Genomic DNA, 60948 nt, shown 5'->3' on the forward strand with positions numbered 1-60948 from the left:
CCATACGTGTGACACAAGACACAAAAACCCAAAAGAAAATTCGATCTCGTCGCATGGGTAAACATAATGTGAAAAACTGAAAAACCAAAGAAAGTCAGAGAATGAAACAAGTTCTAGTACATCACTAAGTGAGGATGAAACAAGTTCTTACTCTTCACTCAATGTACCACAGAGACCAATCAAGAAACTAGAACCCACCCAACCACCCCAAATGGATAATGATGATCACATGACATGCAGAACGCAAAAAGCAAGCTCAGAAGAGCATGCTTAGCTTGGTCTGCAAGCACAAGGGTACTACCAAAGAAATACCAAAGCTTGGGTCCCCAAGCGCATCACAAAGTCCCCTAAGCTTGCACAAAGAAGAAAGTCTTAACACCAAGCACATCGGCAACCAAATTACAGTGTTTATCAAAGATGGGTGCTTGTGCATGTACTTCAACAACAAGGATACTATGATGGTAATTCCATCATATGGTTGCCAAAATCAAACAATGTGAAGAAAACCTCACCACTGACGTCAACCCCAATAACTTCACCTATAGTTCGACAAGAATGAATCCCAAGCAACATCAAGCAAATCCCTCCACCACTCTCGTGCATTCAGCACCAACATAAGAGCTTGTCTATTCAAGCAAACAATCAGCAGTCTTCCCTACTGCCTCGACATCATTTCAGCAACAAATTCAAGAATTAATACGGAGACTTAGGAGCACATGAAGAATAAAATAACAATGCTCCTCACCCCTCTGAAAGTGAGAAATGAGCGCACACAAGAAGCTGTTGTTTGCAAATCATGACCTAGATGACCCTTTTTAAAAAAACACTGGAGGTCAAAATCTGCAAATTCATGGAATTCCATCTCACAGAATTACAATTCAAGGAAATCCATCTCACGGCTTAAGAACCTGCACTTTCACGATTTAAGCCCCATCACGGATTAAGCCATATCACATAATAGCCACTATATATTTGTTAAGCTTATTGCTTACTATTCTTTTGGCTAAATTAATGTAGCAACTGCTCCATGAGTACATATCCATACTCATGCACTGGAGAACATTTGCACCAAAGCCTCACCATCGACAACTTTCATGTACATCTCTGGATGGGGGGGCCATGGTGGGGGCGAAAGCCTAGTCAGGTACAACCCATCACTTGGAATTTCCCTTTAAATTACAAACCTCTCCAAACGACGCCACCATCTTCACAAATCAATGATCTTCAATCCTTAGTGAAGATATCTATATTAGCCTCGCAAGTCGACGTAATTCTTTCAATCCTCACCAACAAGTGGCTACTTCAACACAGAGCAGTTCAATAAGAGTATATATGACTCAATTCTTCTACTTCATGAAAATCTGCTTCTAAGAGGACTTAATTATGCATAAAAACATAAAAAGCACTTGGGCGAAGACAAGATCAGGTCCTAATCAACAACATTTGACAAGAATCCTGCCATACAAAGGGACATCATCACACAAGCCAATTACTTCAAATGATGAATGTCACTTCAATGAATCAAATGAGGAACTGAGAATCATTATCTCGTTTTGATGATTAAGTCTACGTTCTTTCAGATCCTTCTTCTCTCTTCTCTCCCATTATTAACATCTCTTAGTGTCTCCACTAACAAAAATCACATGTAACTTTGCCGATGATTACCAAAACAAAGTGGGCCCAAAAAAAAGGGACTCACACAAAAATAAAAATGCAATCATTCGTAAAACCCCCCCACCCTGTTAGGAATTCCCAATCCACAACTAACCTCTTCATTCATTAACTAGCTTTTCTTATTCCTTCCGGAGGAACAAAGACTATTGAACATCATTCAACATCAAAGCCATCGACAAAGCTTGTTCATTCTCCCCACACAAAGGTCTTCAACGTGGTCGCGGATGCGATCGCCATCACAGGAAGGGGGAAACGTTAATCCAATTCTAGGATTAACAAGAGCTACCGCCATTATCTTACATCAAGGAGTCATGGTAGATACACCAAAGGGTCATACATTCAAGATATAAAGTAATAGTGTCCAAAGCTACAACTTAGATGGGCGCCCGTAATAGTGTGACAAAGTATTTATAGCGATTCCCACTTCAAGAGTGTGTGGTAGCAAGTTAGGATGAAGTCCTAAGTCATGCACTTCATGGATATATTATGAGAGTAGTCATTGTAATAGCATTAGGCCTCTTATGAGTCGAAAGTGCCTGGTCGGCCATGTATATAAGTGAATTTCTCTCATAATACAACATACTCTCCCATTGTGCAATTGAGTCTTACTCTTGCTAATCCTCTTGCTAATCTCCCTCCCTAATGCATGCTAGTGAGTGTGTGTGAGTGAAGTGAGGTGAGAGGAGGGACGAGGACCCGTAGTGCAACGCGACGGTGTGACAACGCTCACAGGAGACGTGGTGGAATTGCTTCACGGAGTTGTAGAGAGGAGGAACGAGGACCTGTAGTGCAACGCGGCGCGGTGTGACAACGCTCGTCGCAGGAGACGCGGTGGAATTGCTTCACGGAGTTGTAGAGCTTGGAGACCTCAATGGTTACGAGCTCAGCCATTAGAAAGATCCTCACGATAGTTACGGTTCACTAGGTAATCTCTTTTTGGATGTGTTTCAAGGAGGGTTAGGGTGAGCCATAACAGAAACCCTTGCCCAGACCTCACAAACACACCCTTGAACGTCAGATCTAAGTGGATGAAGAGACCCAACCCAAAGCCATGCCTTCTAAAGCTTAAATGGATATGGAGAGCAGTGGCTTCCACCTTAATTCATGGGCTGATACCACTTACAAAAAAGTTGAAAGAGCCCATGGAATTCAAGCAATGAGAGGTGGCACCTTACCCATATGTAGTGGCCCCATCCATCCTTGTTCCCATCAAATAAGAGCCACACATGATGCTAAATCCCAAGGAGAACCATGCACACACTTCTGTGGCACCATACAAGGCGTTCAAGACGTCTATTCAGACTCGGGAAAACATTCCCAATTTCACAGATTTGGTATCTATGTTGATTATAGAAGAGAAGAGCTTGGGTGAAGACCAACAGTCTTCATCACAAAAGAAAAACAGTTCAGAGCAAGAGGCCTTCTACACAAGTTCAGGAAGAGGATGAGGTAGAGGAGGCCATGGACGCGGCCAAGGAGGTGGCCGAACAGGTAATCAGAATTATGGTGGCCAGCAGCAACAATAACAACAGTCTCAGAATTCACAACAACAACACGCAGGTGGAAGAGGCCAATTCAGAGGCAGGGGGAGTCAAAGAGGTCGTGGAAATTGGCAAAGGCAGTATAATGATACACGTGGATGCTTTTACTGTGGTAAGCCTGAAAATGTGCAGGCAGATTGTTATAAGAAGCAGGTTGACATGCAAAATGGAAAATTGCAGCAAAACAACTATGCATCCTTGAGCGAAAACAATGAGGATAATGAAAGGTTGTTTGTTATGCAGCATGTCGTTAATGCCATGTCTGAAAATGTTGAAGCAGCACATAACGATAATGCATGGTATGTTGATTCAGGTGCTTCAAACCACATGACAAGTCATGGGGAGTGGTTCAAGGAGATAAAAAAACCTTGAAAGACCAAGTTTTGTGGAAATAGAGGATGACACTGCTCATCCAATTGCCCATGTTAAAGATGTGCCATTGTCTATGATGCAGGATGGCAAAGTGAAGTACCTTGTAGATGTACTTCATGTTCCGAATATAACAAAGAATCTGGTTTTAGTTGGCCAGATGATTGAGCAGGGTTTTGCAGGTTCAATTTAACCCTGATGGTTGTTATGTTGAAGACTTTAAAGACAAGTGCAGGTTGGTTGCAAAAGGCAACAGAGTGGGTAGAATATTTACATTGAATGTAAACATGCCTGAAGTGAGTGCTGCGATGTTTGCAAATGGTTCAGGAATTGTTGCAGACACAGACATTTGGCATAAAAGAATTGGACATGTGAATGTGCAGAGAATGAAGTCTATGCAGACTAAAGGAATTGTGACAGGGCTGCCAAAGTTTAAAGTTGAAGATATGTAGAAAATATGTGAAGCATGCCAATTTGGAAAGCAAACAAAGCATGTATTTCCACGTGACAGAAATGTGAGCAGAAATGCACTAGATGTTGTGCATTCAGATGTATGGGGTCCTACGAAGACCATGTCTATGGGAAGCTGTAGGTATTATGTAACATTTATTGATGACCACACAAGGAAAGTGTGGGTATACTTCATGAAGGAGAAGGGTGAGGTGTTCACTCATTTTCATAATTTCAAAGTTATGGTTGAAAAGCAAACATGGAAATATGTAAAGTGCCTAAGGTCAGATGGAGGGGGAGAGTACTTCTCCAATGAGTTCTCTGAATTTTTGAAGAAGAATGGTATTCGAAGATAGTTTACATGCAGATACACTCCGCAGCAAAATGGAGTTGCTGAGTGGAAAAACAGGCACATTGCTGAGATTGCGCGAGCATTGATGGGAGAGAAGAATATGCCACATAGCTATTGGGCTGGGACTGTTTCTACAAACAGCAGTTAACATCATGAATAGGACTTCAACTGCAGCCATACATGATGTAACTCCAGAGGAGAGGTTTACTGGCAGAAAACTTGATTTATCTCATCTGAAAGTCTTTGGATGCATTGCATATGTGCATGTGCCAGATGAGCTGAGAACTAAGCTAGATCCAAAAGCTGAAAAATGTGTGTTTATTGGGTATTCCCTTGAGCAAAAGGGATACAGGTGTTATAACCCTACTACACGTGAGTTGAGGGTAAGCAAGGATGTTGTTTTTTATGAGATGAGCAGCTGGTATGCTGCTGAAAAATAAGCTGTTGGGGCTGATGTGAGTGGAAATGTGGTTGCACAGAATGCAAGGCAACAGTCACAATCTTTAAGTGGACCAGGAGAGTCCTCATCTAGTGGTTCAGTTGACCACGGAGTGGCAGGCTGCGTCATAATACCAGTCCTGTAAATGTGATTAGTACATCACATAAAGGCAAAGAGAAAGTGATTGAGCCCCTCAGTATGCATTTCTGTAGGGCATTCTCATGTTGATGGAGAGTTTAGTGGCTCAGAGATGAGCCTTGATGAGGATCTTGGGATACCAGCTATGAGAACACCTGGTGTAAAGAAGTCTATGGAAGCCATGAATGCAAAGCTGCGAAGATCTGGGAGAGTGAAGAATCCTGTGGGGCAGAGGTTTACCTATGATGGTTATGTGGCACATCACTATGCATACATGGCAAAAGTTGTACAGGTTGTAGAGCCCACATACATTGATGAGGCTGATGGAAATGTGTGTTGGGAGAAAGCTATGGATGAGGAGATGGATGCACTATATGGAAATGAGACTTGGGATTTAGTGCAATTGCCTGAAGGCAAGAAAGCCATTGGATGCAAGTGGGTGTACAAAGTAAAACATAATAGTGATGGAAGCATAAGTAGGTACAAGGCTAGATTGGTAGCCAAAAGATATGCGTAGACATATGGCATTGATTATGAGGAAACTTTCAGCCCAGTTGCCAAGATGGCAACAGTGAGAGTTGTGATAGCAGTGGCTGCGTCAAAGCAATGGTCTTTACATCAAATGGATGTAAAGAATGCATTCTTGCATGGGGATTTGCAGGAAGAGGTGTATATGTTGCAGCCACCTGGTTATGAGGATGTGTTACCCCAAGCATGTTTGCAGGTTGAAGAAAGCCTTATATGGCTTAAAACAAGCACCAAGAGCTTGGTCTCACAAGATTTCTGAATATCTTGTCACTATTGGCTTTCATGTAGCCAATGCAGATTTCTCGCTATATGTGAGACACAGTGATAGAGAGGTTGTGCTTGTCATCTATGTAGATGACCAGATCATTACGGGGGACCATGATGCAGAGATCTTTGATATAAAGATCTTGCTTAGACAGAAGTTTGAGATGAAGGATCTGGGGGAGCTCAGATATTTCTTGGGCATTGAGGTGATTAGGTCACCACATGGTATTGGATTACTGCAGAGACGATATGGCTTGGACATGTTGTCCCAAGTACGGTATGACAAGCTGTAAGCCTATCTCAGTACCATTGGACCAGAATGGCAAGTTGAGTGCAGATTCAGGAGAGATTTTGGAGGATCCTACTATGTATAGGTGGATAGTAGGAAGCTTGATCTACATGACGATCACCAGGCCAGATCCGCATTTGGATGCATTGAGACGCATACTGAGATATGTGAAGTCTACTTTGCATTGTGGACTATTTTATGAAACTGGGACAGAGATATGTGTACATGGGTACACATATGCTGATTGGACTAGTAGTATCTCAGATAGAAGATCTATTAGTGGCTTCATGTTTTCTTTGGGGAGTGCTGCTGTGACTTGGAGCTGCAAGAAGCAGCCTACGGTTGCTCTATCCAGTACAGAGGCCGAGTGTACAGAGGTGCTGCTATAGCAGCATGTGAGGTAGCTTGGTTGAGAAAGCTACTTGCAGATTTGGGTCTATCAGTGGATAGACAAGTTGTCATTTTCTGTGACAACATTAGCAGTATACAGTTGGCTAAGAACCCAGTTTTTCATGCTCGCATGAAGCATATAGAGGTCCACTACCATTTTGTTAGAGAGAAGGTTTTGGCAGGAGACATTGACCTTGTTTATGCAGCACCACACAGGATCAGGTCACTGACATCTTCACCAAAGCATTGGGTACAGAGAAGCTCCGCAGATTCAGGGCTTCGCTTGGTGTACATGAGATGGAGTTAAGCTCGAGGGGGAGTGTTGAGATATCGAGCTCATCTAATGAGGCAGTGGACACTGATGACCCGCCTGGGAGATAGACCCACACTTACACCACTGGCATGGTTGGTGAGATCATGGGTGATATGCGGCCAGTGGGATGACAGGCTGTGTGACAACCATTCTAGAGATTGGCATAGTTATAGCGCCAGCTCATTTAGTTGGGTTCACATTATAGAGAACCCTAGTATGTATTTGGTTGAGTACCTTTTCATAGTGTGTACTCTTATCTTTGTATATGGTGTGTTGAGTGTTGTGTGAAGATACCACGAACACTTGAGAGCATATCGCTACATTAAACCACCCATACCATGAGATCTAGCATGAAACTATGTTACATAATGTCCACCCTTTAGCTGAACAGGGACACCTGGATGATAGTGTGCCATGCTAGTGAATTGGTAAGGTGGGTGACCCTGTATTAAATTCTAGTTACCTAGTGGTATTGGCATATCTTAAGACCATGCTTGACAGATGTATGTTATTGAAGTGTAACAAGTAGTGCCATGCTTGACGACTGTGTGTGGCCGAAGTGAAACAAGTGGACTACACTAGACAACTACACACGGTCGAAGTGTAACAAGTAGTGCCATGCTTGACGACTGTGTGTGGCAAAAGTGAAACAAGTGGACTACACTAGACAACTACACACGGTCGAAGTGAAACAAGTGGACTACACTAGACAACTACACACGATCAAAGTGTAAAAGTGGTTTATGCAAATGATGTGCCATGCTAATTGAAGTGTAACAAGTGGTAAGACACGCCATGCTAGATGATGCGTGAGATGATACTCTCATCAAAGTGTAACAAGTGGTAAGACACGCCATGCTAGATGATGCGTGAAATGATACTCTCATCAAAGTGTAACAAGTGGTGAGTGTATCTTGTGTTTGTGCCTATCAATGTTTCATATTGGGATTTAATGTGGAGATAGCAATTAATTGGAACATCTTATATGTTTACGTTTGTGAGAAAGGTGATGAGGAGTGCGTGTGTTGCCCATGGAGGATCTTGTCTATATCATGTCAGATTATTATTACTCATATGAGTTTATTTTGGTGGCCCCGTGCCAAATGATTACACATTATTTGCACGCTTATGCATGGCATTGGTATATTATTAACACATATGTTAGAAGAGTTTTGGTTATTTTACACTTAGTGTGCGAACAAGCTCCAGTGCTTGGTTATTTTACACTTAGTTTTGGTTATTTTACACTTAGTGTGCGAACAAGCTCTAGTGCTTGAGTTATTTTTGTAAAAGTGGAAAAACAAGACCTATTTTGTACACACAACTATTACTAGCTCCTTGGGCTGTATTTTGAATATAATTCTCAAAATACTCATGTCATGGAAGGAGGAGCTGCACACATGAGGGCAAAGATTGCACCCAATAGTGTGTCGATGGTGATGTTTACTCTATTTTCTTATTCTATGCTATGCCTTAATCTTGTCAATTTTATTAAAGTCTATGGTCTATTCCTTGATATATATGTGAGTTTGATTAATTTCTTTAAGGAGTACATAAGGTCCGGTGATAATGGTATTAGAGCTATGGGTACTTGTCAATTTGATTAAAGTCTATGGTCTATTCCTTGATATATATGTGAGTTTGATTAATTTCTTTAAGGAGTACATAAGGTCCGGTGATAGTGGTATTAGAGCTATGGGTACTTGCACTTTAATAATAGGGAGAAGCTCACAAAAATCTAGAGGATAAAGAAGACAAAAGCTTAGGGACTCTTGAACAAAGCTTGGAAGGTTTATGGGAATTTTCTAAGCCCTAAGACGAAGAACTAGATCAAAGGTTACCAATTTATGTCACCTTTTCTCCTAAAACCACTTCTGAGAAACCAAAACCACCCTCGTCTTGAAAAAATAGTTTTCTTCAATCTTTCATCAATTGGCAATCCAACTGTATGGATTGAATCAGCAAGGGATGAGGATTATTGCTTTGCTCTCTATTTTGAAGGAGCTTCATCATTAAATTTTTCTATAGTGGACGATTGTGAGGCGCAAGGCATTTTTTCTCATCCATGGATTGTAATCACGTTGTGCATTTCCTTTTATTATTCTTTCTCTACAAATTTGTTGGCACTTCTTTTATTTATTTCTCTCCAATTTGTGCTAGTTGCGCCCTTGCTTTCTTTCCTTTTCACTGAGCATTGCTGCCATCCATGTTATTTCTTTTTTTTTCTCGCTGCCCACAACGATCGCTTTATTTCCTCTATGCCAAGTTTTGATTATTAAAGCTTTAGCTTCATAAAGCTAAGCTTTAGCATCATAAAGCTAAGCTTATATTTAAAGCTTTATTGTCTTTGTTTTTTTTAAAAAAAAAGCTTATAAGCTTTTACTACTAACACTATAAAGCCTTTACAATATATATTCAAAGTCTCCAACATTTACTTTTTTGGTCTCTGTGTACCATTAAATGAGTTTTCGAAGTTCTATCTTTCCAAGAAACACTATTCTTTTACTGAAGGATTTTCCAATCATCATCCAAACTCTCAACCAAAGTGGAAAAATTTTAGTCAATTGCGCAACCTGCATTACAAGCCATCGAAAAATTCAAGGGCCAACTCTCTCGAGCTCCTTATGGTAAGTTCATGCCCGCTTTGATATTACTCGATGGTCTCTTGGCACTTGTGGAATTTTTCTTCTCATTGCACGACATATAGAACTTTCAACTTTTTGCAAATTGCGGGAGAAAGCTAAGTATTATCATTATTTCAATAATTTCCATTTTTGCATATAAAATCTGTATCCTTAATCTTTCCACATCTCTTTTTCATCATGAGTCCTCTACCCCCAACCATTCAAGAGTAAATTTAGTCACTCCAAAACTAGATTCTAATTGAGAGGATAGGTTATTTCTCAAGGCACAGTGGTGCTAGTGATGCATATTTAGACTCTGGCGGTGACCAAATTCAAAGAACCATGCAAAATACTCTTAGAGCTCAGGAGTCTAGGAAAGAAAATAAAATTAGCCACCGTAAAGCTTTTACTTTTCAAAATTTTGATGGCAAGAAAGATGCTTGCACAATATTTACTTGGCTTAGTCAACTCGATGATTTTTCGAGGGAGAATTGTCTGAGAAGGACAAAATCATGTGCTACCAATCATTTGGTGGATAATGCAGCATTATGGTGGAACATGACTAGAACCAGCAAGCACAAACCAAAATCTTAGAAGAGATTTCAGAAACTCATTAAGAAAGATTTCTTACAATACAAAGCCATGGCAAGATAATGATGGTCTATCTTCAGACAGGTTGAGAAAGAGAATATATCTGCTTATGTGGATAGATTTTGGCAAACTTTGTTACAAGTATAGGTGATTGAGAAAGTTCACACCAAGGATCAAAGAAAGAAGTTTATATAGCAGGTTTGAAACCCACAATTCAATCAGAAGTGAATATGTTTCGACTGCACTCTCTTAGCTTGGCTATTTCCTTAGCCTTGAATCGTGAAAAGAAAAATGGCTTTCCCAAGGAAGTAATGACACCCTAAACCCTTAACATCAAAGTTCTTGAAGCCTAAAACCTTTCCAAAATCATTTGATAAACCTCTCAATGGCAATAACACGGGTATGGACACCAAGGTTGATGATTCACAACAAGCTAATAAAGATGATTCAAAGAAGTGTTACAGGTGCAACAAGATTGGACATATTGCATCGAATTGTCCATGGAAGTCAAAGTATATTTCACTTGAAATAAATATGATTGATGATGATGAAGACAAATACCCCTACTTTGACAAGTATTCAACTCTTAAGGTAACAGACTCATTTCATTTGATTGTTTTTACAATAATTTTTATTTTAAGACTTTTTGTAAATTTCAAGGAGAGTTTTTATGCATCAAAAGTATAACTTCTTGGAGGAACTGGCCCTTCCATCTTGAACTATGCTTTATGAATTTTTCACTACGTATTAGTCTTGTGGTATGGGACACAAAGATTAATCTGGTGTGAAGGATTTCAATGCATACTTATCTCTAGATTTATGTGGGATAATTTCTGGTGGTATGTGACATTAGAATTTATTACACATAGAATTCCTTGATTCTTTGTCTATCTGTCATAATTAGAGAATATACTAAAATTTATATATTGTAAGACATTGATCTCCTTTGCTCGCAATAAGCAAACATGCAATTGAGGTTAGTTACTTATCCAAGCAGGAGTGATGCTACATAATATCCACCCTTTAGCTAAATGGGGACGCCTATATGCTAGTGTGCCATGCTAGTCAATTAGTATTGTGGGTGATCCCACATTAAATACTAGCTACCTAGTATTATTGGTATAGCTTGAGACTATGCTAGACGGGCGTATGTTGTTGAAGTGTAACAAGTAGTGCCATGCTTGACGACTGTGTGTGGTTGTAGTGAAACAAGTGGACTACGCTAGACAACTACACACGGTCGAAGCGTAATAAGTGGTTTTTGTAAATGATGTTCCATGCTACGCTAGACAACTACACATGGTCGAAGCGTAATAAGTGGTTTTTGTAAATGATGTTCCATGCTAATTGAAGTGTAACAAGTGGCAATACATAGCATGCTAGATGATGTGTAAAATGATACTCTCATCAAAGTGTAACAAGTGGTGAGTGTATGTTGTGTTTGTGCCTATCAACGTTTCATATTGGGATTAATTGTGGAGATAGCAATTAATTGGAATAACTAATGTGTTTACGTTTGTGAGATAGGTTATGAGGAGTGTGTGTATCGCACATGGAGGATCTTGTCTATATCATGTCAGATTATTATTACTCATTTCAGTTATTTTTGTTGGCCACGTGCCAAATGATTGTACATATTATTTATGTACGCTTGTGTGTGGTGTTGCTATATTACTAGCATATATGTTAGAAGAGTTTTGGTTATTTTACACTTAGTGTGTGAACAAGCTCTAGTGCTTGAGTTATTTTTGTAAAAGTGAAAACGCAAGCCCTATTTTGTACGCACAACTATTATTAACTCCTTGGGGCTCTATTTGGAATACAATTCTCAAAATACTCATGTTATGGGAAGGAGGAGCTGCATGCATGAGGGGGGACATGCACCTAATAGTGTGTTGATGGTGATGCTTACTCTATTTTCTTATTCTATGCCACGCTTTAATCTTGTCAATTTGATTCAAGTCTATGGTCTATTCCTTGATGTATATGTAAGTTTGATTAATTTCTTCAAGAAGTACATAAGGTTCTGTGACAAACTAAAAAGAAAGGGATTTCACCTCAATGCTTCACCCTCTTCTCGCACTTGCATAAAAAAGTTATGATCTAACACAAGGCAATAGCCTCTTATGTGATGTACATACTCCATCTCTATCAATATTTCTTTTGTTAAGAAAAATAACACAACTCATTAGTCCCACATGGCCACATGTAAAAGCCAAGTAGCCCAACCTTTAACTAAGCTTTCAACCATTTTGTCACTTCGACTACTTGGGCCACAAGTAATGCTCGCACGATTACCCAGTGTGCGCCAACAATGGTAAAAAGTACGTAGTTTGGCAAAGATTTCAAGTTGGGTAATAACCTTGGTAAAAAGCCTAAGATCTCATCAATATTATCTTTGCCCATCTCAATAACAATGGGCTAAGCATATAAGTAATCATGCCCAACATATGTTTAGTGCTTTTAGTAGTGCCCACCCATTCGTAGTCGTGATTAACCTCGCACATCAAGCTCCACCATGACTCCTCTTTCACGTGCCAATGGCTAGATGACATCATCACTCTTGCATTTCTTACTTTTGTATGAGCTTTATAATTAAACAAGTAATGCATTTTTTTGATGAAAAATTATAATGCTTTTGCTTTATAGCATTGCTCAATGTTTTTTCAATAACCTTTGTGTGTGTGTATATTTATAGATAGAGCATGATTAATGGCTCCTTTTATATGTCTCAATTCATTAATGGGGCATGCACAACTATTGCTAAAAGGGTACACCTTCGTGTGTGTGTGTGTGTGTGCATAGGGTATGATTAATTAATGGCTCCTTTTATATATGTCCCTATTCATTAATGGGACATGCACTACTATTGTATAGGGTATGATTAATTAATGGCTCCTTTTATATGTCCCTATTCATTAATGGGACATGCACTACTATTGTTAAAAGGGTATACCTAAGTGACATTTGTGGGATTGTGTGGGACATTTTCTCCCCTCTTACAAAAGTGGTGGAACCAAGAAATTAATCCCACATTCACAGTAGGCTCTAGAGCTTTGGTGGACAATTGAGTATTCGAAAAATAAGCTTGCAACCTATTCTTTACTAACTATCGTAGCTTTATTAATAGTATTGTGTAACTTCGAGCTGACCCTTCATAGATAAGGTTCTTTATTGTTCTTAAATCATTGCACCATAAATTATGACTTTAATTAGGCGATTTAAATCATCATACCATTAATTATAGACTGTCTTTCATAGTTTTATTGGTGGTTGCAATAACAACCCTATGGTTTTTCTAAAGACAAGTGTGTGGCCATGCTATCTCAAGTAAATAAGGATCAACTTTAAAACATTAATCTTTAATATTGTATGGTAGAGGTACAAAGTTTGAATTTGTGCATTTCCCACAAACCTAGAACTTTTGAATGTCCATGACTGCCTAGCTTCTCCATGCCATATGCTAAAGTGCGTAACTGCTAGGCCTAACAACGAGTGCTTGAAAAACCCGATTTTGCTAGTTTTTTTTTCCAAGTAAAATTAAAAAATCTTGATTTAAATGTCTTAATATATTGATTCCAAGGGACAAAAATTATATATTTTACTAATAATTCCGACAGGTTCTCTAATTTGAAGTGATAAATTTATTTGGTCAGTTTCTAAGTTGACATTTAATATATTGATTCCAAGGGACAAAAATTATATATTTTAGTAATAATCCCGACAGGTTCTCTAATTTGAAGTGCCAAATTTCTTTGGTCAGTTTCTAAGTTGCCAGCCGGACGCTTGTGAAACCACCCTTAGAAGTTTAATAGGTTAGTAGTATATTTGACCATTTGGTGTAGCTTCGAATCTAGTAGGTCAAATACACTTCCTGGTTTGAAAGCAAAAGAGGGGAGTCGTCCAGTCTGCAAACCCTAAAGCGAAGTTTTCTCTGCAAATCCTAGCTGTGGAGCAAACCCTATTTTTGTCCTTGCAAGGGGCTGCAAACCCTAGCTGTTGAATTATGTCTCTTTAAGCGGGTCTCTTGGAGGAAGCACTGTTGTTGAGGAAACCCTCTTTGTGGATTTCCTAGCTATCCACAGCTTCACCTCCAGGTATGGTTTTTATCAAGCTCAATGCATTCTTTTGTTCTCGCAGAGATTTGAAATTTTCGTGCGTTTAGTGTTAGCAGAGCTCTGTGTAGAGGATTCTCCAGAACCATCGTTTCATATCGTTTCGGGGTTTTAGAAACCTGTATCGTGTGGCTAACCTTAGCGATGGCCTTTTGCGTTTTTTTCTGTCAATGCGCTTGGTATGTACGACATTACGTCTGTGGGTGTGCCAAGAGACCAAGGTTAGGTTTTAGCCCAGGTTATCGCGGCTCGTTGTTTCATTGATGCACGGAATTCTTGTTGCTTCATTGATGTATGCCATATGGTTTTCTTCTTCTTTGCGCTCGCACACACTATGCATGCATGCACCGTGCATAGAGAGAGAGAGAGAGAGAATGAGAGAGAGAAGGGGAGCATTCGAGACGTTCTTCTTCTCCCATGGTTTACGCTATCTAAGGTAATGTGCATACTTCAAGGGTTGAAAATACTATTAGTCTCTTGCTTGGTTTCATGTACAGTGTAGGAAATTGGTTGTTTCTCTAATTTTATGTTCTCTCAAATGACCTCTTATTTGTGGGCTTTAAATCATGTGCCTGGGCTTAGAGCAGGCAGAGTGACTACACCTAGCATCACCCGGTGACAAAAGCTGCCAGGGTGGAAAGGTGCGGACTGTCCAGTGACTATACTGTGTTAATTCATTAAGCACAGAGATGCACATCATTGTTTCTCTGTTGTCAGGGATTCTTGGCTGTTGCTTAGCTTGGTACACACACGTACTTTGTTTCATTGTCCCATTAATAGTTGCATTCCATACGCATACTCACCCGTTCAATACTTTCAATGTAGCCCGCGGTCCCTGGGAGACTAGTGCCTTTGTCACACTTGTTGATACCATCAATGCATATTAAAACATTTAAACATGGCCATAGCCTTAACAACCTTAACACATATCCATCATCACTTTGCGTAAAACATAAAAGCTGGACTAAACATCCACAAATGCTGAAAATGGAGCGTGCACATGTGACACCGCATAGAGGCCGGAATGGGCCGACCCCCCCCCCCCCCTTGGAGTATTTTATTACCCAAGGAGTATAATATCATGTACAAGCTTTGAGGGCCTTACTGTCCCCAACAGCTGGTATTTTTCAAGGGCAGCTTTCAAGAGAGAGAAAGAGAGTAGCCATCATTAGGGCAGCCTGTAACGGTGGTAGAGGCTAATGTGCAGCAAGAGAGCCTCCATTAATGAAGAGAGAGGGCTCCAATTTATAGATTTGGGGCTCCCATGAGCGAAAATGGAAAGAGAAGGCTATGATGACAAGTGGAGAGCCACACAATAGGTGGAGTGACAAGTGTGAGGCCACTTGTCTCACTTTGATCCACTTTCTTGCCACATGTCCTAATCTGAGAAATGGGTTCTCCCATAATCTTTACCTCTAAAAACATCCCAACTAGTAGACATTCTATCATAGGTACTTTGCCAACTCTTGGTATCTACTCAATTCTAGATGTAATGACGCAACCAGAATTTCCATCGGAGTCAGGCCAAAAATAGCAACTCGCTTAAATTTTAGGAGTGTGGTCCTTTGTATTCCAGGATAATCCCCCATTCCCAAAGCTTGTACTTTCCAAATATTTAGATGTCATGGAGTCCACCAAACCCCTTTCATACTGGGAAATGCCTTGGCTGGTGACATCCAATACGTACCCTACCGGTTCCATGCTTTCCTACTTGCACTCTTAAAAAATTACTTGTTAATTGATTGATTTTTGCTTTGTATCCTATCTACGTGTCACTCATAGCGCACAAGGATCTATTTATATTTCAGCTTGTACTCGGTCTTGACATTAATAGCTTTCTTATTTTCATACTTATTTGTGTCATTGATGATTTCAAATTTACACTAGTGTCTCTGATCTATTTGTGTGCCTTAGTGCATTTGACATTTTATATCGGTGAATTATAAACTACATTGCTACGTTAAGGGAAAGCGATTGCAAACATGGGCTCAAAGTGGAACACATGCACGGTTCTCATACCAGACTTAGAGTGGAATCAAAGGAGTGACAGGGTTTTTGGTCAAAGTACAGAGTCAATAGTCCATCATCCATGGAGGAAGGATGATGGGTTTCCAACCCATCATCAAGTTTAGGAGGAGGGAATGTCATGTGCACACATGGACATAACAGTCTCATTGCTAATTCATAATTAGGTAGCAATTTTAGGGTAAATAACAAGCTTTAACAAGAAGAGAAGTAGTTCCCAAAGGCAACCCACAAGTTGACCAAACACGAGCATCAAACAAACAAAGTCAGCAACATTTTAATGATATTATATGATTTTTGTGCTTGTTTCTTCTAGGTGACAACAGTTGGCTTGCTACAAGGTTGTTCCTAAGAGCCGATAAATAGCAAGTCATAGTCAGTCATTAGATCACTTGATCCCCGCCATGGGGTAGGTCATAGTTAGTCCATATGCAATCCTTAGGAGGTTAGAAATCAATCCTTTTGGGAAGGCCAAGCGCTACAATAGTTGTCTAGATAAAGACATCTTTTTGTATCATAGTAATATATTGAATACACAACTCATCTCTCTCTTCTCCTTCCATCTATTCATTGCGTTAAGCATCATCAATGTTCCTAATCAATAGGCTTAGGGCTAGATCAAGTCAGTCAAGGCTTCCGCATGCAACATGGTAGGGTTGTGCCAATTGTGCAAGTATTTCTTTAAACGTTTCTTGTTGTTTGTCTTTCCTCGTGCATGAGAAGGCCAATCGCAGGGATGTTTGACCTGGGGCTTCTATCAAAAAATTTCTGCTTTGGTTGCTTGTTATTTCTACGTCTAGGCTTGAGCTGACCTTTTATTTTTTTTTCGGGGCAAGTAGCATCACAATTTGTAGTTCATGTTTGAATATGTGAATTACTAAGCTAAAGGTCTTTCTTTTTTCTGAGTAGACTGTGCTAATTAGTTGTCAAAGCCACTACTCTCCAAGATAAACCCAATGGGAGCAGAGAGAAGCTGTTGTTCCCTGGTAGGCAACAAAGGACCTTGGTGTCCATTGGTTGAGGCTAGTGGGATTTGAACTCAAGACGTCTTGCCCAATAGTTCAAATACTTAGCATTCCGTCCCGACCACCAAAATTCAATGAGAATACTTGACAGATTTGCTTGAAAGCCAACGAGGGGATGAGTAATTTTCTATGATCTCCTCCGCCAACCAAGCTGAGCTGTCATGTGCACAGTGTGTATCTACTGTGTGCTACACGCACGCAAGACTAGCTTTGAGGTTTGGGGAAGCTTGGAGCTAGGCAGGTTGATTGGCGAGCTGAGTTAGGGATAGACTAACGGGCGGGCACCCAAGTATGGACGGGCGCCCAAGTGTGGATGCCCGATGACCGGCCAAGAGCCTATAAAAGAGTGGCCAAGGTTAGTCATTAGTCATATAGAGTCTCACATGTTTTGTGAGAGCTCTATGGTTTGGAGCCTGGATCTAGTGCAGACGTGCACCTGCTTTACGCAACTGAGGCCGGCAGCAATCTCGAGGTCCGCGAGGGTAGCTTCGTGGTGGTATGGGACGTCGCGAGGTGGAGATTGGTCGGTACGTCAACCTAGTTAGCTTAGCTCGTGGCTCGATGGGGGCAGCCAAGACTGTGGGCTTGCCCACGGCTGTCATGGTTGGGAGGTGAGTCAGGCCTGCACCCCCCCCTTGTTTGTTTGTTTGCAGGTTTCTAGTCTCGTACCAGGAGCGTTCCACGAGGAGATCGGGTGGGGATTTGACATGAGCTGATGATGCTCATTCCAAAAGCTGAAGATGCTATCCTTGCTGTAAATTTCACGGGGGTTGTGGGCTTTTTATGAGGAGGAAATTGGGCCTTATATATAATAGGTCATGAAAAATCTTAGAGCACAAAGGCCGTGAAATGCATTTTCGTGGGCATTGTAGACTTTATGATCTCTCGACTCACAAGATTATCAGAAGTAGACTTTATGATCTCTCTACTCACAAGATTATCAGAAGTAGTGATGTCATATTTGGTTCAGCCTCTTGCCTCTTCACACAAGCAAGATTTTGGTGACCTGGATGACTTGTTTCGTCAACATGAGACATTCCCACATTCTGAAATCTCTTAGCAGCAGGGTTTGGGACAATAACATCTCCAAAGAAGCTTAGAGACAGCATCAGTTTGGTTGCTATGCTTTCAGCTGCAGGCAAGCTCTCAAAAGTGCTGAAATGGGACCATAGTGGTGGAGTACTTTAGAAATGGTGTGGTGTGGTACATGTATGGTACGAGTACACAAAGCACACATTGGGATAAGTACTTTGAGTACGTTCACTTTTTCAATTAGCATATATAAATGATAATATATTATATCATAAATGACTTACGTCTCCTCAGTCCTGCTGAGAATGATCATGCATGATGCTCCACCTTGGGAACTGATTTGAGAGCCAATGGTGTGCTCCTTTGAGCATACTACTCCAAGGGAATGCTTTTCTGGCTTTGCCTGCTGCCGACCACCTCATGAATGCTACCTTGGCTCCATTCGTCCATGGATCTATGCACCTTTCTTGGGACAGCTTAGTGCTTAGATGGCTTAGCGTGAATGCTTTGATACCAATGTGGCATGCGGAAGCCTTGATTGAGTTGATCTAGCCCTAAGCCTATTGATTAGGAACATTGATGATTTTAACGCAATGAATAGATAGATAGAAAGGAGACATCAGTTGTGTATTTAGTATATTACTATGAACCAAAAAGATGTCTTTATTTGGCCTTTGGCTTTTCCAAAAGGATTGATTTTTGACTTTCTAAGGGCTGCCTATGGACTGATTATGACATGCCCCATGGTGGGCACTAGATGGTCATTATAATGATTGACTATGACTTGCTATTTATAGGCTCCTTGGAAAAATCATATAATATCTTTTGAATGCTGCTGACTTTTTCTGTCTGATGTTCATGACCTCGCCGAATTTTGGGCTGCCTTTGGGAACTTCTTTGGTTGCCAGAGATGAACTATGAGACTAACAATGTCCATGTGTGCATGTGACATATCAACTTGTTATGTCCCTGTGTGTGCACATGACATTCCTTCTTGCTAAACTTATTTACCCTAAAATTGCTGCTTAATCAAGAATTAGCTATGAGACAAAAAATGTCCATGTGTGCATGTGACATATCAACTTGTTATGCCCATGTGTGTGCACATGACATTCCTTCTTGCTAAACTTGATGATGGGTTGGAAACTTGTCATACTTTCTCCCTTAGACTACTGACTTTGTACTTTGATTGAAAACCCACTCTGAGTCTGGTTTGACAACTATGCATCTGTTGCAGTTTGTGCCCATGCATGCAATCCCTCTCCCTAACACAACTATGGAGAATGATCATGCTTGATGTTCCACCTTTGGAACTGATCTGAGAGCCAATGGGAATGCTTTCCTCTGGCTTTGCGAACTGTCGACCACCTCATGAATGCTAGCATGGCTGCATTCTTCCATGGATTTGTGCACCTTTCTTGAGGCAGCTGAGTGCCTAGTCCTACGATTGACAATCTCATGCTGCCCAAAGACAATCAATAAGGAATCATAAATCCATGGTGGGGATGAGATGGTCTAATGATTGACTATGACTTGCTATCTATAGGCTTCTAGGAACAACCCTGCAACAAACCAGCTGCTGTTGGCCGGCAGAAACAAGCACAAAAAATCATATAATATCATTTAAATGTTGCTGACTTTGTCCATTTGATACTCATGACCTGGCCGATTGGTGGGCTGCCTTTGGGGACTTCTTCGTTACTTGTGAGAGCCTGTTATTTACCCTAAAACTGCTGCCTAATCAGGGATTAGCGATGAGACCTAACAATGTCCATGTGTGTGCATGTGACATACCAACTCTCCTACGAAGCCCCACGGCCTTAGCTGGAAAAATGGGCTTAAGCATTTGACAAGAAAGCAAAATTGGGCTTGCCACTTTGCAAAACGGGCACATACTTTATTAAAATTGAAAAAGAGCTCGTTATTTGCGGAAGTGGGACTATATGACAAATAGGGTCAGCATGGGCAGGCTGCACAGACAAATTGGGGCCTTTGCTGCGAAGTTAAATTGTTAATGGTGTGCGTTGATGAGGATTGCATTCAGTCGATTGCAACAGGAGTGTGCAATGTGCAGCCTGTATGTGTTGGGAGCTAGTGTTGAGTGTTGGGCTGAAGCGGCAAGAGAGAGCATGCACATTGGGTGTATTGTGGCAGAGGCATGCAACCTTAGTTTAGAGCCTAATGACACCAAGAATCCCCTTTTATTTGAAGTTGTTAATACTCCTAAGTACTGATAGGTATGGATACGTGATGGGCCCTGTTAGTACGTAATATATGTCAACCCCTCACTTCAATTTATGGTGATAATGCGAAATCTTTTCATAGTTGATTAGTTTTTTTTTTTGTTTTGTGCATCGCCTCAGTAACGACTTATGTGCTTGTAAGGGCTGCTTATTTCAGTTGTTTGACTGTAGCTTAGTCTTCACCATTGTTTTTTTTTTGGCAGCCTGTGTAATGAAGCGTCCTGCTAAATCGCTAACGATTGCAAAGTACATCTGGTTTTGCATATTCTTGTGGATGTTGCTGAAACAGCCTCTGATAGTTCTTTTTTGCTGTTTGCCCAGATTAGTCAGATAGGTGTGAAGGTTCTGCCAGTTGAACGAGGCACAAAGTAAATTATCAACATGAAAGTGAAGCCAAGAAAAACCTCTCAGAGAAAACTGGATCAAGCTTCACACCATCGTCCTCAGAGAACAAGGAGAAGTGAAAGCAGCTTGCTGGAAAAAAGGAACGATGCAGCAGCTGCCTTGATCACGTCATCATCAAAAAAGTGCAAGGACGGTGAGGGCCATTTCCTGCTACAGTAGGTGCATCACATGGGTCTTTTTTCCTAGTAGTTTGTGGTTTTTGATGTCAACCTCTCCTACTTGACTTGGAGGTTTTTCAAGAGTGTAAAAGTGGTCCGGTTTATTGTCCATTAGTGTAATGCTTTAAAGCCTCGTATTCTTAGACATGAAGTGATTTACAAAGTCGAGAGTTCTCCAAGGGATTTACGTGGTGACTAGCATCACCGTCAAGTCTGCTAATGAATTTCCTACCAAGATTACCTATGTAATAACTATGGATTAGTATCGAATTTTTATGGAGAATTTAAACATCTGCTCACAGCAGCTCATTTTTTGGTAAAGGGACTCGGGGTTTGGGTGGAAAGTCAGTGCTCTCACCTCTGGTTGGACTATGTGTATGCCATGCTAGGTCATGTCTGTAAGGCCCAATTTACAATGAGGAGCTATGTTTGGACCAGCAGCTGGCTAAGAGGTGGCCATTCTGGGGATATAACTCTCCATTATTGCAGAAAGATGTGTTTGTGAGTGTGATGTTCTAGACATTCAGATTTCCCTCCTTTTTCACATGGTTTTTGTAGGACAAAGCAGGTGCAGGAGGGAAGCTATGATGGGTGATAGTCCATCGTACTGAATGCGGAGAGAGAGAGAGAGAGAGAGAGAGAGAGAGAGAGAGAGAGAGAGAAAACTCGCCTCATGTACAGAGAGAAGCAAGTGCAGAGAGAGAAGCGGGTGAACAGAGAGAAGCGAAGAGAGAGAGAGAGAGAAACAAGCAAGGGCACGTGAGGAGAGAGGCGAGGGCACGCGAGAGAGAGAGAGAGAGAGAGAGAGAGAGAGAGAGAGAGAGAGAGAGAGAGGTTTTGGATCGATCTATGAAGGTGCTGATTTAGGGTTTGCAGCTACTGATTTAGGGTTTGCAGCTGCTGAGTTAGGGTTTGCAGGTGCTGAATTAGGGTTTTTAGGTGCTGAATTAGGGTTTGAGAGAACGGGTTTTCTTTGCTTTTGTACATGGATTTAGATGACCCGCGGCTGTTGTTGGTGGCATGGCTGCCAATAGCCTTAACATGGATCTTATTGAGGAGATGATCGAGAAGGATGTGGGTTATGCTTCAGATGCCTTGGAGCAACAAAAACGTGAAAGGCTTGATGTTGATGCAAGCTACACTCCGGTGAATGTTGGAGAGAATGCAGAGGAAAGTTCTCAGGTACCTTCTCCAAAGTTTGCACGTTTGCTGTAGATCACTAGTGAGCTTTTGCAAGAATATGTGAAGGCAAACAGCGTGCAAATGGCTGCAGTTGATAATGGTGGTGTGGCTGATGTATGCATGGAGACTCCTTTGTTTCTACAACAGCTAGCAGATTTTCATGATCGTGCTGCTATCTTCTTCTTTACTGGGCGTATTCCGTTGTTGCCTCGTCTTAGAGTATGATTGGGCCGCTTGGTGTCGCCTGAGGCACTTGAGGAGATTTATGATGGTCCGAGAGGCTTTTATGAAATACTTTTTCGCACTTCGGAAGCCCGTAGGGCAGCCTTGGAGCAGGTGCCACTCTTTTTGGATGGGCAATTGGTTCATGTGGTTCCGTGGAAGCCTATGGCAGAGTACCAAGATATGTTGCGCCAGGCTTGCCCAGTTTGGGTTGAAGTGAAACAATTCCCATCAATGTTTTGGCGTGTTTTACCAAGTCTCATGCGAGGTATCAGTGATGTCTTGGTGGTGCCTCGAATGACATCTAGAAAACCGAAATCGTCTATGCATGTTGTGGGATACTGGGAGACCTAGGCCGACACATTTGCGTGTCAATATGGCTGGACTGCAACCTTTAATGTATGAATTGAGGTGGGATACATTTGCTGGCCACTGTTTCAAATGTGGTGAGATGGGCCACTTTGTCTCCGAATGTCCTAAGAAAGAACAAGTTGTTGCTACCAAGGATATCGTTGATGGGCAGTTGCCCGTGGAAGATGAGCATGATGCTCCTTTACATGATGCCCAACACATGGATGTACATGTTGATGTTCAGAATGAGGTTGAGCAGCCATGGGTACAACTTTTTGTCATGGTTGGGATGTTTTGTGTGCAGTTGAACATAAGCAGCATAAGTTGGCTGGCAAAGCCTATGTATATAAGGGGTTTCATGTTTTCTACAGCGGACATCCTGCTTCGCAGTCAGGTGTTATGTTTGGTGTTCGTTCGCAGTTTCAGCCTTCTCTTGTGATTCAAGATGTTCATGGAAGATTTCTAGTGATACGATTGTTTGGGATGATACGCCTTTATGGTTGTTAGGGGTGTATGCTCCAAATAATACTCGTGCACGCCGTTTGCTGTGGAATGACTTGTGTGCTCTTTCAATCTCTCATCCTGGCTTTGTGATGGGAGACTTTAATATGTGTGTCTCCAGGAGCAAGCCACGTCGCCTCATTCTGTAATGGATGGCCCGGAGAGAATGGCGTGGGAAGCTTTTGCAGCAAGGTCGCTAAAACAAGACATGTGGTCTTGGTTGCATCCAGATGAAAGGGGTTACACTTATGCCTCACAACAGTTTCGGGGCACTTATGCTAGATTGGATAGGATGTATATTTTACATCAGGATCTCTTTTTGCCAGAGGTTCTTACTATGATGGTTGAGCAGCAACAAGTTTTGTCGGATCATTGGCCGCTTGTGTTTGAAATGGTCTATCATCCTGTGGATGCATATAAAGGCTTGTTGGGACGCTTGCCTTTGCGCTTAAATCACACTTTTTTGGAGCATGAAGTTTTTGATGTTTATATGCGTCAGTTGATACGACATTTCTCCACAAGAGTGTCCATGGCTGATTATCATGCTTGGCCAGTGTTCCTTACCAACACTCGGAAATTAGCGCGGCATTATGGTCTTGCTAATGCCTCTATCCAAAAACTGCATGTGGCTCTTCTTGAGTCGCTTTTAAAGGGCTTGCAGGCGTTCATGTTTACTGACTCTATGGATGCTGAAGTTGTGGATGCCATAGAATGGCTGAAAAAGGAGCTATCTAGGGTGCAGGAAGCACAATATGTTCGCTTTGAACTACTTGCACGTCTTGATGACTTGCGGGATGCTTACTGTCAATCTCATCGCTTCTATGATAAGTTGCATCAAAAACATATGCGTGAGAATATTGCTAGGCTGATGGATGCCCAAGGCAACCTTGTTACTCAACCTTCTGAGGTTATTCAGCATTGCATCAGGTTTTATGAAGATTTGCTTGCCCCTCGAGAGGATGTCTCGCCGGCTGTCCTGGCTGCAAGGGAGTCATTGTTTGCTGAAGTACGATATCAAGTTGACCCTGATGTGGCGGTTCAGCTTGATGCTCCTGTTACTCAAGGGGAAGTGGAAGCTGTTCTCTCCAAACTTCCCATGGGAAAGAGCCCTGGTTGGGATGGTTTGACAAATGAGTTTTTCCGAAAATATGCTGATCAGCTTGCAGAGCCTTTGACGCTTATTTGTCAAAGGGTTTGGAATGAGGGATATATGCCTGCCGATTGGAAGTTGGGCATACTTCGTTTGTTGCCCAAAGTCCCTTCGCCCACTTCTTTGGCTCAATGGCGTCTGATCTCACTTGTGGGTATTATGTATAAAATCCTTACAAAGATTTTTGCCAATCGCTTGCAGAAGGTGCTTCCTACTCTTATTCATCCATATCAATATGGATTTGTGCATGGCAGGAATATTCTGCATACTATTCTTAATGTTCAAATTGGAGTGGATTATGCCAAGGCAAAGAAGCAAGAGATTGTGATGGTGCAACTGGATCTTGAAAAAGCTTTTGATCATGTCAGCTGGTCTTTCCTTTCTCAGTTAATGACAGCCATGGGCTTTGGTCCCAAAATGGCTAATTTGGTGTATTTACTTGGCTCTGGCTCTATCACGCGGATTATGCTCAATGGAGGACTTTCGGATGGTATTTCTCTCACCCGTTCTCTCCGGCAGGGCTGTCCTCTTAGCCCTCTTTTCTTTGCCATTGCCACTCATCCTATGTTATCTTGCCTAGATGCTATGGCATCGCATGGTGAAGTGGTTGGTTTGCATCTCCCTCATGGCAAGCAATTGGTTGCTCAAGCCCTTGTGGATGACACTTTTATGTTTCTCAGGGCCGAAAAAGCCAATATAGATCGAGCAATGGAAGCTTGGAATAATTTTGCATTGGCTTCTGGGCTGAAAATAAATTCAACAAAATCAGCCCTCATTGTATGCACAGAATTTGATCTTGAGGCATTAGGGTGGCAAGGCCGTGTGGTGCATACATGAGACATTGTTCGTCATCTTGGGTATCCGGTGGGTGTGGATGTAGACCCCCAAGCGCTTCTTGCTTGGATTTCTGCTCGGATCTCGTATAAATTTGTGTATTGGAAAGCTCAAGGGTGGCCTATGCACGTGAGGGTTAAGGTAGCTCAGGTTATTATGCTTAGCATGATTTCCTATTTTTTGCCTTTGCTACCTTGGACGCACAAATCTCTTCTCCGTTTGGTTGCTCCCATTCGGTTTATGCTGTGGAAGAGGCAAGGAAATATTATGGGTCAAACATGGATAGCTTGGAATCACATTACGACGCCCAAAAGAATGGGTGGGGCTGCTTTACTGGATGTCCGCTTGCATATGGTGGCGCGTGGGTGGGCGCTTTTCCAGGATATGTGTTTGCAGGAGCAGTCTTGGGTATTCATGGCTCGTGACTTGAGTGAGTTGGAGGGATTGTCACATGGACGGACACGTGTGCAGGCTTCATGGTGGGACATTGTGAATGCGGCTCATCCTGTCCGTATTCGCTCATCTCACATTTTATCGCATATTCTCCTTTCTTGGCATGAAGTTCTACTATCGGCTCGGTGGGATCCTGGTCATGAAAGACTACTTTTGAACTCTTTACAGTTCGAAACATTTGTGGAGTCGCGTGTCATTGTTTGGCCAGACAGAGATGCTTCACGCATACGACTCAACCGCATGGTCAGGTTAGGCTTGGTTAGAATCCGAGATGCCTGGTCGTGACAGGCCATATTCGTTTCGTTGTATTCGGCAGCACTTTAGGGTTCCTCGGACATTTCAGCCACTATGGGTTGACATCATGCATGCAGTTGAGCCTTTTACTCCATTGCATCGGCCATCTGCAGATCAGCCTTGGCTTGATTGGGCACTATGTAAATCTGGTGACTTGATATCACTTTCAGCTAACCAGGTCTATCATAAGCTCGTATCAGAGAAAGATTGGGTTTCAGCCAAGGCCAATAAGGTGTGGCGATTGCACAAGTCTAAATCATGGTGGCAGAAAACTCTTATGCGTGGTTGGCAGTCTAAACTCCCTTACCAAGGTGGCCTCTTGCTTCCTCTGCACGACATGCACTAAAACAGTTATGCATCTGTTCATGAGTTGTCCAGTGGCCCGTCAGATTTGGTCTTTTGTCTCTCGCGTTTGGGAGGCAGTAGAGAGGTCTACTGTTTCGGCTCATCAGTGGATATTTGGGATTTGTCCTCAAGTCATTACTTAGGACAGTCACCTTGTGATATTCCATTTCCTTAGATGGACAGGACTTTGGCATATTTGGACTACACGGAATGGGGTCATCTTTGATTCCTTGTCTGGAATACATGGGCACATTCTACGTATCCGCGGTTTGGTGCTTTGGCAGGTTTCTTCTCTTCTCTCAGCTCAGCTACTGGATGCAGATGTTATTTCGTTATGGTCTATGGCGGCTCGGCTGGCTAATCTTTGATGCTTTTATCTGGGATGCTTATTTGGCTAGGAGGCTTTCTTATTAGTGTACAGGTTTGCATGGTCATGATCCTTTAGAGGATCTTTTGTGGGGGTTTTTTTTGGGGCCATAGGTTCTGTGTGAGCCATGTGGCTGATGTACATTTTTACATATCATATAAAAAACCATTTCACGAAAAAGAGAGAGAGAGAGAGAGAGAGAGAGAGAGAGAGAGAGAGAGAGAATATATTGCACGTACAAATGATAGATGGATTGATGTGACAGATGTTGGGATCAAGGTATTGCTTGTGTGTGTGTGTGTGTGTGTGTGTGAACCACCTCCTAGAGAGTGGCAATGTGTAAGTGTCTTGTCTGTGTGAACCACCTCTTAGAGGGGTATCAAATAATATCTAGATATTTGTGTGCCTTGTTGGGTAATTTGGAGTCTCTTGTGTCTTGTATGTCCACCACGTATACCTATCAACGTGTGTGTATCCATCTATATGTGTTTGTATAGGTGTGAACACCTCATGTATGTGTAAGTGTGTGAACACCCTTTTATCTGGATAAGATAAGGGTGTGTCAATGTGCCATGTGTCATGTCCCCATATGTGAGTGTGATTTGCGTGAGTCAAAAGATAAGGTCTACTCCACCTACGAAGAGCAGACATCGTCAACGTCATCATCATCTCTTAGCCATTAAATTTGCACCTTCAAGGCATGTGCAAAAATCATTATCAATTCGATTTACCTGCAAAAACAGTCCATCATGAGGTAAAATCAAGCTCAAATTGAAGCCCCTGCATCAACCAAGAATTAGGGCTTTTCTGATTTTAGGGTGGAATCATCACATTAAAGCCCTGCATATGTGGGGTTTCTCAAAATTCAGCTTTCCTCTATCTAATTGAAGCTCTTGCTGCAATAATATTTTGGGCCTTTCTATAAAAATTGGGGCTTTTGCATAATCCATAATTTGCTTCATAAATTGAAGCTGTTGTAGCCCACAAATTGGGGGTTTTACCCAATTTGACTTTTCAACCCACAATTGAAGACTCGAGCCCTACAGTTTTGAGAGTCATGGGTTAATTGCCCTAAGCAGCTGTACCCATGAGCTACACTGACATTATTTTCCGGGGCATTCTTGCCGAGGGCTTCTCCGACGTCGTCACTGAAAAGCAGGAGTGTGCACATGTGTTCGGTACAGCCGGTATAGGGGTTCGTACAGCAAGTACATGGGCTGGTGCAACTGGGATAACCATTGGTACAGTAGGTACAGTGACTGGTACAACATGTACATGGGCTGGTGCAGTCGGCACAGCGGTTGGCACAATACTGACTTACAATGATTGGTATAGCAAGTACATGGACTGGTGCAGTCGGTATTGCATGTACAAGGGTTGGTACAATAGGTACAATGATTGGTGCAGCTGGGATGGGGGCTGGTGCAACCGGTATGGGTATGGGTGGTGGTGTAGCTGATACAGGGGCTGGTGCAGCTGGTATAGTGGCTGGTGCAGCTGGTATAGTGGCTGGTACAGCAAGTACGACGACTTTTGTAGAGGGGAGTGTCCATACAGTGATGTAGACAAGAAGGCGAGCAGCAAGAGAGCCTCTTGAATAAAGAGAGGGGGTTCCAATTTGTAGATATGGGGCTCTTGTGAGCTAAAATGACAAGAGAAGGCTGAAATGACAAGTGGAGAGTCACACAATAGCTGAAGTGACAAGTGTGAGGCCACTTGTGTCACTTCGATCTACTTTCTAACAAGTGTGAGGCCACTTGTCTCACTTTGATCCACTTTCTTGCCACATGTTCCAATCTAAGATATGGGTCCTCCCATAATCTTTACCTATTAAAATATCCCAATTGTTGGTAGACCTTTTGCCAAATGTGCTTTGACATGTCCGCCCATTTGCTCAACTTACAGACATAATGACGTGAACAAAATTTCCATCTGAGCTTGTCTAAAAATAGTACCTCTCCTAGATTTTAGGAGTTTTATCCTCTGAATTCTAGGATAATCTCCCATTCTCAAAGCTTGTGCTTTCCAAATATTCATGTCTTGGAGTCCACTAGATCCCTTTCATATTAGGAAATGTCCATGCAGGCTACATCCTTTTCATCTTCTTAAAAGTTGTTCGCAACTTTAAGTTTCCAACCATATATCCAAGATATAATCACGTTCCATCAAGTTGGCGAGACGAGACAGTCTCAAAAACATGCGGAAGCTTGATGGTAGAATCGGCAACTTCAATGTTCGGAATTCAACCATCTTTTGTGTCAAAGATAACGCACAACATAGAGAGAGAGAGAGAGAGAGAGAGAGACGTGAACAAAATTTCCATATGAGGTTGTCTAAAAATAGAACCCCTCCTAGATTTTAGGAGTTTGATTCTCTGTATTCTAGGATAATCTCCCATTATCAAAGCTTGTGCTTGCCAAATATTCATACGTCCTAGAGTCCACTAGACCCCTTTCATATTGGGAAATGTCCATGTAAGCTACATCCTTTCTAGCAACTTAAAGTTGTCCGCAACTTAAAGCTTCCAGCCATATATCCAAGATATAATCACGTTCCATCAAGTCGGCGAGACTAGACAGTCGCAAAAATGTAATGTGCGGAAGCTCGGTGGTAGAATCTGCAACTTCAATGTTCGAAATTCAGCCATCTTTCGCGTCGAAGATAATGCACAACATAGTTCATATCATATGTTTCATACTGCCATGCGTCAAGGAGAATGATAGGTATGATAAAGTATGATTCAGCTCCTCATGAAGTTTCATACGTGGCCTTAAATTTGGGGCTATATAGTACATTGGTAAAGTGTAGGGCTTTTCATAGTATAGTGCCCATTGCCCAACCTGAGGGCAAGGTTTTTTACAGCCTGAGCATAGTACCTACAAGGTGTAGACCATTCACAGTGTCGCTTTCAGCAAAAAAGTCTCAAATTTTTTACTACAAAAAAGAGCAAGAATGATAGGCCAGTTTCATACACCGTTTTATACCATACGTTAGCAAACGTTTGCTTCACCAATCATACAAGTATGATATGAACTATGTCACACAACATAGAGAGATGTGCAGAAAAGGAGAGAGAGGGGGAGTCAGACATGGTATTGGGTCTCGAATACCCTCTGTAGGGCCCCCACCACGAATGGTGTGTTTGCTTTATTAGAATGATGCAAATTTGGTCAACTGGCTCTTACAAGGGTTGGTATGTTGATGAATTCCCCACGATGAGGTCTTATGCATTTTTACATATGCGCTTTCACACCAGGTTGTTGGCTGCCCTGTGCGCTGTTGTCTAGCCACTGTTTGGGGCTGTCTTAGCGTGCACAGGCTGCCCATGGGCTAACTCACAGCCTGGCCAGGCCTTGTGGCATGCCACAAGGTTGGCCGCCTTGTTGTCTAGGCCCCCATAGGGCTGGCCGATAGCATGCCCTAGCCTCTCTTGGCTGGTAGGCAAGGCCATGGGCATCTTGGCCCCTCTTGGGTGGCCTAAGGCCTATCCCATGTCCAAGTGCAAGGGATCCCATTTTTTTCTGGGGTAGCCTTAAGGTTTGGTCCCCTTCTACATGCAACTTACATGCTTCTAGATAGATGCTTGGCATTTGGTTGCAAACCAAATACTCAAGACACCTGACATCATTCCAGAGGGAAACTCACATTACGGACTGGCATTGCTTCATGTGTAGGACAATGCACACCTGACCAAGACCATGTATGGGACTTGTACACCTAACCTTGGACACTCGAGAGTGGAACCTTGGCTGAACTGGGGCTCACATGGGACCAGTTTCCACTCTAGGTCTTGCACCTTTTGTTCATATATGTCCACATGGCATATCCAAGTGCGAGATGCACGTGACATCCCCTTTTGCTCAACTTGACGGAAGTTGCATAGTCTCCAGATAGTCCGTCAATAAAGTCGGATAGTCTTTGAAGAAGGCTTTGTCAAGCCAGATTGCTTCGTGAGTCCCTCGGTCTTGAAACTTCATAAGGAGTCTTGCCAATAGCTGAAGAAAATGAATCATTCAAAACTGCTTGAACTAAAGGCAAATAGGATTCCCACTTTCCTTGCTGATCGTGGACATAACACTTCAGCATAGTCAGCTTATTGAGTGTATGATAATCGACACACAATCGAGAAGACCCATCTTTCTTCTTTTCTTGACTGCTCGCTTAGCCTGCAAGTGGCTTATGAGCAGAAAGTTCGGAATTCCTGGCTCACACTTAATGGTCATTGGGGCGTTTGACACATTCCGATTGATCTGGAACGTGTGCTTGTCCCACTTGACATTAGGAAGAAACTTGTGAAACCACTGAATACCCAAAATTATGTTTGCTCCTACAAGAGGGATAACCATAAAATCATGCACAAATTCTATGCCCTGAATAACTAACTTAGCACCTAGAGCTTCATACTGGACGCTCATTGTCATGCCTGTGCTAAAACCCTCAACTTGTTTGTCCACCAAAGTCAGGATGAAATAGGCCCGCCTAGCGGCCTGTTCCGTGACCACATCCTCCGTGCTGTCGCTATCAAACAAGACAATGACTCTCTGGCCACCTATGTAGCCAAAGGACTTGAGCAATTCGTTGCGCTCATACTCTTGGTCATGGGCGCCCTTTTGCTTATCTTCGAGTTCTTGGCTAATAATTGCTCCAATTGAAGCACTGGGATTTGAAGAACTAGGGGCAGCCACTGGGGTCTATGTGGGAGCTGGGCTCACCACGGAAGCTGTGGAGGTAGCGGCGGCGGTCTTTGGAGTCTTCTTAGGACACTCCCGAGAAGTATGTACTTTTGTATGACAAAAGAAACATCTACCCTCCTCCTTGTACTCAGAAAGCTCCTCAGCACTCAACTTGCCACTTGTCTTGCCTGCCTCCGCTTTCTGGTCTTGAGTAAGCTTAGACGCATTGTTCGAGTTCTTGGAGCCAGAGGCTCCCGTGCTCTGTCCTAGGGAAGACCTTGTCTGGTTCTGGCCTTTTCTCCCTGAGGCGGTAGTCAGCTGGGAAGTCTTGGGCTTGCCACCATTATGCTTTATTTCTGCACTCTGCGCAAGCGAGAGTGCATCTTCAAAGGTGGCTGGCCTAAACATACGCACCTCCCACTGGATTTGCGTGTCAAGGCTATACAAAAACTACCCTTTCTTGTCCGAATCAGATAAGCCTAATTGCAAACATAAAGTCGAAATTCTATTGGCAAACTGAAGGATTGGTTGCGCGTTTTGACGCGCTCCCCTGAACTCGTCTTCGAGTCGCTCAAGGTAGTGGGGCGGTAGAAACCGTTGCTTAAGGTCGCGGACAAACTCGTCCCACACATAAGCTCCCATACCTAATCTGGTGTGGGCATGAGCCCACTGAGTCCACCAAGGAATGGCCTCACCTGCGAAGTAACTGGCTAAGATCACTCTGTCAGTATCTTATCTGTCTTTCTAACTACGGCAAAGTAAGCTTCAAACTGATGCAGCCACGAATAGAGAGTTACCATTATACTTCCTGAAATTCATTTTCTCGGGAAAATGATTTAAGGGCACCGCCGGTGTCAATTTGGCGTCCAAAGCTGCTAGGTAACGCTCGTGTTCCACGCGTCGCATGGCTTCGTCTTCACGTTGTCGGATCTCCAATGCATGCATCTGCAACTCAAGCAAAGAGCACGGTTGCGGTCGTGACCCTGCGAGAGGGTCCGTGTGTTGTGGATCTGGAATCTGGGATAGGGAAGGAGAGGGAGGAGGAGATGGAAAACGCGACGTTGGAGAACGAGTACGCTCTTCCAGAGCCAAAATCTGCGCCTTCTGCTCTTCCAACTTGGTTGTCTGGTCTACGATTTCTCGCATTATCTGCTGGAACATATTTGTAACACTCAAGTCTGGTGCCCTAGCTGGGCTGCTCGGTGCACTTTGGTCCCATGGTTCTTGGTCCCTCTTGTCGTCGAAGCTCGCTATAGCAGGAAAACGCACTTCGTTTCTGGAGCGCAATCTAACCATCCACTATGTGTGTGGGAGACGTCCGGAGGCTGAAAACCAACCGTCCTTCGAGGGACAGGAGTCACTCCGAAAGGGGTAGTCCACCGGTGTTTGAAAACCAACCACACGAGCGATAAAAAATTCTGGTTTCTTTGCTGAATCTTTGCACTTGAAGTAGGCTCTGATACCACTGCAACATGCAGAAGCTTTGGGAGAGATCGGTAACTTCAATGCTCAAAAATCAGCACACTTTTCGTGACGGAGTTAACGCACAAAACTGAATGAAGATGTGCAGAAAATAGAGAGAGAGAGGGAGAGAGGAGAGGACACAGTATTGGGTCCCGAATACCCTCTGTAGGGCCCTCACCACGAATGGTGTATTTGCTTTATTAGAATGATGCAAATCTGAAAAGGAAATACAGAAAACTTGACCTTTCTTGGCTGAGATAACTCTGCCCTTGACCTGCAGTCCTTCATCCCTTTACGTTAGTACTCCTTGGCTGTCCTGGCCCTTGATTGCCATAGCACTTGGTGAATTATATTATGAGATAAAACAATTCCATCGATATATCTTGGAAAGGATCTTTGAAAATGGGTAAAGGTTGTAATAACCCTATCTTCTTCCCACTAGAAGCTTTCACTTTCTGACAAATGTCACAGTGTTGCACATGAGTGAACACATCTCGCCTCAATCATGGCCAGTAAAATTGCCTTTCTAGCTTCTACAGAGTCGAATTCATGCCGGTGTAACCACGAATGATGACGTCATGGACGTCATGGAGAAGAGCTACCTTGAACGACTTCATGACACAAAGTACGCCTTTGTAGACAAGCCAACCATCTCGTATCAAAAAGTGGCATGGTCCTGTGGCATCTAATGCCTGCTCCCTCTGTGTACCAAAATCCTCAGAATCCGCATACATGTGCTTCATGTCATCTAGTCTTGACTCTTGTACCAACAAGGTCGAGTCTAGTGTTTTGAATCATAGTCATTGTTCCGTTCTGCATCGGCCACTGGGTTGGCCTTTCTTTGAATGCACTCTATTATACCACCATATTGCCGAAAGATTTGGTACTCCATTGTGCACTTGACATGGCCTGAATCCAACGCAATGTCTAATGGTCAGTGTGACCTCAAATTCTCGGCCATAAAGAAAATGCTTCCAATGTTCTAGGGTCTGAGTTACTGCGAGAAGTTCTCGTTCATAGACCAAGTAATTCTTTGTTGCAGGTAATAACTTATGAGACATGTAGGCTACTGGATGGCCATTTTGTTGTAACACAACTCCTATCACGATGTTACTCGTATCGGTGATTACTTACTTGGAATGGCTCGTCCAATTTTGAGAACACCTTGTTTTTTTTGGTTTCCGTGTGCCGCTTTTCCTCATCAGGGCTGATTTATTTTGTATTGTTTATGGACATTGGGCCATGACTATTGATTCATCATGATTCATGTGACATGAACACTTTAAACTTATAAGTTTTAACCTATGTAGTGTCAGGTATGGTTTTTTTTTTTGTGGCATGGAATGATGGATGATTGGATCATGGATAGTGGACCATGGTCTTTGAATCATGATCATTTGACATTGATGATGGATGATTATATGGTTTTTGTTATTTGTGATTCAAAGACTGTAGGCTTCAAATTGATGTTTCCATGTATTCTATGCATTTAGTGCTATTTTTACATATTTTATGCGGTATATATTTGAAATTTTGTACATGCAAAAACTTGTAGATAGGAAACTTGTAGAAAACTTTGGGCTGATTTTACGAAATCCAGTTGAAACTTTTAGGAAACCCGTTTCAAACAACCTCCTAACTACTATGATCGGGGCTGCAAATGGCGACACACTATGGTGTATGAAGCTTGATTGCAACAATTCTTGGAGTTGGTGGTTCAACTTTGATTCCATTGTCTTGAATAGGTGGTATGGAAACTTACTCGAGGAATCCGAGCTTGGGAGGAGGTCTATCTTATGGTCCTTTGATCTAGACGGGGGGAGCTGGGAGGGGGATTGTTCCAAAGAAAAATCTCCTGGAACTTGTCGTGGAGATTGCGGTACTTCTCAGAAGCACTGGCCATCGTCTGGGCAGTCTGGATATAAATCATCGCACATTGTGCGTCTTTCGGTATTTCTCATTTAGCTTGCAAGTGGCTTATGAGAGGAGAGTTCAGGATTCCTGGCTCACACTTAATGGTCATTGGAACTTTGGATACATTTCAGGTAATCCGAAAAGTGTGCCTTGGCTTTTACCCCTTTGCTGGGATCTCCCACGTGCATTCATTGCATTGGACTTTCCAACAGAGTTGTTCTTCCTGTATCAATGTTTGGCTAGAACTTGTGAAACCATTGAATTTCCAAGATTATGTTTGCTCCTACAAGAGGGGAAACCATAAAGTCTCGCACAAACTCTATGCCCTGAGTCACTAGTTTGGTACATTGAGCTTCAAACTTGATGCTCGTCTTCATGCCTATGCTAAAACCCTCAACCTTCTTGTCTACCAAAGTCCGTAGGAACCCGGCTCGCTCAGCGACGTGTTCCGTGACCATATCCTCCGCGTGCCGCCATTCTCAAACAAGACGACTCTCTGGCACCTATCTAGCCAAAAGCCTTGAGCAGTCGTCGTGCCCATACTCTTGGTCTTGGACACCCTTCTGCATATCTTCGAACTCCCAGGTAACGATTGCACCAATCGAAGAACTAGGGTTTGAAGTACCACAGACGGCTGCTTGGGGGTGTGTGGGAGCGGAGCACACGACAGAAGTGTGGAGGTTGGAGTGGTAGTCTTCTTTGGACAACCTTAGAAATGTGTCTTTTTGTGTGACAAAAGAAACACCTATCCTCCTCCTTGCACTGAGTTGTCTCTTCTGCACGCAGTTTCCTACTGATACTCCTGCTTGAGTTCTCTGATCTGGAGTAAGCTTGGGCGCGTTAGTCCAGTCTTGGAGCCAGAGGCTCCCATGCTTTGTCTTGGGGAAGACCCTGTCTGGGTTTTGGCCTTTTATCCCCGAGGCGGTACCTTGGGAGTCGAAGGTTGGGCAGTGGAAAGTCTTGGGCTTTCTGCCATTGTACTTCATTTCAGCACCCTGGTCAAGTGAGAGTGCATCCTCGAAGGTGGATGGCCAAAACATACACCCCTCCCATTGGATTTGCGTGTCAAGACCATAAAGGAATTGCCCTTTCTTGTCCTTGTTTGAAATGCCTAATTGCAAACACAAGTTCAAAATTTTATTGGCAAATTGAAGGACTCGTTGCGCGTTTTAAGAACATGCACCCTTGAACTCGTCTCTGAGCCGCTCAAGGTAATGGGGCGGTAGAAACAGTCACTTAACATCGAGGACAAACTCGTCTTTGGGCCGCTTAAGGTAATGGGGCGGTAGAAATCGTCGCTTAAGATCGAGGACAAACTCGTCCCAGACATAAGCTGCCATACCTAATCTGGTGTTGGCATGGGCCCATTGGGTTCACCATGGAATGGCCCCTCACCTTCTAAATACCAACTAGCCAAGATCACTCTGTCAGTATCATTTTTTCTTACAGCAACAAAATAAGCTTCAAATTGATGCAACCACGAATAAAGGGTTGTGGAGTCGAGTATATCGTTTTACTTATTGAAGTTCATCCTCTTGGGAGGATGATGTCAGAATACGCAGGGGAGATGATGACCAGATCTTGGAACACGAGCAAAACGCAATGCATAAAAATAACAGCACAAGAGAGAGAATGGTAGAGGCGTGTAACTCTGCTTTATATACACAAGAAGATCCCGGGAATACTACAATGGTGACAAGGGGGCTGGGGGCCATTTTATATGGCCCCCCAACAACAGTTGGCGTGCTGTAGGGTAGCCGACACGCCCTGATCCTCCACGACCAGCCAACACAGCCAATCGGCCAGCTGTCAACAGTCGGCCAGCATAGATGTGGAGTCGTGGTTTAGTACTATCAGTCGGCCAGCTCATGGGCCCTCCTGCCAACCCTGGGCATCCACCCAAGCCACAGAAAAATAGGAAAAATGGGGGGAAAATACGGGGAGTGAGGAAAAATGATAAGACACCTACAGAGGGCGGGCACACCCACAACGGAGGCCCTGGTGTATATATATAGACAGGAGATGACTTCTAACACCCCCTCTCAGCTCCTGGCTGTGAAACCAACCACATGGAGCTGGGGTGCCGCTTGAGCAAATCCTGAGATAGCGACTTCGTGAAGAGGTCCATCGTACTGTCCTCCGTCGAACAGAACTCTAGCAAGATGTCATCAGCAACGATCTGCTCACGAACAAAGTGCCTCTGGATGACCATGGGTTCCTCGAGTGGAAGCCCAATCCTGCAATGCAACCTCTGCAGCCTCACCACCTCACAAGCAGCATCACAAGCAGTCCGGTACTCTGCCTCTGTCGTCGACAAGGCAAAAGATGACTGCCTCTTACTGCTCCGTAAAACTGCTCCTGGGCCTGAAGTAGATCTCCTCGTGTCCGGATCTCCTCCCCAAACTGAGTGACTCCAACCGTGGAGTTGGACTCCATCAATCAATCCTCCTCTTGTGTACAAGAGTCCATGATCCTTCGCATGCCGCAAAAACCACAGGAAACTCAATCCTGCCTCCCAGAGAGTCATCTGCAACCATGAGCTCAACTGCCTCATTAGGAAGCTCCTGTCCAATCTGGTGTCCATCAACCGAATCAATGAACCATTCTGCTTCTGAGTCAAAGAGGCATCACACAGCTCACAAGGATCAACACCTGTTACGGTGCAAAGCCTAGTCTTGGAAACCTGCTGAAGACCAGGCAAGGCCTTCTGAAACCTGTCAACCACCCCCCTGAATCCGGAACCACAAAGCCTAGAGAATGCACCTCCTTCTGCAAGTAATCAACTGCCACTTGCTTGGCTTTCCGAAAGGTCCCCGTGGAAAGAACATTCTCATCTACAGGAGGTTCTTTGTCCCGAATACTACGAGACATCAGAGCATAAGTTACCTGTTCAGTTTCCTCTGAGTGACAAACACAAGAACTACCAACATTTGTATTGGAGAGTTCCTGCCAACTGCTGCGATCTACTGGCAAGCTATCCACCATCTGGTCTCGGAAAGCCTGAACCTGCAACGTATCCACACTTAAGTGGCCATTACCAGACAACCACTCATCCTGGGAGAGAGAGTGTAAACTCCATTCTCCACTCCGCCTTCCCAAATCACTTGGCTTGTTGCTTTGTCCCGGAGAGCAACAAAATGCTCATCAAACTCCACCCGTACGCCAGTCTTGCAAACCTAATGCACTGACAACAGATGAAAACCAAGTGACGGAACATACAACACCTGGGAGGAATGCTTCCCCCCTCTGCCATCGGGAACTATCTCCATCCTGCCCTCACTGTGAACTGGGATAGTGGATGTATCCCTGGTAAGAATGTGACCAGAATACTTGCAGAGATCGTGTAAATCAGAACGGGAAGGAGTCATGTGCCAGGAAGCACCACTGTCTAGAATCCACTCCCGAGTATCCGTTGCGGAGAATCCTCCAACCTCCTCCCTGCCTGAAGAAAATGAAACATCGGTGTCCATCACCTCCAGGTGCACAAAAGCCGGAGTCTTCATGATTGCTGCTGAGGAATCTTCACCCTTCTCGGTCTTCCGCTTGGGACACTGCCTCCAATAGTGGCCTTTCTCGCCACAATCATTATAGGTCCTCTCTGCCTTTAGTTTCTTCTCAGAAGACTTCTCCGACGAAGCCTTCCCTTTGCCCGTGTTACGGCCTTTCGATCGTTGGCCAGTTAAGGCCTCCGAACCTCCACCTTGAGGAGGGTTCGTGAATCGTTCCTTCTAGTCCAAGACCATGGGCACAAGCTCCTCCCATGTGATGGTGCTGAGCCTGCCATTGGTAATCAAAGACGAGTAAAATACTGAGTACTGAGAGGGCAAGTGTGACAGCAACGTTATGGCCATGTCTTGTGACGATATCTCCTTCCCAGCCTGAAGAACTTTCTGTTGAAGAGCCTGCAGCTTGTTAATATGCTCCCGCATCGTCAACAACTTTGCAGGGCTCATAACTCGCATCTGTACTTCCAAGGAAATCCTCGTCATGGGCGATACCCTGCTGTAAAGAGAAGCCAAATGCTGCCATATACCTCTGGCCAGCGTCATATGCTTTACGTGATTGATTACTTGTGGTGTGCAGTTGAGAAAGATAAACGAACAGACCTTGGCGTTGACACAATCCCACATCTGTGCCTGTGCCTCCCGGTCCTTTCGGATCAACAGTAACTCCCCTTCCTCTACGTCCAGCCGTGGAACCCCAACAACGACGAAATCAGCGAGGTTGTAAGACTCCAGAACAGATTCCATCATAACCTTCCATATGGCGTAGTTGTTTCCATCCAACTGACGGTCCACCGGGAACGTGGGGAGTGTCAGGATCTTCACATGCCTCTTGGCCATCTCAAACATATCTGCCATTGCGGGGATGTACTCTGAAAAGGGTGGGTGGGTGGGAACAAAGAAGAACTAACACCTGCAAGTGGCTGTCCAGCAAATCAGCCCGCCGTCCTCTTGCTTCTCCTCTTCCCAAACAGTCCCGAACAGTCCACCAATCAGCAACACAACAGTCCCCCTCTTGCTCACACAAATCCCAAGAACTATCTAGAGCCTAGGCTCTGATACCATGTCAGAATACGCAGCGGAGATGATGACCAGATCTGGGAACACGAGCAAAACGCAATGCAGAAAAATAACAGCACAAGAGAGAGAATGGTAGAGGCGTGTAACTCTGCTCTATATACACAAGAAGATCTCGGGAATACTACAATGGTGACAAGGGGGCTGGGGGCCATTTTATATGGCCCCCCAACAGCAGTCGGCTTGCTGTAGGGCAGTCGACAGGCCCTGATCCTCCACGACCAGCCAACACAGCCAGTCGGCCAATTGTCAGCAGTTGGCCAGCACAGATGTGGAGTCGTGGACCAGTACCATCAGTCGGCCAGCTCATGGGCCCTCCTGCCAACATTGGGCATCCACCCAAGCCACAGAAAAATAGGAAAAATGGGGGAAAAATACGGGGAGTGAGGAAAAATGATAAGACACCTACAGAGGGCGGGCACACCCACAACAGAGGCCCTGATGTATATATATAGACAGGAGATGACTTCTAACTGATGACTCGAGGAAGCAGCTGGTGTTGCTCTTGTGTTTAAAGCTGCAAGGAATCTTTCGTGTTCCATGCGTAGCTTGGTGTCTTCTTGTGAGGCAGCATGGGATGTTGCCGCACGGTCTTCCATTCAACGAATCTCCAATGCTCGCATCTGCAACTTGAGTGTGTTGAACTCGGCTACGGTGCTAAGCCTTTAGAAGGGTTGTCAGGAAGAGGATTTGCTATCGGGATGTGGGAAAGAGAAGGAGAGAGAGGAGGTGACGGAGAAAAAGGGGTTGGAAAACGTATTCTTTGGGTTCTTTCTTCTAGGGCCAAGATCTGTTGTAACTTGGGTGAACACAATGCTAATCAATACACTTAAATACACTAAGATTTGATGGACACTTGCTCAAATACAAGAAGTAATTTGTTGAATTGACAAGAGACACACAATGAGCCGGAACGGCCGATCCCTCTCTCAAATAAAGTATATTGATCTTGGGAGAATCAAGTACATACTGTCATGGGCATTTCTGACCAGATTTCCATACCAATGCATATGAATACAGTATTGCAAACCAGTGGTTGTCGATGTAGACTTGCAATCCACACTACCCTCTCAAGTGCCCATGTTCCCTACCATCTGCTCTATTGTTCCACCAACACATGGTAGCAGCAATCTGCAAGAGAGCACGTAGGACAAGAGAACACCACACAGGATATGTGATCTTGTAATCCGGTTCCTCCCTCCTGCTACTTGCTTTCATATTTAAGCATTAAAGCTTACCAATTGGAAGTAGAGTCGATGACAGCGGAAGTCTTTCGCGATGGAAGTCCTTGGAGTGAAGAGATCTTCGATTTGTCGCATTTCTTCGCGACAAAAGTCTTCAAGAGGATGAAGGGAACCTTGGGAAAGCTTTCCCTATGGTTCAACTTGAGAAAGGAGGGTTGAAGTTAGGGTTTTCAGCAAAAGACCAGAAATTACAGCAATAAAGAGAGCTGTTTTGCTGAATTTTAGTCATTGGGAGTGTGTAGGAGAGTGATTAACATCCGGAAACACTCTTGGAAGCTTGAGAAACACCTTAGCAAGCTTGGAAATGGTGTTGGGTAGAAAAAGTGCAGAAAATGCAGCCCAACACCCCCTCATGAAGGAGGCGCCAATCTCTTGAGAGAGGAGGAGGAGTGAGGTGGTGAGTTGTCCAGTGTAGGTGGCAGGCAAGTGCTTTGTGGAGCAAGCTGGAGTGGACACATGGCTGGTTACTCCCTTTGTACAAAGGGGATAAGATCTGGGCGGTGGACATTCGGTTATGTCCACCTCGAGACATCAATGTGTGAACATCGGGCTGGTCATAATTTATAAGTGAGTTTTGGTCACCGAAAACTTAATGAATTGTATACACACTCACTTATAAATTAGTGCTAACTCCTAAGGCTAGGTTTATGACCAATACTTACCACCTGTCACATGCCACATAACCATGTCAACAGACAGTTTCACACGCACGGTTCGCTTTGGGCGTCCCCTTACCTTGAACTACACATTGGTCAAGCAAGCATGAAAACAGCATGCAATTTCAATTGCAAGCAAGCACATAAAAATGCTATGCAATGCAGCATTGGTACGGACAATCCCCGTTCATGAGACTATACCAAAATAGTTGTGCTCTAGTTAAGTACATGAGGTATCAGACCCAATGGAACACCAATCCACCAAGCATTTTCGGGCATCTACACAGAGGCACAAGTCCCAACGGAAAGCCAAGTCCACAATATCACATAAGTGGCATCAATCCCCGGCAATTTGGTGCTCTGGTCTACGATTGCTCGCATCAATGTTTGTAACGTGTCGTTCACACCCATGTCTGCTGCACTCGAAGGATTGCCTAGTGCTCCTTATTCCGAAGTTCTTTGTTCTCTCTGTTCGTCGAAGCTTGCCATAGCATGAATATGCACTTCCTTTGTGGAACACAATAAAACCATCCACTATGCGTGTGGGAGACTTTCCGGAGGCTAAAAACCAACCGTCCTTCTAGGGATAGGAGTCACACCGAAAGGGGTGGTCCTTTGGCGTTTAGAAACCAACTACACAAGCAAATTTTTTTCTTTCTTTCTTTTTTTCTGTTTTTTCTGGCTGAATCACTTGAAGAAGGCTCTGATACCAATGTAACATGCGGAAGCTTAGTGGTGGAATCGGTAACTTCAATGTTCATAATTCAGACGGGACTAGTTTTCACTCCAAGTCCTGTACCTTCTGTTCAAATATGTTCTTGTGGCATCCAAGTGCGGGATGCACGTGACATAAAAAATCCATGTCCCAAATAAATGGGCGAGACTAAATAAGTCTCCATAATACTAATATCAAAATCATGTCCCAAAACAAATGGGCGAGAGAAAACAGTCCCATAAGTCCAGATATTGTAATCTTGTCCCGAAATAAATGTGTGAGATAGAAGCGAGATCAAGAGTAACATGGGAAAATGGAAAACATAGGAAACTTGGGAAGCTACTAAGAGGGGACGAAAGTGTCCACAGAGACATCTTTGGGCGCGTAAGGCTCATGAATGTTTGAGGGTATAGACAAGTCCTCCGTGAATGAAATCCCTCATAGGTTGCTGAAGCATGAAGACAAGCTCCTTCGGGGTGAACTGCCTGGAGAGTATCTGCTGGTGATTTGTGACGATCTCTCTAATCCTCCCATGCCATCTGGATCTTCTACGGATACCCCGAGGAAAAGGGCGTCTGTCCTGACATAGTTGAGAGGCTTCTATAATTAAGCATTACCAATTGCAAGTAGAGTCGAAGACAACGGAAGAGTCTTCGTGATTGGAGTGTTGAAATCTTCAATTTGTAGCGATCCTTTGCGACAAAAGTCTTCAAGAGGATGAAGGAAATCTTGGGAAAGCTTCGCCTATGGTTCAACTTGAGAAAGGAATGCTAAAATTAGTGTTTTTTGCCAAAAGACCAGAAATTACAGAAAATATAAGAGTTGTTTTACTGAATTTCAGTCATTGGGAGTGTGTAGGATCGTGGATACTACCTAGAAACACTCTTGGAAGCTTGGAAAATACACTAGCAAGCTTGGATATGGAGTTGGGAAGGATAAAATGCAGAAAATGCAGCCAAAGTGGCTCATGAAGGGAGGCACCTACTGCTAGAGAGAGGGAAGAGAGATGATGAGATGTCCACCTTGGGTGTTAGGCATAGAGGACAAGTGACTTGTGGTGCAAGCTAGGATGGACACATGACTGATTGTTCCCTTTGTACAAAGGGGATAAGGTTTGGGCGATGGGCATTTAGTTTTGTCCACCTTGGGACATCACACAGGGTTGGCCATAATTAGAAGTGAGTTTTGGTCGCCCAAAATGTAATGAAAGATGTAGAAATTCACTTATAAATTAATGCTAATTCCTGAGGCTAGGTTTTTGACCAATGCTTACCACCTGTCACATGCCGCATAACCATGTCAGAAGACAGTTCCACATGCACGGTTCATGGGCGGGCGTCCCCTTATCCGAAAGGGACCGAAACTACACATTGGTCAGGCAAGCATGAAAACAACATGCAAATTCAATTATAGCCAAGCACATAAAGTTGCTATGCAATGTAGAATTGGTATGGATAATTCCCGTTCATGAGACTATACCAAAATAGACGTGTTATAGGCAAGTACACGAGATACCAGACCGAATGGAACACCAATCCTCCAGGCATTTTTGGCATGCACACATAGGCACAAGTCCTAGCGGAAAGCCAAGTCCACAGTATCACATGAGTGGCATCAATCCCCGGCATATGTAATTGACATGGATTCCTGTCCAATGTACATACATAATGAGAAAGCACGGGTGCACCAATTCATATGTAATTGCCATGGGCTCTTGTCCAATGTACATACATAATGAGAAAGCACGGGTGCACCAATTGGGTACACACACACACACACACACACACACACACACACACACAGAGGTGGACACATGTACATATGACTCCGAATCCCAACAGTTTTAGAGCCGTGGCTTTGCACATGACTCTTTCTTCAGTTGCTGTCTTCAAATACATGTGGTGGAATAACACAGCCAGTAGATTTGATGCAAAGCACGAGGAAGGATATTCTCAAGGATTATGATGAAACAATGAAACCTGCAAGGTGTTAAACCTTGAGAACTTACTCCTTGAAGAGAAGCATGGTGACGTGGGAGAATTTAGAAGAGAGGAAAGTCAAAAAGAGAGAAGGAAGAAGAATGAAGAGAAAAGTAAGAAAAAGAAGAGAAGGAAGAGTAACAAAAAGGTGAAGAGAACTTTGGAAGGAGATAGTAGGTAGTTGCACAAGAAGGCAGAGGAAGAGAGTATAGGCAATGGGAGATGGAATAATCACAAATTTTGGGCAGATTATGGGTTAAACACAAGTGGTGGATGAGGGATCAAGAGTAAATATGCACGAAGCATGTAAGAAACTCCCAAAATCGGGCTTTTTATTACAAAGAGGTTTTATCTAGGTTTTCAAATGTTTTGGGTTAGAAACAGTTCGAATCGAAGGTTTTGCTTGAGGGTTAAAGCTTAAGATTCTTTGCAAAATGTTTTTGGCCAAGATGATAAGGTTGATGGCTTAAATCTTGTTAGTAGGGTCCGATGAAATCAAGATTCACTTATTTCCCTTGCTAGGTTTGAGACTTTATGCTCACTTTTTTTTTTTTTTTTTGGGGTGGGGTGGGGGGGAGGCAGGATCACGTTTCACACAACAAAGCTCTCGTAGATCAAGGGTCTGCTCACAGACTAATGATCTGACTGAGGATGCTTGTCAGGACCTTAGACTGGCTTTTTCCAGTATTGATGGATCATGTAGTCACAAGGTATTGCTACTTGGACTTGATGCTATGACGTCATTAGTCTGATGTATTGGCACCTTGGTTATACCATCCATCATTGTCTTCCAGCACTGGGTTCATTGATTTTATTTTCCACAGGGTTTTCTAGCTTCAGATTTTTGGTAGACAACACATTTCTGACTTTTGTAGTATTTTTTAGTTTGTCCTTGTCTAAATGTTGTATTGCAGGGAGCCTCTACAGCATTAGACACAATCTTTTCTCCAGTTTTCCACTTATTCAAAGGTTCAAGTGGAGACGCATCAAATAGTTGCACTAGCAGTGGTACGTTGTTATGGTGTGCATGTATGGGGTGTGGCTCTTATCGTTGGACTGGTGCGTAATGCCATATGCACCATCTCATAAAGTGCTGTATGTAGATCATGAGTGCTTGATGTGAAGCTTTTGTTACAGTTGAACTAGCTGATAGTTCAGACGAAAAGCAGGATGCGGATGCAGACACAAGAGGCAAAGGCTGTGCAGAGCGAGGTACAGAAGGCCCGGAATCGGATGCTGCAGCTGAATATCAAGCCTTGGAGAAGGCAGGTTCTCCTGTCTCTGGGCAAGTTGTAGTTGTATCACTATCTTCCCGCGTTGGACATGGCATGGAGTGGTCACTTGGGGATGAAAACGGACATCCTGCTCAATCTGCTGACCTGATGGAGGAGGATGGGCTTTTGGATTCTGAAGGGGCATCCTTGTGCCTGGCGATTCAACAGACCAAGTCTTTGGATTGTGACTCTGAAAGCAGTCGGGGTGAAGCTGTGGCGGATTATGACCATGATGATTTTGACCCCTATCTTTTTATCAAACATTTACCAGATCTTTCGGAAGTGGTATCAACATGTCGTCCTGCTGTCTTGCTTCCCAAACAGACGCGGCGTTGTCCTCCAATTACCCTTGTTTTGGATCTCGATGGTAAGTCCCACAGTTGGTCTGGTCATTTGAGGGTGTTGGCATGCGTGTTCATGTGGGTGTGTTTGCTTGCATGCATGGTTGGATGGAATGTGACCCATGTGCCGGTAGGGGTGAGTGTGCATGCTTGTGCAATTCTATCTAGTGTCACTGACATTCATCCACACTGTTTCCCACCTCAACAGAGACATTGGTTCACTCTACTTTCGAACACTGTGAAGATGCAGACTTCACTTTTCCTGTAATCTTCAATTGTCAGGAGTACACTGTCTATGTACGGCGCAGGCCACATTTGCAGATGTTTATGGAGAGGGTTGCCCAAATGTTCGAAATCATTGTGTTCACAGCGAGTCAAAGTGTGTATGCAGAACAATTACTAAATGTTTTGGATCCAAAGAGAAGGCTTATACGACATCGTGTGTTTCGGGATTCATGTGTTTTTGTGGAGGGAAATTATTTGAAAGATCTCACTGTCTTGGATCGGGATCTATCTAAGATGGCAATAGTGGACAATTCTCCCCAGGTAAGAACATGGATTTGACTAAGCTGGTGGAAACTATGCACAGCTGGTACGTTTTCCAGGCATTGTGAGTCTGCCCAAGTGCACAAATAAGGGATTGACATGTTTTGTTTCAGGCTTTTGGTTTTCAGGTAGACAATGGCATACCGATTGAGAGCTGGTTTGATGACCAATCAGATTGTGCTCTAACTGGGCTACTTCCGTTTTTGGAGACTTTGGTCGGTGTAGATGATGTGAGACCTATAATTGCTAAAAAGTTCAACCTCCGTCAGAAAGTTGCTGCAGCTATGGAGCCTCCCCCCATAGGCAGCCGAGGTTATCCCTTAGAGCTGCACTCCTGATGATAAGCAATATGTCGTTTTTGGTAAAAGATTTTGTATGAATCAAACGTTGCTGCAGCTGTGGAGTCTCCCTCCATAGGCAGCCAAGGTTATCCCCTAGAGCTGCACTCATGATGATAAGCAGTATGCAGTTTGTGGTAAATGCTAATGTATGAATCGAATGTTGTTGGCTTCCATGATTCAACGACTCTTTACATGGCATGAAGTGTCTTAGACATTCTCAGGCCAGTTAAATAATGTAGTCATGCTGAGCTGTCCTGATGCCTGGTCCTTTATGATTAAGATATTTGACTGTTAGATACAGCTAGCCTTGGCGGGCCTTATTGTGCATGGTCAAAGCTTATTATTCTAACACAGCTTTGTCTGCAAGCATTTATCGCACCGATCTCCCATCTCTATAGTCAGAACTCCAGCAGACCTGAATTCTTTTGCAGTTTCTGCGTGCCAAACAGAACAACGGATCATGTAACCTGGGTTCTAACGTCAATTGGTGGAAATGTATGGGAGTTTTGAAGACCATTGTCAATCTGATTTCCACATGCACATCCCATTTTGTGCACTTATCCTTTGCCCAGCTCACAACACTATCTGCTTAAGCGGCATGTGCATAGAATCTCTTCTCAATCACTCTCAAATATATTTCTTTGCAATTATTGAGTACTCTAAATTTCTGCCTTTCCTTTTAAGCCCTTGTTTTCCCCATTTTGCTTGTTACAGAATCTACCTTTAGCTGATTAGTAATTTATACATCTAGTTTCTAACCTAGAAATTCTATTCTGTCTCAAATATATTTCTTTGCAATTAATTATTACCTTAACTATTAGTAATCGATATATCTAGTTTCTAACCTAACAATCCTAGATTTTTGTTGATTGTTTCTGCAAAGGGATGTTTTCGGAAGTGCAGTAATTCCCATTGTATTTTCCCTCCTGTACAGAATGTAATTACACTGCATACACGCATGTGCTTTGTATATGCATATTCATGCATACATTCAGTGTACATCATAAACATACATATTGCATGGCCTCCAGAGTAGGTGTTGGACTGTCTGCACGGTCTTGAAGTTGTATAAGATGCGGCTGGCAAAGGTAACCGTTGTGCCTCGTGGGCTCTAGCCCAGTGGTACCAGCGGTAACACACTTGCAACCGTAAAATGAGGTATTGAGTTTGAATTCTGTACCCTCACTCAAAAAAGGGGTAAGCATACCTTGAAAGAAAGTTGTTTGTTTGGAAGGTGATGGCAAGGCCAACAGCATTGAGTATGTGGACTCCACATGTTGGCCAGAAGTATACAGTAGATGGAGCAAGAAGGGAGGGGGGGGGGGTGGTTGTTTACAGCCAATTCCCTTATGCTGGAGCAATCACTTGCTTTCATAACTCATATCAGCATTGAGTATTTGGATTCCACATCTTGGTCGGAAGAATACGGTTATTTTGATGACCTGTGATTGTGAGTTCACTAAATTGAAGGCATTAAAGGCAAAAAGCTATCATCTAAAACCCAACTAAGACAGCAAGAGCAAGATACAGAGGTTATATCCTAACGTTGATGGTTAAATCTTAGAGGTTCTCTCTATGTTGATGGCTAAATCTTAGAGGACCTCTTTATGTGTTATTTTTTCTTTTCAAACTAAGAGAAAGTAAAAGGTATTATTGCTTTGCCTACACACAATGGTAGTGAATCATTTTCGATGCCTACTCGTCTAGCTGTCAGACCATGCATGCTAATAATAAGGATGACTCAAACAAGATGGAATCTAAGTAAATCTTGGGAACATCCATGACACTAAACCACCAATCACCACAGATGCAATGAAGTGGTTCAGCTCTCAAGTGGCTCTAGCAGGGGTATTTATAAGAGCTAGGATACTTGCTACGCTTTTGGGATTACCTTGCTTGCTTGGGATGCCTTCAATGGCCTGCTACACATTGCATGTTCAAGGTGGGTAAGCGCTTACCAAGGCAAGGCATCCACATCTATCTATAGAATGGAGTTTCTTCACATTAGCTAGCCAAGGTAAACCATATCAAGGTCTGCCTTTAGTGCTGGTTTTTAATGGCATAAAAATCAAGTTTCGCTTAGGCAAAGCATTACATTACGCTCTCGTGCTTTCGTTTAAGCCTAAAAATGGCTATAACAAATAAATTCGAACGTATTCCTTTAAGAAAGTTTAAAGTTTTGTTTTTTTAGAGTGCCTTCTCATTTTGTGCTCACAATACCTCCTTTTTCTTACTTTTTCAGTCTCCTTAGGCCTTCTATCTACCTTCAACGCTTGATGAGAATTCGATCTTTTTTCAAAGGTCACAAATCTTTATTTTTCTGGTTTGCAAACTACAAGTAGAATATATAATCTCTACTTATCTCCCTTGCACCTAGCAGTAAGCGAATCTCATAACCCTTGGTCATCTTTATACCTTCCTGAATCATTCCTTAGTCATATTAAGGTTCAAAAATAATGAGCAGCAACGCACTTTTTTCTTCACCCTCAAGAGTCCCTAAACATTTGGAGGTCATTTTTGGTTGACTAATTCTACCTTAGTTATATAACTAAGGTCCACATTTTCTATTTGGAGCAATAGAAAGAAATACTTTTACTTTTTTTTTTTTGGTCAAGAGCAATGGAAAAAAAATACTTATGTCGAGCAATGGAAAAAAAAACTTATGAATCTATAGGTGCTTAACTTTTGTATCCCATCCATTACAAGGGTTTGGTGAAATGTAAATTTCTTGTAGTCATCATGGCATCGTTGCTCCTAATTTTCATACTAAGAACATCTTTTCAAGGCAAAGACTCTTCTCAGAACCTTTCTTCATGTCTTTATATTGACTTTGCTAGCTTTCTTTATTTTTAGTACCATAGGTCTTGTGATTGAATGGCCTTCTAACATGCATTCTTTGGCCTTGATTAAGATTATTGACTAAATGCTTTAACTTAATCTTTGGATGCCAGTTCCTTTTTGTATTTACTCTCATTGCATGTTACTTGACGTTATGTCTTATAGCTTGGATCTAATCATATTCCTATAGCCTTTATTGTACCTATGGCCTTGATTAAGATTAATGACTAAATGCTTTAACTTAATCTTTGGATGCCAGTTCCTTTTTGTATTTACTTTCATTGCATGTTACTTGACGTTATGTCTTATAGCTTGGATCTAATCATATTCCTATAGCCTTTATTGTACCTATGTGCCGGTTCCTTCTTGTATTTGCTCTCATTGCATGTCACACACCATGTCTTATAGCTTGGATGTAATCATTTTCCTATGGTTTTCATTGATCTATTTGTTTGGCCACAAAAGGGTGAGACTTGTACCTTGGCCTCGATAATTATTATCAAATGCATGGGTGGATTGGCTTTATTTAAAGGCTCACCATTGGAGTGAGTAAAGATATACGGTGAATCCCATACACCATTGATGTCATTCAGTTTGCAAAGACGTGACATTGATGACAAGGGGGTTTGGAAGTTGACACTTGACAAGGGGTGTTGTTTGATCCGGAGGTCATCCATTCGATTGAATGGTAGTGACGATTTTTAGGACACACACACACACACACACTTACACACACACACACACATGCATATGCATACACACACATGCTTGCATGCTCACTCACACACACATGTATGCACACACAGACACACATAGATGCGCTAATCACAGTCACTATAACAATATTACTTCATAGTGATGATTTTACACTTAGAAATTTTTCTCCACAAACCCATGAACCCCCTCGCTTTAAGCCTTGCTTATCTTGACACCTAACTATTGCTAAAACTTCACTATATTATTATTTATATTACCCTTTCTATACCCTCACAATCACCCTCGCTCTTATATGTGCAATTCACATCTTATTACATTTTAAAACATCATTTCTATATCACAAAAGTGTCATTATATAATGACATTGATGAACCAAGGTAGCAACACACACACATAGATATAGCAAGCAAGGAGAGATGGAGAGAAGCACAACACTCAAAGTAGACAAGACTGAGTGAAGTGACATGATAAGGTCACTAACACACTCATAAGAGTGTACACATGCTCGGGGGATAAGAACTCCTAAAGAAGGAAAAAGTACCCTGACCCATTATAGCCTCCACACGTCACTACCATTGAAATGGCTACAAATTTTCCATGTAGGGATCATATGGTTGATCAATCCCCAAATGGAAAACTATAAGTAGTTGACACTTACGCTATCATTTTAGGCTCAAGGGCCAAGGCAAAGTATCCTTTAATACTCGATTTAGAAGAGGTGATGGAGAATCCCCAAATTTCTATTGATGTAGCATGGTTGACTTGATGCAGAAGGATTTCCTATGGAAAAGCCCCGAAAATTTATCGGTGTAGGCTCTTCAATTTGATGATTTTCTCAACATTGAAAAAAGCCCCTAAAATTTGACCATGTAGGGTGGTGGGTCTTCAGTTTCTTTGTGCAAGTTAGCATGGTTGAGTTGATGCAGAAGAATTTCTTATGGAAAAGCCCCAAAAATTTATCGGTGTAGGCTCTTCAATTTGATGATTTTCTCAACATTTGGAAAAGCCCCAAAAATTTGTCCATGCAAGGTGGTGGGCCTTCAATTTAATGATTTTCTCAACATTTGAGAAAAGCCACAAATTCTTGATGGGGTAGAAATTGTAATTAGGCTAACTTTTCCCTAATTTTTGAAAACCCCTCATTTCTTGCGGCTCCGGGAGCTTCAATTTGTTGAATTTTTTAATATTTGGAGAAAGCCCCAAATTCTTGTTTTGAGATTGCACAATGCCTTTGATTTGACGATTTTACAAAGCTCCCTCTTAAAGCAAAGGCAGAAATGGAGTGTAGTTTAGGAATCAACTAAAGCATTAAATGAAGGGGGTCTTCCAAAATAAGGATATATACAGGATAGAAATGCACAAATTAATGATTTGGAACTCAAGAACTCCAAAAAAAGTCAAGATAATTAGAGTTAATCTCTTGCTTAGTGAAGGAGGCATGTAAATAGCTACTTTGTTTTCATTAATCACTTGACGGTTTGCCTTCAAACTTGGGTTGTAAATAGCTTATACCACCAATTAGAAGAACCTAAAAGGAATGTGATCAACTTTATCTATATCCCCCGATTTTTACGTTTTCTTAAATGTGTTTTTGCATCGGTTTGTTTTACGATTTTGGCTGTTTGAGCTTTTAGTTGGGTTAAGCCCCTTGAGGTGATGATAGAGTTCTTTGTTAGCTCAAACTTTACTAAAAATATCAGAGAATGATGCTCTATAGAGAGGGAGAACAAAGCAAAACATTGATAGGGGCTGTTTAGGCAAAGAGGGAAAACATAGTTTTGCTAATGAAAAGTGATTAGTAGTAATCATGGATCAAGGCTCTGATAACATTGTTGGTATCCACATGATCAGAGCTCATGCTATGGTGGGTGGAAGATATTCATGATGTGAGTGTAGGAGCATATCTTATGTAAAGAGAAATGGAGATGGAGGTTCAAGCCATGTAGATGGTGCTTAGAGAGAGAGAGAGAGAGAGAGAGAGAGAGAGAGAGAGAGAGAGATTGCATAGCGCACAACAATGTTTAGATTATGATAACACTTCCACCATGTACAATGCTTTATATATATATATATATATATAAAGCATTGTACATGGTGGAAGAGAGAGAGAGAGAGAGAGAGAGAGAGAGATTGCATAGCGCACAACAATGATTAGATTATGATAACACTTCCACCATGTTTAATGCTTTATATAGGCAGCTAGTCCCTATCTTATGTTCACACCTAAACTGTTCACACATTGGACACTTACAAGACTCTGAAATATCTAATAAACACTGCCAAAAGTGAAAAAACAACTTACCATGCAAGACCAATCTAGGAAATTTAGGAGAAACTCATAACTTTGGAACTAGCGTGAGAGTTTAAGTCCTCAAATTTTGGAGGTAGGAGTGTGGAGATTCAAGAGTACGAGATATCAAATGTGACAAGCTAGAATGCAAGGGGGTTCAACTTTGAGAATGAGGGTCACTAGCAAAAGGAAATAAATTTGAGAATGGCATAAAGTCCTCCATGATGTCAAGGTTCATGCTATGAGTATGTCATTTACCACTTAAAATAAAAACATCATTCAAAGTTGAACTTCATCTAGGCCTTGAGTAGCATCGAGTAGAAGCAAGTACTTCTTGGTGATAAGGTTCCTCTCTCTGATAAAGTATGGTCCTGTATTAGGGTTGTGCTTTTGTGGTTGGCATAACATATGAGAAACAATGGGTTATTTAGCATCATTGGAATGAAGAGTATGACTAGGATGTAGTTATACAAGAAGCCTTAGGGCTACTATGTATCAATTTTGTGATGTTGTATGCATGGAATGCCTTGAAAAAAGCTTTGTAAACTCTTTTAATGTTTATCTTTTGATGGCTCCTTAAAGTAAAATCATATACCTCGCATTTCAAAAAAGAAAACTCGAGCTTGAGATTGAGGTTGGTGTGGTTCCAAGATCAGAAATTTACACAAGGGGTTGCAATGGACATGTAATACTAAAGTTTTCTTTGTGAAATCATGATGCCTTTGTAGAGCCTTACGAGAGTCTAAAAGCAACATAAAGAAGCTTTGTCATGAATAGTACTATTATGAAAACCCATTTGACCAAAGACAAGACATTCTACAAAATAAGGTTCCAAAAATAGGTTTAAGATTTTACACATCAATCTTCATCTAGGCAATTAGTCTACAAAGTAGGAGGGGAGCCCAAGCACCAATTGTTGCACATTAATGTGTAGCCCCCTACTAGATAATGGCTATTAAGTGCATTTTGGTGTGGCCTTGCATCCATCAAGTATAGTCATTAAATGATGTGATTAGCAAACAAGGCACCATAAGGCTCTACTGAACAAGCTGCAAGACCTAGTTGATGGTGCTAACCAGATCTCCCTAGAACAGGGGTATTTCCGTCAAGCCCCAATGTAGGCACTCAATACCTCTTCTTTGATTAGCATGGAAGGACTCATATCCTTCTCGACACTCTCTACATAAAAAAACTTTATCATAGTCTCTGGCTATAATTATGGCTTCTGAAATAGAGAGGATGGTTTTGCATTCTTGACGAGGTTGTTCAAAGGTAGATTAAGCTTCCAAATGAATCGATGGTGGAGAAAAGTTACCTCATCCATCTCTGAAGCTAATCGGAGAAGTTTTAGCAAGATTTTGGTGGTATTCTTCCAGGGTCTTTCCTTCTTGGGTTAGCTGTGGGTGACGTACAATACAAGAGAAGATGACATCATGCACCCACCTAATCATCCTTTTGCGAGCAAACTAAATACGAATTAGGACTCAGGAGTGTGCTACAGGCAGCTACACCCAAGGAGGCGGCCATTTGTTGGGAAGGCATCCCCTGCCTGTCATCAGCTACGTGTTCATCTGCTGCGTGCTGTCGTGCTAGACATAGCTGCACTCTCTATCGTGTTGTGGGAATCACTCTTCGCCAAAACCCCAACTGCTGCACCTCCATCACGATGCCCTTCTTGTTGGTGGAGATCTCAGGAGGTGTCTCAAAATGGCCTGTGTTGACAATCATCGTAGAGGTACTTGTAGTCTTCTTCTTCTTCTTCTTCTGCCATGGCTCGATCTTGTGCGAAAGCAGATGAGGGAAATTATTGAAGGGCTGTAGTAAGCCCAGAAGGCAATCTCCCTCTTTGTCGGCGGCCATCATCAAGCATGTGCCCCTACCTGTTTTCTAGTGACCCTGTGCCCAAGAGGCCAACATCTTTCAAAGGGGATCCATCGAGTCCCCTAGCATTTTGTGGAAGATATGGGGTTATGCAAAAGCACTCCTTGGTTCTAGAGGCATTGTGCTTTTGACATTACGTTGCTTTTGCTATAGATGCTCTATGCATAAAGTTCAGCTTGCTATTGTTGATGCAAGATAAGGCCCCCAAACAAAATCATTAACAATCTTTTTGGAAAATAAATCAGAGCATGTAGTGGATGTTACCTGCATTTTGAGAGCATGTGGTGGTATAGTAGCATTTGATTGTTTGTGGTAGGGAGAGGGGCGGAATATGCTATCAACAAGGTGGCAATGTGGCTCGAACTTAAGTTTGAGCCTCACTTAACCCTTTGCTTTGAGTGTGTGTCTATGGTTGGGGGGAAGGTGCCCAACATCAATTCTCACTTTGGCCTTGAGGAAGGATGCTATCACACACACACACACACACACACACACACATACACACACATGCACGCACACACGCACACACAGAGGGGAATAGTATGAGACATTTTGAAGTAATATTTTTCTCTCTTTTGTGTGTGTTTGTTTGCAAGGCCCACTCCTCCATTTGAACCTTAATAAACTATGGTATCATGGAGCATTTCATTTGAATGTGTGTGTGTGTTCGGGGGCTGGGCAGGGAGGACTATGCTCTTTACTAGGTAATTTAAGTTTGAGAGAGAGAGAGAGAGAGAGAGAGAGAGAGAAGGTGGGGAGTACCATGTGAGATTTTAAAGTGATATATTGTATGTGTACAAAACTTCTCCCCCACCACTCTAAACCACTAGGCATTGAAATGCACAACTTTAAAACTCCAAACTCTTATTGTAGCAACACACTAAATTACGTAAATTGAGAATCATAGAGATAGTCTTTGGTGTCCTCTACTCCACACCAATAATCTTTGGTGTCCTCTACTCCACACCAATAATAACAACCATACTCCCAAGCCAATCACTGAAAATAATAACAAAATCAAATAGTAGAAGCAAACCTTTGATTTCTAGAGTCAGTCTAAAGCATGGTATAGTTTCTATGTTCTCATCATTATTGCTCTGTGCTTACAAGCCGGCTAACCTAACGAGAAGATGTGTTAGACCATGAGAGTATTTGTTTATACATTGTGCACGAATGACTATTAAATATGATATGCTAACTTGACATGTTAACATTATTCGTTTGTCCATGTTTGTCTCGATTATGTATGCTCATGATGCTCCATTATCATGTACTCATCCACTCTCTTTGTTATGTGTTCTCTCTCTCTTTTATTTTGGCTCCCCTCTTCTCATAAGCTACAAAGAACTTCGTTACATGACTCATTGAGCTTCAAAATACCGCACAAATTTCAATATGAATTGTAGCAACACAACAACTTCAGTATATCGTTTTTACAAGGAGCATAATCCCATGAAGTTTATATTGCACAGGCTACACGTTCACATGGGATACCTCCCCTCAACATTTACTCATTGTCTACCTGCCTCCCCTGAGCAATATTCTCAATTTTAATTTAATTATGCTTGCCTTTAGTTGCATGTATGCTATGTATCTTTGTTTTATAGAATTTTCCAATTCCTTTATACATAAACACTATTCAAATGCATTATGTTATCAAAGTTTGTATGTCAATCATATTTTAAGTTGTTATTAGCCTGCCTTTGGTGGGGATGGAAGTTTTCTCGCTATTGCACTCACTGCACTTTGCTACGCTCGAATGTTAGGGAGACGGATGGGCTTGCGCACTGCTGTAAGGCCATGTGCCAAGTTTTCCCTTGAATGCCAAAAGAGGCGCTCCACTCCCTAACTTTCCTTTAGTAGCACTTCCTTTGGTTTGGGACTGACAATACGCTCTCGCCAGCACTGCTTGTTTGGGGACCGACAAGGAGCTCTCTCTTCCTAGCTACAAACAAGATATTTGTAACATTGCCACTAGTTCGAGGATGGACCTTTTATGGTGATCTACCTTCCAACCACACTACCCCTATAGGGACTCCCCCGGCGCACTACCATAGGAGTGCTGTAGGCTTGGGCTAGCATGCACCTATCCATTCTTTCTGCACAATCAAAGGGATATATGGGTATTCTTCCTTTTACTTGTACAAGTTACTTTCCATCCTATTTCTTGGTTTCCTATTTGTGCTTTGAGTAGTTTCGTCTATCTGCCTCTCCAGACACAATATCTTAAGTACTAATGATAGTGATCACATCTGTTGGCATGTGATTTTTTAATGTAAAGTCGAGTCCTTGTAAACAGGCAGATTTTCCTTACATTTGTTTGGTTTTTGTGATACAAGGAGAGTCATGTGATGTTAGTGAAAGTTTTATGCTATATAGTTTTTCAACAACGAGACAAGAGAGCAATGATCCTACAATTGTAGAGAAGATGAAAGAGGTCAAACTCTCTATACATGCATGTTTAAGACTTAAGCCCTAAAAGAAGATGACCCCCTACGGAGAATAAGATGAATGAAGGGAGAAAATTGCAACGTGCAGAGTGCAGATAGATCAATCGTGTGGGGAGCATAAAGATAACAACTACGTTGAGGAGAAAGCATGGGAGTGGATTTCACTTTCCTTGAGTAGCTTACTTCGTGAAATAAAAACACAACCTTGGGAGAGGATACATGTCTACATGTCTTGATTTTAGTATCTTGTAGCTATTTGTTGTTGTTAGTATTTCATCATCCTACCTTGCAAATAGTTTCACTCAAATTATTCTACTTGTTTGGAGGAAGGTAATTTCTTGGAGGGATACATAATAAGGACAGACGCAGCTAAGGTGGCATATCTTTATGTGAACCTACATCTACTCTTGGGTGTTGATGATATGAGTGGTAATCTCGTAGCGGTAATCTCGTAGCAAGTAGTCTATGTGATGCATGATAGAGTTGATGATTTGAGTAGACGTTCATGGAATCAAGACAATACTTTGGTTTTTGTTAAGTTTGGGAAATAACCTTAACTTTCCAATTATATATATTCATTAAGCTAAAATACATAAGATGCTAGTAAAAAGAATGCTTGTTGCAGCAATGGCTCAATCACATAAACAATGCATATGATTGAGCATTGAGTACGAACAAGAAATCAAGTTGTAGATGTCTTTAAGCTCACATATTACCTTTAGTTTGGGAAAGACAATGTAAAGTTTCTCTTACTTGCCACAAGTATCAAGGATGGCTTTTACACATATCACACATATAGATCTACTTTTGACAAATGGCAAGCTAAGTAGTTATGTCTTGGTATATCTCAGAGAATAGAGAATACACAACCAAGTAATGAGTTTTTTTTTTGTGCCGTGGGACAGGGGGTATTGCAAGGACATTTTTAAACCCCACACCTCATGGTGCAAGGTAAAAGAGAGAGAGAGAGAGAGAGAGAGAGAGAGAGAGGAGGGGGAGGGGGATGGAAAGGGGGGGAGCAGGTTCCAAACGTGAAGCTTTAACACTAGGCTACTCTCTTGCCCCTAATGAAGTAACTAATTAGTGAGGTAGAAGGATAACACCTCTTATATTTATTATATTGAAATCTATATTCTAGTTTACAAAGATAGAGTACACATTATCAATGAGCTCTAAGGTAGCATTCGATCGTACACTTCAAACCCTCTTATATGGGATTCTAGCAATGGGAGTGCTCAAAGAGTTGTGTTATTCAATAAGTGCAAATAGCTATACTTATATGTATGTGGAAATGCTATGTGGACATGCAATGGTATGGTGAGATACATAGTAAAACACACATATGTGGACATGCTATGATGGGATATATGCTATGTAGACATGAGATGGTATGGTGAAATACATAGTAAAACACACGTATGTGGACATGCTATGATGGTATATAGGCTATGTGGACATGAAATGGTATGGTGAAATACCATACGTATGTGGATATGCTATGATGGTACATATGCTATGTGGACATGCAATGGTATGATGAAATACATTAGTAAAACACACGTATGTGGACATGCTATGATGGTGTATATGCTTCCCTCTCTCACTCACACACACACACACACACACACACACGGTGGTTACACGCGTGTGCACTAGCTCACACGCGTATCCACACGTGCTCGTCCGCTCGGATCCAGTGGCAGATCTCTCCTTGGCCGGGCGAAGTCCCGAGCAGCGCAAAGGAAGGATGGTTGGCGTTCCATTTGCTGGTGTCGAAGTGGCAAAGAGCCACTGCATACACGGAGGGCACGCCACGTGTCTCCAGCTGGAGCTGCGCCTCGTACACCTTGGTAGATTTGAGCACGTGGCAGCCACGCAGCATGGAGGGGAAGAGAAGCTTGTGGCAAACTACGTTGTCGGTGGTGTTTTCACTCCTTGATTCAAAGGACTTCACCACCACACGTGTGGTTTGATTTCCTTTCACATACTCTGGTGTAGGTTGGCTTTCCAACACCCCCACTGATGACCCCATCTGGCTCACCACAAACTCCACCATCCCTTCAATAGAGGCCACACACACCTTAGCTGACCCTTCCTCATTCACCTTCATGTTGCACCTATTCACAATTTGATTAATCACATAGCCCATTGAAGAGGCATTGTCCACACCAAACATGCCTAGCAAACTAGGTATAGAGGATGGTATCAATGGTACTTGTTGAGCAATTGCATGTGGGAGATAGGGCATTGATGACACTGGGTGATTTAGGTCAGGTTGGATCATGGAAGGTCCCATGGATACTTGGTTTAGCCTGAAAAACCGACCACGTGGAATGGGCTCCACATCCTTGGAGGGGGCACTAGAGGAATAGATGATGAAGTCACCAGGCAGGTAGTCCACGTCATCAGGCATGGCACCTCTGACCCTTGGGGTAGGGGTGCAAAGGAGTCTAGCTTGGGAGCAAAATTGAGAGGAGCCACTTCCTAGGAGCTTCTTGTCAGTTGTTGTTGTTGTTGTTGTCATCATCATCATGATGTTGTTGGCCCAGAGGGAGGTTTGCTCAGGGGTTAAGGGGGACTCTTCTAGAAACACACTAGGAGGGATAGGCAAGTGAGGGAAGGAAGCAAGCCAAGATGTCTCTGCATGCTCATCAAATCCACCAAAAACTCCCTTAGTTAAGCTCAATCTACCATAGCTAATGACAATCAACAAAGACACTAGAAGGGACCTTACATGCATGTGTGCAATCTCCATGGTAGCTAACTAGCTCTGCCCTCTGATTGTGTGATTTTATACACATTCTTGGTGGGGATTTCTATAGAGGAGAGGAATATGCTTGGTACCTTGTCTTCCTTGTTCTCGTATGTGTGTGGCTTTGTTTGTTCTATATCCTTGGACTTCACTCCAATGCGCAACAAGGCGAATCATATATATATATATATATATATATATATGTATATATATATATATGTATATATATATATATATATACATATATATATATATATATTAACAATTCTCTCAATATATTATATTGCTCATAATTCAAGACCTTACGCTTTGCCTCGTTATTGCTGACACTGTCAGCGCAACTTCCAACGTAACAGTGCATCCCCAGCACTAAACTTTATTATACAATCCTTACAATTTTAAAAACCAAAAAAAGTAAATTTCCACTATGTATAAAATCATGTTGTTTGCAGTATGTATGATATCCTTACAAAAATAATAATAATCATAGAAAAGCATTACCACCTTATGTTTGCACTATGTATGGCCATGCGGTACCGTTTATTATAAAATCCTTACAAGTAAAAAAGAAAAGAAAAGAAAATTATGAAATCCTTACAACAACAAGCATGACCTTATGTTTGCACCATGTATGGAGCTCTCTCTCTCTCTCTCTCTCTCTCAGCTTCAAAGTGATTCATATGGAGATATATTTAGCATTCAAATATTTATCAAAACTTTTTTTTTTGGATTGTGTTTTTTTGCACTAATTGTGTAGCGACTACTTTTAGAACTGGTTCTCTGTGTGTGTGTGTGTGTGTGTCTGTATCTCTTTGTCTCTCTGTCTCTCTCTCTGTCTCTCTGTCTCTCTGTCTCTCTCTCTCTCAAGAAGCTTCAAAGTGATTCATATGGAGGTCTCTCTCTCTCTCTCTCTCTCTCTCTCTCTCTCTCTCTCTCTCTCTCTCAGCTTCAAAGTGATTCATATGGAGATATATTTAGCATTCAAATATTTATCAAAACTTTTTTTTTTTGGATTGTGTTTTTTTGCACTAATTGTGTAGCGACTACTTTTAGAACTGGTTCTCTATGTGTGTGTGTGTGTGTGTGTGTGAGATACAGACACACACACACACACACACACACACACACACACACACACATTAACAAATGAAAAAAGAAATCAATTTGGCTTAGAAAATTATCTCCAATCAAGCCTCATAAGGTCTCCTCAGCTCATGATAAAGTTCTAATCATTTAAGATATATAATTTCAATATGACATTCTTTCCAATTCCTACAAAGGCAAGTAGATTTGATAATTATTATTCATGCAAAATAGATTTGATAATAATTATCTTGACTTCAATGAAGAACTTCCCGACCTAAGTAAGCCATTTTTAGTTTAAACTTAACAAAGACCTATTTAAGGGAAAACTTGCCTACATCCTAATAAGCCTTTTTTTAAATTTAAACTTAACAAAGACCCATTCATTTTTTTAAGTAGTAGAAACATGCACCTCCAATGGGTACCATAAATGTCTAAAGATACCCCTAACTCACCATATGTCAAGAAAAGCCATTCTTATAATAATAATTTTGGCATATTACACTTTAAGACAAAGAATACACAATGGTTGAAGACTCCAATGAC

General features: G+C 42.4%; 2 protein-coding genes across 3 annotated transcripts; one reads left to right on the plus strand and one right to left on the minus strand.

Moving 5' to 3' along the window:
* The first annotated feature begins 13799 nt into the window (after positions 1-13799).
* On the plus strand, positions 13800-47045 carry LOC147619447 (uncharacterized). 2 transcript variants are annotated; one of them, XM_086773118.1, is made up of 7 exons: positions 13800-14059; positions 20724-20940; positions 44472-44599; positions 44804-44948; positions 45027-45530; positions 45713-46050; positions 46164-47045. In XM_086773118.1, the coding sequence occupies exons 2-7, from the start codon at positions 20784-20786 to the stop codon at positions 46386-46388; spliced, it is 1497 nt and encodes a 498-aa protein (XP_086629244.1). In that variant the 5' UTR covers positions 13800-14059; positions 20724-20783; the 3' UTR covers positions 46389-47045. The 2 variants fall into 2 exon arrangements, with proteins under 2 accessions (XP_086629244.1, XP_086629246.1); XM_086773120.1 differs by having other exon boundaries at positions 44804-44897.
* A 10613-nt stretch (positions 47046-57658) lies between these two features.
* LOC147619448 (BURP domain-containing protein 16-like) lies at positions 57659-59331 on the minus strand. Its single transcript, XM_086773530.1, has one exon. The coding sequence runs from the start codon at positions 59320-59322 to the stop codon at positions 58225-58227; it is 1098 nt and encodes a 365-aa protein (XP_086629656.1). The 5' UTR covers positions 59323-59331; the 3' UTR covers positions 57659-58224.
* Between the last annotated feature and the right edge of the window lie 1617 nt (positions 59332-60948).

Source organism: Cibotium barometz, chromosome 33 (assembly GCF_041138505.1).
Source record: "Cibotium barometz isolate CiBa-2024 chromosome 33, ASM4113850v1, whole genome shotgun sequence".
Taxonomy (NCBI): Eukaryota; Viridiplantae; Streptophyta; class Polypodiopsida; order Cyatheales; family Cibotiaceae; genus Cibotium; species Cibotium barometz.

What these genes read in the sequence shown, in the direction of transcription:
- LOC147619447 (XM_086773118.1), top strand. Translation starts at nt 20,784, where the DNA reads ATGAAAGTGAAGCCAAGAAAAACCTCTCAGAGAAAACTGGATCAAGCT. An exon ending in ATCAAAAAAGTGCAAGGACG is followed by an intron (nt 20,941 to 44,471) that starts GTGAGGGCCATT and finishes GGGGGGAGGCAG; the next exon opens with GATCACGTTTCACACAACAA. An exon ending in CCTTGTTTTGGATCTCGATG is followed by an intron (nt 45,531 to 45,712) that starts GTAAGTCCCACA and finishes CCACCTCAACAG; the next exon opens with AGACATTGGTTCACTCTACT.
- LOC147619448 (XM_086773530.1), bottom strand. Translation starts at nt 59,322, where the DNA reads ATGGAGATTGCACACATGCATGTAAGGTCCCTTCTAGTGTCTTTGTTG.